The 72,089-nt window shown below is 39.8% G+C and overlaps 3 long non-coding RNA genes across 3 annotated transcripts; all 3 read left to right on the forward strand.

Moving 5' to 3' along the window:
* The first annotated feature begins 28,462 nt into the window (after positions 1-28,462).
* LOC138231377 (uncharacterized) lies at positions 28,463-29,662 on the forward strand. Its single transcript, XR_011186636.1, has 4 exons — positions 28,463-28,510; positions 28,903-28,999; positions 29,211-29,372; positions 29,484-29,662. It is a non-coding gene; the product is annotated as an uncharacterized lncRNA (long non-coding RNA).
* A 6,020-nt stretch (positions 29,663-35,682) lies between these two features.
* Positions 35,683-37,546, forward strand: LOC138231369 (uncharacterized). Its single transcript, XR_011186631.1, has 4 exons — positions 35,683-35,728; positions 36,032-36,079; positions 36,377-36,438; positions 37,461-37,546. It is a non-coding gene; the product is annotated as an uncharacterized lncRNA (long non-coding RNA).
* A 638-nt stretch (positions 37,547-38,184) lies between these two features.
* LOC138231368 (uncharacterized) lies at positions 38,185-39,156 on the forward strand. The gene is made up of 3 exons (XR_011186630.1): positions 38,185-38,267; positions 38,497-38,658; positions 38,768-39,156. It is a non-coding gene; the product is annotated as an uncharacterized lncRNA (long non-coding RNA).
* The last annotated feature ends 32,933 nt before the right edge of the window (positions 39,157-72,089 follow it).

The raw sequence follows: 72,089 nt of genomic DNA on the forward strand, positions 1-72,089 counted from the left end.
TAATCTTTCCACAAATCAAACCACCACATTTTTCTAAATCCATCATATTTTATTTTAAAAATATACTCCTGGCCATCTAGTCTAATTTCAGCAACTGTGCCCTTGTACCACACCTTCCTACCTTTCTCATCAAAAGCATGTCTAACTCTCTTTCCTAACAAGTGTTCTGGTTTAATTAACATAGGAATTCTTAATCTTTCCATACCAACCTTTTTTCTACCTAGATCTCTAGCCTTAAAATGCTGCTTAACAGCCTCCTTTAAAAACTCTGCCTTTTCTTCAACAATACGTTCTGATGGTGCCAAACAATAATCTTTTTCTTCTCTAGATGTACCTGGGATTTCCTCTGGCCTGCAGACAACACTTTTTAAGTTAGCAATCAGCTGTTCTAGACTAAGCCTTTTCCCGTCCTTTGAAAAATTGAAAACCCCTTTTTCATTTTTCATTCCTATCACAAATCTCCTAAACTTCAACTGTGTTGTAACTGCAGGAAGCTTCTTGTCCTCATCTAAATTCCCCAGTTGCTCGTCTATTTCTTCCTCACTGTTCCAAAGTCCCCCATACTTTCCTATCTCTACCGCTAGTACTTCTTTTGTCCTTATATCTCTTGTTTCCTTTTCTATCTTTTTTTCCTTCTTCTCTCTAAGTGTCTGCAACCTGGCATCTCTTATCCTAGCCATCCTCTCACAAAACACAGCCCTCTGCTCTTTAACTGATTCTCTAGCTTGAGATAAAACTTCTGCCTTCTTTTCAGAATCTAGTTTTTCAAGCCACTGCCAAGACCTGTTCTCCTTGAACATAATCATCCCCTCGACAGCTAATGCTGTTGCTCTGGCCTTAACTTTAAGTAAATTATCAAAGATTCCAAAATCCCTCTCACAGCTAACATTCGTCTTGGGTGCTGATTCAAGCTTTTCAAACATCTCCTCTGAAACCTCATCATACCTGCCATATTCTAAATGATCTGCTACCATCCTACAACACACCTTTACAAAACTAGCAAGGATCAGTTCCACAGCCTGTCTAGTCATGTCCTCAAATTCAGGGCTCCTCTGTTCTGTTAGCTTCTGTAGAACAGGTCCACAATGTACCTCTATGTCGATGAACAAGCGTACCTCACCTCTGACTAATTTACTGCTATCAGCCTGCCATTCTTTCAGTTTGCACACTAACTCCCTGTATCTTGCATTCATTTTTAAAACATGCTCTTTTCTTCCCAGAGCTTTCCACAAAGGCTCTGTCACTAATTTACAAATAATTCCCAGTGCTCTGCATCCTGCAATAAACTGACCTACACTCAAATCCTCAAACACTGCTTCTATTAGTTTATTTTCATTACGTATATCATGCATGAATTCCAGCAATTCAGCATGCAAAAAATAAACTCCAGCTGCATTGTGGAACATTGCATTAATTCGGTTTCCTTTAAAGGGAACCAGAGGGACATGATCCGATTTGCCCTGACTCAACAAAAAAGATCTAAACTGCACAGATTTGCCACTTTTCTCACACCCTCTTTCATGGATGGCTTTGCACACTGATCTAATCAATCTAACTGTACCACTCTCTCCTACTGTTCTATGCATCCAATCTAAACTAACACTGCCCACCTTTTCACCACCAAAAATCATTCTTTCCCAGACAGAAAGTGTAACATTTGCCTGATGTGCCAAGCCATCAATTAAATGTAATCCACAGAACAACTCATTGATAACTCCGATCCTAGCCTTGTCTGTCTCACTGAGGTCATCAAATCCATCTACAATTTCAGGCAAGATATCAGTTCTGTACTGAGCCAGAATTTCATTAAATTTTTTTTCTGTACTTACCCTGTCGCCAATTAGATTTGTAATTTTGCAGAAAATTTCCTTCTCAGAACGTGTTGCATCCGAATCCCTTCTTCCACTGTTAACAACATCTTTCACCATCTCTCTAACTGTGTCAAATATGCACTGAGCTGAACCCGATGCCTGCTCTCTGAGTCCTAAATGCATTCTGCTACCATCCTGGAAAGAAACCCCTGCAGTTCCATATTTATGGCCATATTTAGTGGTCCCATCTGTGGCAAGGGTTAAATTACTTTCTTGCAACAGTTTTTCTTTCAGATGTTGCAAAGAAACTTGCCTCGCTTCTAACACAAGATATTTACAAAAACTTTCCCCTGGTAATCTATCTACCTGAATACCTACTAATTTATCCAAAACTAGTCTGACTATCTGAGAAGCCTTTCGTGCACTAACGCCCATGTTTGCTACTAAATCCATATAAGCCTCTCTTACAGCATCACTATACTTGCCTTTTTCATACATGCTAATATTGTGACTCACTATCCTGTCTATCTCTGTTTTCAAGCCTTCATATTCTCCCTGCCAGAACTGTACCTCCTCATTCAGGTCCCTCACCCTATGTGCCAAATCTGCTTCAGAGTCACATTTCCTTTTATAATACGCAACCTTCTGCGATTCCTTTTTTTTTGTATATCTAAGCTTTTCCAACTGTTCTTGCAATTCATCAATACTCTTCTCTAGCTGTGCCTTTTCCTTCTCTAACTCACTTTTCTCCTGTTCATTCAAAATGACTGTCTGCTCACACTCCACAACTTTTTGCTCAAGTGTCCGAATTTTACTATCCCTGCGTCTAAGCCTTTTATTCACATTCCTAACACTTCCATGTCCTAACTTTTCATTTGCCTTGCTTAATTTATTTGAGAGAGCTTTAATTTCACTTTCAGCCTTATAAAGCATAAGTCCTCTCTCTTTTTTTTTCTTGTCTAACCTAGCTCTTTCATCATCTAGTTTCCTGCATTCTTCCATTAATCTATGCACATTTTTAAACTGTGCTCCTAATTCACTAACTACCTCATTAGTGCACTTTACATCACTTAATTCACTCATTCCTGATCTTACATCACAAGCAGAACTAGTGCTAGCTGTTTGCTGTGCATCTTCTGCAGCTGAAATTTCACTGCTCTCCTTTCTTACTAGGGGCAGAGCAAAGATCTGGCTGTCAAAATCTTCCCTTTCACTTTTTCTTATGCGGGATTTCTTATTGATGATCCTCTGTACATACAAACTAATCACTCGCTGAAAATATTCTTTTTCCTGTTCATTTCTTAGACCTAGGTCGAAATTGTGATTTAAAATATCAAAAAGAATCTGTTTCCTATTTGATTTTTTGGCTCCGGAAAATTTGTAGATCTCCATCATCGCTCTGTTCGTCAAGATTTTAACATCTAGTTTTTTTATTCGTTCAGATTTTAATTCTACATCTATCCCTAATTCCTCGAAGTAGCTACTGATGTATTGCTTCCCCTTACCACCAGGGCACACAAACGTTTTCTCTGGATTCATTTTTTTCTTTCGCAGTGTGTCTCTGATTCGCTGCGGCTCGGCACCGGAACGGTTAAAGATGGCGTCAAGTCAGGCACCCAGAGGGGGGGGGGGGGGCGTCTTCCCGCCTCCATAACTAAAATGCCAAATAGGAGTGGCTTAAGCGACATACACAGTCGTGTAACTGACAGTTTGAGGTAGCCTATCGTGTAGTTTTCGCTTTGTTGCTGATAGGTTAAGCTTTCGAAACTCAGCCCCAAAGTCATGTGAATGATTTTTCGCCCCGTTTCATTTGTTAAACGCAATGATCACAAGCACCACCATGGTAACTGGGATGTGTAGTTTTTAATTCCGTTTGAATTATAACTGTACGTACTGTCTTCGTATTTGGCCAGGGCTTTAAAAAGAGGGCGCGCCAAAAATGTTCGGTGCCGTCGTCTCCGCTTTAAAGGTACCCCCGTCGCGGAAGAATTCGATCTCGGGACGTTTGCCCAGCGTACTACTAGTTAGGCTTGGTCATTCAGTCATCTGGTTCATGAAATAGGAAGCTAAGAGATCTGTGTTTTAGATTTACTGTTTGTTTTTGTTCCATAGAATAAGAAATGTTTCATTAATATTAGTAATAGAGTAGCTGTTTCTCTAAACAGTGTGTGTCAGTTTGCACTGCAGGTGTGCCAGGTAGAGACCATTTAAGAACCCAATAATATGCTGTCATTTACTGCCGTGGCTAATTTCTATTAACCTTGTCTCTCACTCACTTTGATGAGCAAAATGTTCATACATAAAGCATACATTTCTGATTGGTCAGAAGAAGCTTCTTAACATATAAGGTTTAAACAAAGTCAGAAAGTTAGGCACTTAGGTCAGCCTTAGGCAGTTAACCAAGACCATAATCCGATAAGAAGCTATCCCCTTTCATGTTGCTAAATCACATGTAGGATACATGAGTTAAACCTCCACTTAAGAGACCTTAAAGAGACCTTGGCCAGCCAGGAGTGTAGAAAACCGTAAAACAGTTCTTGAGGACCTAATTGTTAACTCTTAACAGGCAAAGGTTCCTTCAGTCCTATGAGAAATATTTTAGAATTGAACTAAAGTGTGTTTCCGATACAGGAGCATATGTCTGTCAGGGCCTGTTGGAGAGGCCCTGGATGAGAACCCCTGGCTGCAGTTCCACATCCCCCTGAAAGTAAATAGAGCCATAAGCACGGAGCTAAGGACACTGCTCCAGGACATGCTGGCTGTCGATCCTGACCAGCGACCAGAAGCCATCCGGCAGAAAAAGCAAGTCAGGCAAGCCATGGCACGAGAGAAAACATCTTTGTAGTGACTGATAGCAAGATGTCCGTGACCAAGGGCAATTCGTCTGAGTAAAGTCTGATTTCATTTTTATGTCCCGAAAGGCCACTGCCTTTGTGCTGTAGATTTCTGATTTAGACGGGCATTTCTATGGACAACTTTGACTTTTCTGTGGGTCCAATGAAAATACGTTTTTTAACTTATTCTTTGTTACAGTTTTCGAAAGTTTAAAGACATTCACTGAGTTGACGATAAAGGAAAAGTTTCATCTTTCACCTCTTCGAAGGTAGGCCGGTCAGAGGTACAATATATGTCTTCATGTCTTCATCCTCCATGTTTGTAACTACAGGTTTCACAGTGTTGAGCTAAGACACAAAAACACCTACAAATGGCAGTTCCAAATGTATCAAATGTATAAACCTGGGCTGAAAAAGTGTGTACAGTATATACTCTGTGTAGGTCTGATAAAAGTATTCGAGTCAAAGTGTCATATGGATACAAATTCTCATGATTTTGTATTGTGTGTTTTTTCTCTGTTCTGCTTTATTGAAAGAAATCAGATGCTCTTCCTGAAACTTACCTTAGCTGATTCTTCAGCTAAACCAGACAGACTTCTGAAATTCTCAAATATTATCAAATCTTGTTGGTGCAGAGGTGGTGGAGCCCATTACCAACAGACTCACAGCTGAAATTGCTGTGAAAAGGGCTTCTACCAAATATTAACATGTGGGTGAAAATGTATACAATTGTAATATTTCCTTTTTTCCCTTTGAAAGTATAACATATGTGGTGTGAGAAAGAGGTCCTCATTTAATTGCATGAAACTCTGGCACTGGCGCAACAAACTGAACAAAGTTCAAGGGGGTATACGCTTTCTGTAGACACTTTATTTCCTCTTTTTCCATACTCTAACAAATGATTTGGGAAACCTGTGGGACACTGGAGGTCATTATACATGAGCCTCTTTCTGCACCTTTTAAGCCATTGAAACCTAGTTGCCTTGTTACAAGGTCTAATATTACAGTAGGTGTGGTTTCCGTCTCCTAATTTCTGAGAATGATCAAATTGGGGAATAAGTTGTAGGGAATACCACTCTTGCACTTCTAAGAAAAGACTATCTCAAATGAAACTCGCTATAGAAAGACATCTTGTTGAAAAATTCTTTATTTTTTGTCATTTCTAAAGAAAAAACATTCATCAAGTCCTTCACAAATGTTTTGTTTGTGACTTTCTCTGTTGTTCCCTTTCACACTCAACTGAACTATGTGTTATGTCTTGTAAACGTAATCAAACATTTCACTTAGGTGTGTGGGTTAACACAAACCCATATTGTATGAAACATTCAGTTTTTCATTCCCGTTTTTTCTAACAATTGCATCCATGCTAGGACTACAGTAAACAACACTTTTTACGAAAGTAAATGAAATTGTTCATTAAACAAGACGAATTGTTTTAAATGTATGCAATACGACGACACTAAAAACAGCACTGAAACTTTTTATTGAAATACTGTACGAGATTGTGCATATTCAATGGATTTCTCCTGGTGCTTTTTTTCATCAGTCTTTTCATATTCTTGTTCTCTACTCAGGTGTCTCCTGTTCCTTTGGTGATGTCTGCTGTACACACATGGCATCATACACTTGAGCAAAGTGTGATACCACCGTTTGTTCTTCTCCTAAAATAAAGATGAACATTGACAAAAGTCAGAAGCACTCTTTTCTTTGACAGACGAACAAAAGAATGCAAGAATAACCATACTCTCTGTTCCTTACTCATTTCTACCTACCTGTTTGACCACTTTGTCTGCTTCAGTCAGGACAGGGTGCTGGGGCTGACTCTGAGCAATCTGAGAAGAGCTCTCTGTGATCTTCTCCCCTACAGTGGCTACATTGTACTCTGTTTGAAATCCAGGTATCGCCTCCGGTAAGTTCCTCGGTCCTTTTTGGGACTTGAAAGGGTAGAATCATTTTGTGACTACATTTCATTGTCATGCACTGATATGTTCTGGTTTGTGTTCGATTACTGCAGGGGTTCAAGTACTTTCTTTTTGTTCTAGATTGGCAGTGTTTGAGATGGTAGGAACTTGTCATATTCTCAACTTATTTTCTCTATGAGACTCTGAATGCTCTGTAAACATACTATTTTAGCAATTCTTAGAAATCTGAAAGCAGTGTTACCTGTATCATTTTTTGTCTTGGTAGTAGTATTGCAGCTCCAACATCAGCACTTAAATAATGGTTTGTGATGTTACTTGTCCTTGGAGTTAGTATACTCCTGAGAAGTCAAGAGAAATCTTACGTAAGCATTAATTTATTTCACTTTTGAAAGCAAAGTACGTGTCAAGTACTTTGAAGGCATTTGTTGATACTTTTAAGCACTTTCGTTGATTATTATTATCCTTCAATTAGTTATTACAAGTCCAACATTCCCTACATGATCTCACTCCATATTCAGTGTAGCTCCACTCTACGAAGATGAATTTGCTAATTAATCAGTCAGGGACACAGCTTATACTTCAGTAGTCTTAGATCATGTAATGGTGATTATTGTACTTTATAACTAGCAAAATCCCCATATCCTGTTCATTGCCCCATTTCTGGTCATGTGGATTGACTTATGCCTGAATTGGTTAATTCTCACCTTGACATCTCGTAGAACAACTGAATCTCTACCAAGGGTGAATGTGTCCTTCCTCTTAATGTCTAAAAGAAAAGGTTAAAATTCATTGAAGCAAAATGCAACAATCCAAAATGTTGGGGAGGTCGTTTCCACAGTTATTTCATATGACAGTGCTTGGAGTGAAACTACATGACCATGGTGAAGAAGAAAAAACACTTTCTCTTGTTCCTCCTGACTGATGTCCTTATGCGTGTTTTGCACGGTTGAGCGTTTTGTGTCTTGTCGTCTGTGTAGGCAACAGCCCTCTTCCCTGGGATAGAACTAGATGATATTTAGACACGTTAATTTGACTTCTCCATTGCTCACATTGATGTGGATATGATTATAATGCTCTGTTTTGTGGGCTTCCCAAGAAAACAATAAATCCCTTACTACTTGTTCGAAATGCAGTAGCACAGATCCCAACAAATACAAGAAAGAGAATATCATTCCTGTTTTGAAAAAACTTCACTGGTCACCTGTATTATCTAGGATAAATTTGAAAGTTCTTTTACTTGTTTTTAAAGCTTTAAGCGACCTAGCACGTCTGTACCTTACTGAATGTCTATCTTCTTATGTTCCTATACGTGACCTGAGATCTGCACATACTGGCCTACTGCAAATACCACATGTGAAATGCAGATAGAGTGGAGAGGCTGCTTTTTGTTTTTATGCTTCTAAATTATGAAACTCACTTCCACTTTTTATTAGGCAGTCAAGCGCGGTACATTGTTTTAAAAAACATTTGAAAATGTTGCTTTTAGTTAAAGTGGTTCTTTGTTCTTTCTATTTCTGTTTCTTTTTTTAGTTCTCTTTAATTGTTCTTATTTTATTACGACTTTCCTAATTTTTATTTATTTAATTGACATGCATGTTGCTTTACTGTATTGCTGTATTTTCCTTTACAACTGAAAGTATATCTCTCAATTTTAATATTTTATTTTTACGCTTGCTTTTTAAAGCACCAAAGCACTATTTGTATGAAAGGTGCTCTATAAATAAAGTTTATTATTATTATTTTTAATATTATTATTATACTTTGTTACATTTTTGGTTAGGACAAAGATTCTAGTAGAGGTGGCCTCTTTTACCCCGTTCCAAAAAATTGGAAAACTACCTTCAGGATACACTGACCATGACCATCTACTGTCTCCTTTAACTGTGTATTGTCATCATGCATATCTTGTGTATTATTTATTGTAGTTGGTTTTGTCATTCTGTAAAGAAGCCACCTTTCAAGACACTATATCAAATAATGTTTGTTATTATTATTTACATTTTTCATCGTAAAATCTGGCGAAGAGTCTTAAGAGAATATCAAAGAACACGTTGCTCTTACCTTTCCATTCCAAGAAATGCCCTCAGCTCGGATTGCAGAGATTGACCTCTCTGTCTCAAATTCTGAGAAACATAGACTCGATTGAAAAATGACCATTTCCTAAGATTCACATAACATCACCAGTCAACATTTGCCACTTGACATCAATAGAAACCATAGAGTACATGACATTTCCAATCAGTTTTCTTTCAAGGTACAATACCAATCGCCTTGCCAGAAGAGTTATACTGCGGTAGATAAATATTACAAATGTCAGATGCACGCAGAGTTGTTTGGATTACTATGAAAAGATTGTCAAATATATTTATGTTCATTATATTTCTTGGAGTGACAGAGCTAAAGAGAAAAAAAGACTTACCTTTATCTCTGCAGACAGGATCGCAAGGGATTCCCTTATACTGGGTTCCTATATAACAAATAATACATTATTCAAAAAACATGATATTTCTCTGTCCATTGGCAGCATGATTGTTTATCATTACAGTTTTAGTTAGCTTTAATTTTGGAAACCCCAAGTAAACATAGTTTGTGCCTTTCTCTGAACTTTTTGGCATTTCAATTCAGTTGTTTGTAAGCTTATTTTACAGTTGCTAGGTTGATGAAGTTCCTGAACTGTGCAGTATTTCTTTTGGGTTTGGTGCGAATCATATTCTAGCGGTTGGGGGAAAAAAGCACAGGTGCCATCCCACCATTAAACCCTGAAACTTACCTTAGCCGATTCTTCAACTAAACCAGACATGTTAACTAAGTGTTACAGTATGTTTCAAAGTGTGTATTTTAGCAAACACAACTGAAGTTCTGTTGTCTCCTTGGAGACACCTGGAACTGGTGTGATGCTGGTTCTATGACATCATTCGTTCTAAATGTAAATGCAGGTATTGGCACAACATAGTAAATTGATGTAAAGTTATGGATCCATTTATGATTTTCACTCAGTTTGAAAGAGTTCCTGTCGTGTGGTTAAACTTTGTGTTACGGAGGGTTAACTGGGGTTCTGGCTATTAGTTAGGCTTGGTCATTCAGTCATCTGGTTCATGAAATAGGAAGCTAAGAGATCTGTGTTTTAGTTTTATTGTTTGTTTTTGTTCCATAGAATAAGAAATGTTTCATTAATATTAGTAATAGAGTAGCTGTTTCTCTAAACAGTGTGTGTCAGTTTGCACTGCAGGTGTGCCAGGTAGAGACCATTTAAGAACGAAAAAATATGCTGTCATTTACTGCCGTGGCTAATTTCTGTTAACCTTGTCTCTCACTCACTTTGATGAGCAAAATGTTCATACATAAAGCATACATTTCTGATTGGTCAGAAGAAGCTTCTTAACATATAAGATATAAAGAAAGTCAGACAGTTAGGCACTTAGGTCAGCCTTAGGCAGTTAACCAAGACCATAATCCGATAAGAAGCTATTCCCTTTCATGTTGCTAAATCACATGTAGGATACATGAGTTACACCTCCACTTAAGAGACCTTAAAGAGACCTTGGCCAGCCAGGAGTGTGGAAAACCGTAAAACAGTTCTTGAGGACCTAATTTTTAACTCTTAACAGGCAAAGGTTCCTTCAGTCCTATGAGAAATATTTTAGAATTGAACTAAAGTGTGTTTCCGATACAGGAGCATATGTCTGTCAGGGCCTGTTGGAGAGGCCCTGCGTGAGAACCCCTGGCTGCAGTTCCACATCCCCCTGAAAGTAAATAGAGCCATAAGCATGGAGCTAAAGACACTGCTCCAGGACATGCTGGCTGTCGATCCTGGCCAGCGACCAGAAGCCATCCAGCTGAAGAAGCAAGTCAGGCAAGCCATGGCACGAGAGAAAACATCTTTGTAGTGACTGATAGCAAGATGTCCGTGACCAAGGGCAATTCTTCTGAGCTAAGTCTGATTTCATTTTTATGTCCCGAAAGGCCACTGCCTTTGTGCTGTAGATTTCTGATTTAGACAGGCATTAAAAGGGCTTCTGCTGTGAAAAGGGCTTCTACCAAATATTAACATGTGGGTGAAAATGTATACAATTGTAATATTTCCTTTTTTCCCATTGAAAGTATAACATATGTGGTGTGAGAAAGAGGTCCTCATTTAATTGCATGAAACTCTGGCACTGGCGCAACAAACTGATCAAAGTTCAAGGGGGTATACGCTTTCTGTAGACACTTTATTTCCTCTTTTTCCATACTCTAAGAAATGATTTGGGAAACCTGTGGGACACTGGAGGTCATTATACATGAGCCTCTTTCTGCACCTTTTAAGCCATTGAAACCTAGTTGCCTTGTTACAAGGTCTAACATTACAGTAGGTGTGGTTTCCGTCTCCTAATTTCTGAGAATGATCAAACTGGGGAATAAATTGTAGGGAATACCACTCTTGCACTTCTAAGAGAAGACTATCTCAAATGAAACTCGCTATAGAAAGACATCTTGTTGAAAAATTCTTTATTTTTTGTAATTTCTAAAGAAAAAACATTCATCAAGTCCTTCACAAATGTTTTGTTTGTGACTTTCTCTGTTGTTCCCTTTCACACTCAACTGAACTATGTGTTATGTCTTGTAAACGTAATCAAACATTTCACTTAGGTGTGTGGGTTAACACAAACCCATCTTGTATGAAACATTCAGTTTTTCATTCCCGTTTTTTCTAACAATTGCATCCATGCTAGGACTACAGTAAACAACACTTTTTACGAAAGTAAATGAAGTTGTTCATTAAACAAGACAAATTGTTTTAAATGTATGCAATACGACGACACTAAAAACAACACTGAAACTTTTTATTGAAATACTGTACGAGATTGTGCATATTCAATGGATTTCTCCTGGTGCTTTTTTTCATCAGTCTTTTCATATTCTTGTTCTCTACTCAGGTGTCTCCTGTTCCTTTGGTGATGTCTGCTGTACACACATGGCATCATACACTTGAGCAAAGTGTGATACCACCGTTTGTTCTTCTCCTAAAATAAAGATGAACATTGACAAAAGTCAGAAGCACTCTTTTCTTTGACAGACGAACAAACAATGCAAGAATAACCATACTCTCTGTTCCTTACTCATTTCTACCTACCTGTTTGACCACTTTGTCTGCTTCAGTCAGGACAGGGTGCTGGAGCTGACTCTGAGCAATCTGAGAAGAGCTCTCTGTGATCTTCTCCCCTACAGTGGCTACATTGTACTCTGTTTGAAATCCAGGTATCGCCTCCGGTAAGTTCCTCGGTCCTTTTTGGGACTTGAAAGGGTAGAATCATTTTGTGACTACATTTCATTGTCATGCACTGATATGTTCTGGTTTGTGTTCGATTACTGCAGGCGTTCAAGTACTTTCTTTTTGTTCTAGATTGGCAGTGTTTGAGATGGTAGGAACTTGTCATATTCTCAACTTATTTTCTCTATGAGACTCTGAATGCTCTGTAAACATACTATTTTAGCAATTCTTAGAAATCTGAAAGCAGTGTTACCTGTATCATTTTTTGTCTTGGTAGTAGTATTGCAGCTCCAACATCAGCACTTAAATAATGGTTTGTGATGTTACTTGTCCTTGGAGTTAGTATACTCCTGAGAAGTCAAGAGAAATCTTACGTAAGCATTAATTATGTTTCACTTTTGAAAGCAAAGTACGTGTCAAGTACTTTGAAGGCATTTGTTGATACTTTTAAGCACTTTCGTTGATTATTATTATCCTTCAATTAGTTATTACAAGTCCAACATTCCCTACATGATCTCACTCCATATTCAGTGTAGCTCCACTCTACGAAGATGAATTTGCTAATTAATCAGTCAGGGACACAGCTTATACTTCAGTAGTCTTAGATCATGTAATGATGATTATTGTACTTTATAACTAGCAAAATCCCCATATCCTGTTCATTGCCCCATTTCCGGTCATGTGGATTGACTTATGCCTGAAGTGGTTAATTCTCACCTTGACATCTCGTAGAACAACTGAATCTCTACCAAGGGTGAATGTGTCCTTCCTCTTAATGTCTAAAAGAAAAGGTTAAAATTCATTGAAGCAAAATGCAACAACCCAAAATGTTGGGGAGGTCGTTTCCACAGTTATTTCATAAGACAGTGCTTGGAGTGAAACTACATGACCATGGTGAAGAAGTAAAAACACTTTACCTTGTTCCTCCTGACTGATGTCCTTATGTGTGTTTTGCACAGTTGAGCGTTTTGTGTCTTGTCGTCTGTGTAGGCAACAGCCCTCTTCCCTGGGATAGAACTAGATGATATTTAGACACGTTAATTTGACTTCTCCATTGCTCACATTGATGTGGATATGATTATAATGCTCTGTTTTGTGGGCTTCCCAAGAAAACAATAAATGCCTTACTACTTGTTCGAAATGCAGTAGCACAGATCCTAACAAATACAAGAAAGAGAATATCATTCCTGTTTTGAAAAAACTTCACTGGTCACCTGTATTATCTAGGATAAATTTGAAAGTTCTTTTACTTGTTTTTAAAGCTTTAAGCGACCTAGCACGTCTGTACCTTACTGAATGTCTGTCTTCATATGTTCCTATACGTGACCTGAGATCTGCACATACTGGCCTACTGCAAATACCACATGTGAAATGCAGAAAGAGTGGAGAGGCTGCTTTTTGTTTTTATGCTTCTAAATTATGAAACTCGTTTCCACTTTTTATTAGGCAGTCAAGCTCGGTACATTGTTTTAAAAAACATTTGAAAATGTTGCTTTTAGTTAAAGTGGTTCTTTGTTCTTTCTATTTCTGTTTCTTTTTTAGTTCTCTTTAATTGTTCTTATTTTATTACGACTTTCCTAATTTTTATATCTTTAATTGACATGTATGTTGCTTTACTGTATTGCTGTATTTTCCTTTACAACTGAAAGTATATCTCTCAATTTTAATATTTTATTTTTACGCTTGGTTTTTAAAGCACCAAAGCACTATTTGTATGAAAGGTGCTCTATAGATAAAGTTTATTATTATTATTTTTAATATTATTACTATACTTTGTTACATTTTTGGTTAGGACAAAGATTCTAGTAGAGGTGGCCTCTTTTACCCCGTTCCAAAAAATTGGAAAACTACCTTCAGGATACACTGACCATGACCATCTACTGTCTCCTTTAACTGTGTATTGTCATCATGCATATCTTGTGTATTATTTATTGTAGTTGGTTTTGTCATTGTGTAAAGAAGCCACCTTTCAAGGCACTATATAAAATAATGTTTGTTATTTTTATTTACATTTTTCATCGTAAAATCTGGCGAAGGGTCTTAAGAGAATATCAAAGAACACGTTGCTCTTACCTTTCCATTCCAAGAAATGCCCTCAGCTCGGATTGCAGAGATTGATCTCTCTGTCTCAAATTCTGAGAAACATAGACTCGATTGAAAAATGACCATTTCCTAAGATTCACATAACATCACCAGTCAACATTTGCCACTTGACATCAATAGAAACCATAGAGTACATGACATTTCCAATCAGTTTTCTTTCAAGGTACAATACCAATCGCCTTGCCAGAAGAGTTATACTGCGGTAGATAAATATTACAAATGTCAGATACACGCAGAGTTGTTTGGATTACTATGAAAAGATTGGCAAATATATTTATGTTCATTATATTTCTTGGAGTGACAGAGCTAAAGAGAAAACAATACTTACCTTTATCTCTGCAGACAGGATCGCAAGGGATTCCCTTATACTGGGTTCCTATGTAACAAATAATACATTATTCAAAAAACATGATATTTCTCTGTCCATTGGCAGCATGATTGTTTATCATTACAGTTTTAGTTAGCTTTAATTTTGTAAACCCCAAGTAAACATAGTTTGTGCCTTTCTCTGAACTTTTTGGCATTTCAATTCAGTTGTTTGTAAGCTTATTTTACAGTTGCTAGGTTGATGAAGTTCCTGAACTGTGCAGTATTTCTTTTGGGTTTGGTGCGAATCATATTCTAGCGGTTGGGGGAAAAAAGCACAGGTGCCATCCCACCATTAAACCCTGAAACTTACCTTAGCCGATTCTTCAACTAAACCAGACATGTTAACTAAGTGTTACAGTATGTTTCAAAGTGTGTATTTTAGCAAACACAACTGAAGTTCTGTTGTCTCCTTGGAGACACCTGGAACTGGTGTGATGCTGGTTCTATGACATCATTCGTTCTAAATGTAAATGCAGGTATTGGCACAACATAGTAAATTGATGTAAAGTTATGGATCCATTTATGATTTTCACTCAGTTTGAAAGAGTTCCTGTCGTGTGGTTAAACTTTGTGTTACGGAGGGTTAACTGGGGTTCTGGCTACTAGTAAGGCTTGGTCATTCAGTCATCTGGTTCATGAAATAGGAAGCTAAGAGATCTGTGTTTTAGTTTTACTGTTTGTTTTTGTTCCATAGAATAAGAAATGTTTCATTAATATTAGTAATAGAGTAGCTGTTTCTCTAAACAGTGTGTGTCAGTTTGCACTGCAGGTGTGCCAGGTAGAGACCATTTAAGAACCCAAAAATATGCTGTCATTTACTGCCGTGGCTAATTTCTGTTAACCTTGTCTCTCACTCACTTTGATGAGCAAAATGTTCATACATAAAGCATACATTTCTGATTGGTCAGAAGAAGCTTCTTAACATATAAGGTTTAAACAAAGTCAGAAAGTTAGGCACTTAGGTCAGCCTTAGGCAGTTAACCAAGACCATAATCCGATAAGAAGCTATTCCCTTTCATGTTGCTAAATCACATCTAGGATACATGAGTTACACCTCCACTTAAGAGACCTTAAAGAGACCTTGGCCAGCCAGGAGTGTAGAAAACCGTAAAACAGTTCTTGAGGACCTAATTGTTAACTCTTAACAGGCAAAGGTTCCTTCAGTCCTATGAGAAATATTTTAGAATTGAACTAAAGTGTGTTTCCGATACAGGAGCATATGTCTGTCAGGGCCTGTTGGAGAGGCCCTGCATGAGAACCCCTGGCTGCAGTTCCACATCCCCCTGAAAGTAAATAGAGCCATAAGCACGGAGCTAAGGACACTGCTCCAGGACATGCTGACCAGCGACCAGAAGCCATCCGCCAGAAGAAGCAAGTCAGGCAAGCCATGGCACGAGAGAAAACATCTTTGTAGTGACTGATAGAAAGATGTCCGTGACCAAGGACAATTTGTCTGAGTAAAGTCTGATTTCATTTTTATGTCCCGAAAGGCCACTGCCTTTGTGCTGTATATTTCTGATTTAGACGGGCATTTCTATGGACAACTTTGACTTTTCTGTGGGTCCAATGAAAATAAGTTTTTTAACTTATTCTTTGTTACAGTTTTCGAAAGTTTAAAGACATTCACTGAGTTGACGATAAAGGAAAAGTTTCATCTTTCACCTCTTGGAAGGTAGGCCGGTCAGAGGTACAATATATATCTTCATGTCTTCACCCTCCATGTTTGTAACTACAGGTTTCACAGTGTTGAGCTAAGACACAAAAACACCTACAAATGGCAGTTCCAAATGTATAAACCTGGGCTGAAAAAGTGTGTACAGTATATATTCTGTGTAGGTCTGATAAAAGTATTCGAGTCAAAGTGTCATATGGATACAAATTCTCATGATTTTGTATTGTGTGTTTTTTCTCTGTTCTGCTTTATTGAAAGAAATCAGATGCTCTTCCTGAAACTTACCTTAGCTGATTCTTCAGCTAAACCAGACAGACTTCTGAAATTCTCAAATATTATCAAATCTTGTTGGCGCAGAGGTGGTGGAGCCCATTACCAACAGACTCACAGCTGAAATTGCTGTGAAAAGGGCTTCTACCAAATATTAACATGTGGGTGAAAATGTAATATTTCCTTTTTTCCCATTGAAAGTATAACATATGTGGTGTGAGAAAGAGGTCCTCATTTAATTGCATGAAACTCTGGCACTGGCGCAACAAACTGAACAAAGTTCAAGGGGGTATACGCTTTCTGTAGACACTTTATTTCCTCTTTTTCCATACTCTAAGAAATGATTTGGGAAACCTGTGGGACACTGGAGGTCATTATACATGAGCCTCTTTCTGCACCTTTTAAGCCATTGAAACCTAGTTGCCTTGTTACAAGGTCTAATATTACAGTAGGTGTGGTTTCCGTCTCCTAATTTCTGAGAATGATCAAATTGGGGAATAAGTTGTAGGGAATACCACTCTTGCACTTCTAAGAAAAGACTATCTCAAATGAAACTCGCTATAGAAAGACATCTTGTTGAAAAATTCTTTTTTGTCATTTCTAAAGAAAAAACATTCATCAAGTCCTTCACAAATGTTTTGTTTGTGACTTTCTCTGTTGTTCCCTTTCACACTCAACTGAACTATGTGTTATGTCTTGTAAACGTAATCAAACATTTCACTTAGGTGTTTGGGTTAACACAAACCCATATTGTATGAAACATTCAGTTTTTCATTCACGTTTTTTCTAACAATTGCATCCATGCTAGGACTACAGTAAACAACACTTTTTACTAAAGTAAATGAAATTATTCATTAAACAAGACACATTGTTTTAAATGTATGCAATACGACGACACTAAAAACAACACTGAAACTTTTCATTGAAATACTGGACGAGATTGTGCATATTCAATGGATTTCTCCTGGTGCTTTTTTTCATCAGTCTTTTCATATTCTTGTTCTCTACTCAGGTGTCTCCTGTTCCTTTGGTGATGTCTGCTGTACACACATGGTATCATACACTTGAGCAAAGTGTGATACCACCGTTTGTTCTTCTCCTAAAGTAAAGATGAACATTGACAAAAGTTAGAAGCACTCTTTTCTTTGACAGACAAACAAAACAATGCAAGAATAACCATACTCTCTGTTCCTTACTCATTTCTACCTACCTGTTTGACCACTTTGTCTGCTTCAGTCAGGACAGGGTGCTGGGGCTGACTCTGAGAAATCTGAGAAGAGCTCTCTGTGATCTTCTCCCCTACAGTGGCTACATTGTACTCTGTTTGAAATCCAGGTATCGCCTCCGGTAAGTTCCTCGGTCCTTTTTGGGACTTGAAAGGGTAGAATCATTTTGTGACTACATTTCCTTGTCATGCACTGATATGTCCTGGTTTGTGTTCGATTACTGCAGGCGTTCAAGTACTTTCTTTTTGTTCTAGATTGGCAGTGTTTGAGATGGTAGGAACTTGTCATATTCTCAACTCTGAATTCTCTGTAAACATACTATTTTAGCAATTCTTAGAAATCTGAAAGCAGTGTTACCTGTATCATTTTTTGTCTTGGTAGTAGTATTGCAGCTCCAACATCAGCACTTAAATATTGGTTTGTGATGTTACTTGTCCTTGGAGTTAGTATACTCCTGAGAAGTCAAGAGAAATCTTACGTAAGCATTAATTATGTTTCACTTTTGAAAGCAAAGTACGTGTCAAGTACTTTGAAGGCATTTGTTGATACTTTTAAGCACTTTCGTTGATTATTATTATCCTTCAATTAGTTATTACAAGTCCAACATTCTCTACATGTTCTCACTCCATATTCAGAATGTGGGAATACAGTTGTTTAAAGGAAATGCCACTGAATACATAGTAGCTGCACTCTACAAAGATGAATTTGCTAATTAATCAGTCAGGGACACAGCTTATACTTCAGTAGTCTTAGATCATTTAATGATGATTATTGTACTTTATAACTAGCAAAATCCCCATATCCTGTTCATTGCCCCTTTTTCAGTTATGTGGATTGACTTATCCCTGAAGTGGTTAATTCTCACCTTGACATCTCGTAGAACAACTGAATCTCTACCAAGGGTGAATGTGTCCTTCCTCTTAATGTCTAAAAGAAAAGGTTAAAATTCATTGAAGCAAAATGCAACAACCCAAAATGTTGGGGAGGTCGTTTCCACAGTTATTTCATAAGACAGTGCTTGGAGTGAAACTACATGACCATGGTGAAGAAGTAAAAACACTTTACCTTGTTCCTCCTGACTGATGTCCTTATGCGTGTTTTGCACAGTTGAGCGTTTTGTGTCTTGTCGTCTGTGTAGGCAACAGCCCTCTTCCCTGGGATAGAACTAAATGATATTTAGACACGTTAATTTTACTTCTCCATTGCTCACATTGATGTGGATATGATTATAATGCTCTGTTTTGTGGGCTTCCCAAGAAAACAATAAATCCCTTACTACTTGTTCGAAATGCAGTAGCACAGATCCTAACAAATACAAGAAAGAGAATATCATTCCTGTTTTGAAAAAACTTCACTGGTCACCTGTATTATCTAGGATAAATTTGAAAGTTCTTTTACTTGTTTTTAAAGCTTTAAGCGACCTAGCACGTCTGTACCTTACTGAATGTCTGTCTTCATATGTTCCTATACGTGACCTGAGATCTGCACATACTGGCCTACTGCAAATACCACATGTGAAATGCAGAAAGAGTGGAGAGGCTGCTTTTTGTTTTTATGCTTCTAAATTATGAAACTCGTTTCCACTTTTTATTAGGCAGTCAAGCTCGGTACATTGTTTTAAAAAACATTTGAAAATGTTGCTTTTAGTTAAAGTGGTTCTTTGTTCTTTCTATTTCTGTTTCTTTTTTTAGTTCTTTTTAATTGTTCTTATTTTATTACGACTTTCCTAATTTTTATTTATTTAATTGACATGTATGTTGTTTTACTGTATTGCTGTATTTTCCTTGACAACTGAAAGTATATCTCTCAATTTTAATATTTTATTTTTACTCTTGCTTTTTAAAGCACCAAAGCACTATTTGTATGAAAGGTGCTCTATAAATAAAGTTTATTATTATTATTATACTTTGTTACATTTTTGGTTAGGACAAAGATTCTAGTAGAGGTGGCCTCTTTTACCCCGTTCCAAAAAATTGGAAAACTACCTTCAGGATACACTGACAATGACCATCTACTGTCTCCTCTAACTGTGTATTGTCATCATGCATATCTTGTGTATTATTTATTGTAGTTGGTTTTGTCATTCTGTAAAGAACCCACCTTTCAAGGCACTATATAAAATAATGTTTGTTATTATTATTTACATTTTTCATCGTAAAATCTGGCGAAGAGTCTTAAGAGAATATCAAAGAACACGTTGCTCTTACCTTTCCATTCCAAGAAATACCCTCAGCTTGGATTGCAGAGATTGACCTCTCTGTCTCAAATTCTGAGAAACATAGACTCGATTGAAAAATGACCATTTCCTAAGATTCACATAACATCACCAGTCAACATTTGCCACTTGACATCAATAGAAACCATAGAGTACATGACATTTCCAATCAGTTTTCTTTCAAGGTACAATAGCAATCGCCTTGCCAGAAGAGTTATACTGCGGTAGATAAATATTACAAATGTCAGATGCACGCAGAGTTGTTTGGATTACTATGAAAAGATTGGCAAATATATTTATGTTCATTATATTTCTTGGAATGACAGAGCTAAAGAGAAAAAAAGACTTACCTTTATCTCTGCAGACAGGATCGCAAGGGATTCCCTTATACTGGGTTCCTATGTAACAAATAATACATTATTCAATAAACATGATATTTCTCTGTCCATTGGCAGCATGATTGTTTATCATTACAGTTTTAGTTAGCTTTAATTTTGTAAACCCCAAGTAAACATAGTTTGTGCCTTTCTATGAACTTTTTTGCATTTCAATTCAGTTGTTTGTAAGCTTATTTTACAGTTGCTAGGTTGATGAAGTTCCTGAACTGTGCAGTATTTCTTTTGGGTTTGGTGCGAATCATATTCTAGCGGTTGGGGGAAAAAAGCACAGGTGCCATCCCACCATTAAACCCTGAAACTTACCTTAGCCGATTCTTCAACTAAACCAGACATGTTAACTAAGTGTTACAGTATGTTTCAAAGTGTGTATTTTAGCAAACACAACTGAAGTTCTGTTGTCTCCTTGGAGACACCTGGAACTGGTGTGATGCTGGTTCTATGACATCATTCGTTCTAAATGTAAATGCAGGTATTGGCACAACATAGTAAATTGATGTAAAGTTATGGATCCATTTATGATTTTCACTCAGTTTGAAAGAGTTCCTGTCGTGTGGTTAAACTTTGTGTTACGGAGGGTTAACTGGGGTTCTGGCTACTAGTTAGGCTTGGTCATTCAGTCATCTGGTTCATGAAATAGGAAGGTAAGAGATCTGTGTTTTAGTTTTACTGTTTGTTTTTGTTCCATAGAATAAGAAATGTTTCATTAATATTAGTAATAGAGTAGCTGTTTCTCTAAACAGTGTGTGTCAGTTTGCACTGCAGGTGTGCCAGGTAGAGACCATTTAAGAACCCAAAAATATGCTGTCATTTACTGCCGTGGCTAATTTCTGTTAACCTTGTCTCTCACTCACTTTGATGAGCAAAATGTTCATACATAAAGCATACATTTCTGATTGGTCAGAAGAAGCTTCTTAACATATAAGGTATAAAGAAAGTCAGAAAGTTAGGCACTTAGGTCAGCCTTAGGCAGTTAACCAAGACCATAATCCGATAAGAAGCTATTCCCTTTCATGTTGCTAAATCACATGTAGGATACATGAGTTACACCTCCACTTAAGAGACCTTAAAGAGACCTTGGCCAGCCAGGAGTGTAGAAAACCGTAAAACAGTTCTTGAGGACCTAATTGTTAACTCTTAACAGGCAAAGGTTCCTTCAGTCCTATGAGAAATATTTTAGAATTGAACTAAAGTGTGTTTCCGATACAGGAGCATATGTCTGTCAGGGCCTGTTGGAGAGGCCCTGGATGAGAACCCCTGGCTGCAGTTCCACATCCCCCTGAAAGTAAATAGAGCCATAAGCACGGAGCTAAGGACACTGCTCCAGGACATGCTGGCTGTCGATCCTGACCAGCGACCAGAAGCCATCCAGCAGAAGAAGCAAGTCAGGCAAGCTATGGCACGAGAGAAAACATCTTTGTAGTGACTGATAGCAAGATGTCCGTGACCAAGGGCAATTCATCTGAGTAAAGTCTGATTTCATTTTTATGTCCCGAAAGGCCATTGCCTTTGTGCTGTAGATTTCTGATTTAGATGGGCATTTCTATGGACAACTTTGACTTTTCTCTGGGTCCAATGAAAATAAGTTTTTTAACTTATTCTTTGTTACAGTTTTCGAAAGTTTAAAGACATTCACTGAGTTGACGATAAAGGAAAAATTTCATCTTTCACCTCTTGGAAGGTAGGCCGGTCAGAGGTACAATATATGTCTTCATGTCTTCATCCTCCATGTTTGTAACTACAGGTTTCACAGTGTTGAGCTAAGACACAAAAACACCTACAAATGGCAGTTCCAAATGTATAAACCTGGGCTGAAAAAGTGTGTACAGTATATACTCTGTGTAGGTCTGATAAAAGTATTCGAGTCAAAGTGTCATATGGATACAAATTCTCATGATTTTGTATTGTGTGTTTTTTCTCTGTTCTGCTTTATTGAAAGAAATCAGATGCTCTTCCTGAAACTTACCTTAGCTGATTCTTCAGCTAAACCAGACAGACTTCTGAAATTCTCAAATATTATCAAATCTTGTTGGTGCAGAGGTGGTGGAGCCCATTACCAACAGACTCACAGCTGAAATTGCTGTGAAAAGGGCTTCTACCAAATATTAACATGTGGGTGAAAATGTAAACAATTGTAATATTTCCTTTTCTCCCATTGAAAGTATAACATATGTGGTGTGAGATAGAGGTCCTCATTTAATTGCATGAAACTCTGGCACTGGCGCAACAAACTGAACAAAGTTCAAGGGGGTATACGCTTTCTGTAGACACTTTATTTCCTCTTTTTCCATACTCTAAGAAATGATTTGGGAAACCTGTGGGACACTGGAGGTCATTATACATGAGCCTCTTTCTGCACCTTTTAAGCCATTGAAACCTAGTTGCCTTGTTACAAGGTCTAATATTACAGTAGGTGTGGTTTCCGTCTCCTAATTTCTGAGAATGATCAAATTGGGGAATAAGTTGTAGGGAATACCACTCTTGCACTTCTAAGAAAAGTCTATCTCAAATGAAACTCGCTATAGAAAGACATCTTGTTGAAAAATTCTTTATTTTTTGTCATTTCTAAAGAAAAAACATTCATCAAGTCCTTCACAAATGTTTTGTTTGTGACTTTCTCTGTTGTTCCCTTTCACACTCAACTGAACTATGTGTTATGTCTTGTAAACGTAATCAAACATTTCACTTAGGTGTGTGGGTTAACACAAACCCATGTTGTATGAAACATTCAGTTTTTCATTCAAGTTTTTTCTAACAATTGCATCCATGCTAGGACTACAGTAAACAACACTTTTTACTAAAGTGAATCAAATTGTTCATTAAACAAGACACATTGTTTTAAATGTATGCAATACGACGACACTAAAAACAACACTGAAACTTTTCATTGAAATACTGGACGAGATTATGCATATTCAATGGATTTCTCCTGGTGCTTTTTTTCATCAGTCTTTTCATATTCTTGTTCTCTACTCAGGTGTCTCCTGTTCCTTTGGTGATGTCTGCTGTACACACATGGTATCATACACTTGAGCAAAGTGTGATACCACCGTTTGTTTTTCTCCTAAAATAAAGATGAACATTGACAAAAGTCAGAAGCACTCTTTTCTTTGACAGACGAACAAAACAATGCAAGAATAACCATACTCTCTGTTCCTTACTCATTTCTACCTGCCTGTTTGACCACTTTGTCTGCTTCAGTCAGGACAGGGTGCTGGGGCTGACTCTGAGCAATCTGAGAAGAGCTCTCTGTGATCTTCTCCCCTACAGTGGCTACATTGTACTCTGTTTGAAATCCAGGTATCGCCTCCGGTAAGTTCCTCGGTCCTTTTTGGGACTTGAAAGGGTAGAATCATTTTGTGACTACATTTCCTTGTCATGCACTGATATGTTCTGGTTTGTGTTCGATTACTGCAGGCGTTCAAGTACTTTCTTTTTGTTCTAGATTGGCAGTGTTTGAGATGGTAGGAACTTGTCATATTCTCAACTCTGAATGCTCTGTAAACATACTATTTTAGCAATTCTTAGAAATCTGAAAGCAGTGTTACCTGTATCATTTTTTGTCTTGGTAGTAGTATTGCAGCTCCAACATCAGCACTTAAATAATGGTTTGTGATGTTACTTGTCCTTGGAGTATACTCCTGAGAAGTCAAGAGAAATCTTACGTAAGCATTAATTATGTTTCACTTTTGAAAGCAAAGTACGTGTCAAGTACTTTGAAGGCATTTGTTGATACTTTTAAGCACTTTCGTTGATTATTATTATCCTTCAATTAGTTATTACAAGTCCAACATTCTCTACATGTTCTCACTCCATATTCAGAATGTGGGAATACAGTTGTTTTAAGGAAATGCCACTGAATAGATAGTAGCTGCACTCTACAAAGATGAATTTGCTAATTAATCAGTCAGGGACACAGCTTATACTTCAGTAGTCTTAGATCATTTAATGATGATTATTGTAGTTTATAACTAGAAAAATCCCCATATCCTGTTCATTGCCCCTTTTTCAGTCATGTGAATTGAATTATGCCTGAAGTGGTTAATTCTCACCTTGACATCTCATAGAACAACTGAATCTCTACCAAGGGTGAATGTGTCCTTCCTCTTAATGTCTAAGTCATCTTGTCTTGTCGTCTGTGAAGGCAACAGCCCTCTTCCCTGGGATAGAACTAGATGATATTTAGACACGTTATTTGACTTCTCCATCGCTCACATTGATGTGGATATGATTGTAATGCTCCGTTTTGTGGGCTTCCCAAGAAAACAATAAATCCCTTACTACTTGTTCGAAATGCAGTAGCTCAGATCCTAACAAAGTTATTTCTCCAATGTTTAGGAGGATATCGCCATAATAAAGGCATGCTTGTCATATGCTAAAAGAATAGCTTATAACAGGAAAGGCAAAGTCTGTTTTTTTTAAAAAGCTCATTTAAAGCCTGTGCCCCAGAAGGTCCATTTATGTTGAGCTGTGAAAGTGCTTTACAGTAAAATCCTTGTGTAAATGGTTAAAAGCAATGATCCAGGGACCAAAGGTGATTCAGGAGCCTAGAACCAATATTTGTGTGCTCGGTGCAGTCGGATGTTGAAATTTGTTCCCCGTTTTTGAAAACGTCCCACTGTATGCTGTTCCTTTTATTTACAATAAGAATCTAGGAACCTCTAGAAGAAATCAACTGCAAAGTGACATGACTGAGAGCCTCTTGAGTCCTGCAGATACAGGGTACCTCATAATTTAAATGAAATCAAATGTGTACTGTACGTGTAAAACTGAAGCTGACCTAACAACCATCCCCTTTTCTGCAGAGCGTGTTTAATTGTACTGTTTCAGCACATCAGTTTTTTTTTTAATTTTTTAAATAAAGCCTTAAGACAATTAGGAGGTACTGGTATTCACAAGGTAGAAGGTGGTGTTTTCAGAGGCCTAAAGGGAAACTGTTATACCTAATGATTAAATACTTGATGAGACATTTTTTTACTGCATTGTTTATGTATGATCTGTGTATCTCAGCTGAAAAGCTGAGATAAAATAAGATGTTTGCATCTAAATAACTGGACATCAAATAGCAGACCTTATGAGCAATACTGTGTGTATTTATTTAAAATATTTAAAGCTCCTCTGGAAAGTTGTTGGGGGAAAAAAACCTTACTCGCACCAAACAAATTAATACAGATGCAGCCATTCAAAATGCGCAGGCGATACCGCATTATTTTCCGGTACGCTGTACGCAATCTACCGCAAGCTACCGGTAAATACCGCGAGTTACCGGTAAATACCGTGAGTTACCGTAAATTCTCCTATAATACGACAAGCAAAATAATAGTATCCGGAATTTCCGCAAGGTGGAGCTAATAAAGCTCAACCTCTCATGTTTGAGCTGTCGCCATCAAAGTCTTTAACGAAAATATTACTAATAGTATTAATAATGAATGACCTTGGACAAGCTGTAAGTGTAAACTCAAAGTATTGCCCTGGTCCACATTTTTTTTTTCATTGACCGTCTTTGTAAAAGACGCATTTTTTTCCAGTCAAGCAAAACTACAGTAATTTTTGAGAATCAAATTAGTGATAGTGAAAACTTAAGATTTTTAAGGCTAAAAGTCAAATTCATTCTACAAATTAAGGCAAATGAAAATTCAGGACGTTAAAGTGCTAGAGGTGTAAAAAAATACAAAAATGCACATGAGCAGAAAGTTTTAGAAATGGAGCACACAGAAAAAAAGCCATGCCTATAGTGCAGAAGAGGGATGCAGGAACACTTGCTTAGATATACAAAAAAATCACAAAAAGGTGTATGTTACAAAAGAACATGCAAACATGTTCATCATGTACATCAATTTCCCTTCGCGATCAATAAAGTCTTATCTATAAACATGAAACAGAGTGAGGAATCAGAAAATTAGCATGCATAAAAAACAGCAATTCTGTCAATGAGCCCTAAATGAATTAATAGCAACCATGGTTTCATGGAGGGCTTCTCAGATAGTTGGGCATTCAGGTAGATTGCAGGTGAAAGGATTTGTAAACATACTTTGTTAAAGCAAGTCAGTTTTTTCCGCAACACATAAAATACATTTTTCCAAGAAAGTTTAGCCTTTGTCACTAATGAAACCACTAAATAAAGACAAAAATATAGAAATCATAAGATTTTTTTTATTCAATGTTGGTAGCAGGATGAACTGTGCTAAGTGTATATATCACTCCAAGAAATATAATGAACATAAATATATTTTGCCAATCTTTTCATAGTAATCCAAACAACTCAGGGAGTGTCCAAGGAGGCAACAGAACTTCAGTTGTGTTTGGTAAAATACACACTTTGAAACATACTGTAACACTTAGTTAACATGTCTGGTTTAGTTGAAGAATCGGCTAAGGTAAGTTTCAGGGTTTAATGGTGGGATGGCACCTGTGCTTTTTTCCCCCAACCGCTAGAATATGATTCGCACCAAACCCAAAAGAAATACTGCACAGTTCAGGAACTTCATCAACCTAGCAACTGTAAAATAAGCTTACAAACAACTGAATTGAAATGCCAAAAAGTTCAGAGAAAGGCACAAACTATGTTTACTTGGGGTTTCCAAAATTAAAGCTAACTAAAACTGTAATGATAAACAATCATGCTGCCAATGGACAGAGAAATATCATGTTTTTTGAATAATGTATTATTTGTTACATAGGAACCCAGTATAAGGGAATCCCTTGCGATCCTGTCTGCAGAGATAAAGGTAAGTATTTTTTTCTCTTTAGCTCTGTCACTCCAAGAAATATAATGAACATAAATATATTTGCCAATCTTTTCATAGTAATCAAAACAACTCTGCGTGCATCTGACATTTGTAATATTTATCTACCACAGTATAACTCTTCTGGCAAGGCGATTGGTATTGTACCTTGAAAGAAAACTGATTGGAAATCTCATGTACTCTATGGTTTCTATTGATGTCAAGTGGCAAATGTTGACTGGTGATGTTATGTGAATCTTAGGAAATGGTCATTTTTCAATCGAGTCTATGTTTCTCAGAATTTGAGACAGAGAGGTCAATCTCTGCAATCCGAGCTGAGGGTATTTCTTGGAATGGAAAGGTAAGAGCAACGTGTTCTTTCATATTCTCTTAGGACTCTTCGCCAGATTTTACGATGAAAAATGTAAATAATAATAACAAACATTATTTGATATAGTGCCTTGAAAGGTGGCTTCTTTACAGAATGACAGAACCAACTACAATAAATAATACACAAGATATGCATGATGACAATACACAGTTAGAGGAGACAGTAGATGGTCATTGTCAGTGTATTCTGAAGGTAGTTTTCCAATTTTTGGAACAGGGTAAAAGAGGCCACCTCTACTAGAATCTTTGTCCTAACCAAAAATGTAACAAAGTATAATAATAATATTAAAAATAATAATAATAAACTTTATCTATAGAGCACCTTTCATACAAATAGTGCTTTGGTGCTTTAAAAACCAAGCGTAAAAATAAAATATTAAAATTGAGAGATATACTTTCAGTTGTAAAGGAAAATACAGCAATACAGTAAAGCAACATACATGTCAATTAAATAAATACAAATTAGGAAAGTCGTAATAAAATAAGAACAATTAAAGAGAACTAAAAAAAGAAACAGAAATAGAAAGAACAAAGAACCACTTTAACTAAAAGCAACATTTTCAAATGTTTTTTAAAACAATGTACCGAGCTTGACTGCCTAATAAAAAGTGGAAGTGAGTTTCATAATTTGGAAGCATAAAAACAAAAAGCAGCCTCTCCACTCTTTCTGCATTTCACATGTGGTATTTGCAGTAGGCCAGTATGTGCAGATCTCAGGTCACGTATAGGAATATATGAAGACAGACATTCAGTAAGGTACAGACGTGCTAGGTCGCTTAAAGCTTTAAAAACAAGTAAAAGAACTTTCAAATTTATCCTAGATAATACAGGTGACCAGTGAAGTTTTTTCAAAACAGGAATGATATTCTCTTTCTTGTATTTGTTAGGATCTGTGCTACTGCATTTCGAACAAGTAGTAAGGGATTTATTGTTTTCTTGGGAAGCCCACAAAACAGAGCATTATAATCATATCCACATCAATGTGAGCAATGGAGAAGTCAAATTAACGTGTCTAAATATCATCTAGTTCTATCCCAGGGAAGAGGGCTGTTGCCTACACAGACGACAAGACACAAAACGCTCAACTGTGCAAAACACGCATAAGGACATCAGTCAGGAGGAACAAGGTAAAGTGTTTTTTCTTCTTCACCATGGTCATGTAGTTTCACTCCAAGCACTGTCATATGAAATAACTGTGGAAACGACCTCCCCGACATTTTGGGTTGTTGCATTTTGCTTCAATGAATTTTAACCTTTTCTTTTAGACATTAAGAGGAAGGACACATTCACCCTTGGTAGAGATTCAGTTGTTCTATGAGATGTCAAGGTGAGAATTAACCACTTCAGGGATAAGTCAATCCACATAACTGAAAAAGGGGATTTTTCTAGTTATAAAGTACAATAATCATCATTACATGATCTAAGACTACTGAAGTATAAGCTGTGTCCCTGACTGATTAATTAGCAAATTCATCTTTGTAGAGTGCAGCTACTATCTATTCACTGGCATTTCCTTAAAACAACTGTATTCCCACATTCTGAATATGGAGTGAGATCATGTAGAGAATGTTGGACTTGTAATAACTAATTGAAGGATAATAACAATCAACGAAAGTGCTTAAAAGTATCAACAAATGCCTTCAAAGTACTTGACACGGACTTTGCTTTCAAAAGTGAAACATAATTAATGCTTACGTAAGATTTCTCTTGACTTCTCAGGAGTATACTAACTCCAAGGACAAGTAACATCACAAACCATTATTTAAGTGCTGATGTTGGAGCTGCAATACTACTACCAAGACAAAAAATGATACAGGTAACACTGCTTTCAGATTTCTAAGAATTGCTAAAATAGTATGTTTACAGAGCATTCAGAGTTGAGAATATGACAAGTTCCTACCATCTCAAACACTGCCAATCTAGAACAAAAAGAAAGTACTTGAACGCCTGCAGTAATCGAACACAAACCAGAACATATCAGTGCATGACAAGGAAAGGTAGTCACAAAATGATTCTACCCTTTCAAGTCCCAAAAAGGACCGAGGAACTTACCGGAGGCGATACCTGGATTTCAAACAGAGTACAATGTAGCCACTGTAGGGGAGAAGATCACAGAGAGCTCTTCTCAGATTGCTCAGAGTCAGCCCCAGCACCCTGTCCTGACTGAAGCAGACAAAGTGGTCAAACAGGTAGGTAGAAATGAGTAAGGAACAGAGAGTATGGTTATTCTTGCATTGTTTTGTTCGTCTGTCAAAGAAAAGAGTGCTTCTGACTTTTGTCAATGTTCATCTTTATTTTAGGAGAAAAACAAACGGTGGTATCACACTTTGCTCAAGTGTATGATACCATGTGTGTACAGCAGACATCACCAAAGGAACAGGAGACACCTGAGTAGAGAACAAGAATATGAAAAGACTGATGAAAAAAAGCACCAGGAGAAATCCATTGAATATGCATAATCTCGTCCAGTATTTCAATGAAAAGTTTCAGTGTTGTTTTTAGTGTCGTCGTATTGCATACATTTAAAACAATGTGTCTTGTTTAATGAACAATTTGATTCACTTTAGTAAAAAGTGTTGTTTACTGTAGTCCTAGCATGGATGCAATTGTTAGAAAAAACTTGAATGAAAAACTGAATGTTTCATACAACATGGGTTTGTGTTAACCCACACACCTAAGTGAAATGTTTGATTACGTTTACAAGACATAACACATAGTTCAGTTGAGTGTGAAAGGGAACAACAGAGAAAGTCACAAACAAAACATTTGTGAAGGACTTGATGAATGTTTTTTCTTTAGAAATGACAAAAAATAAAGAATTTTTCAACAAGATGTCTTTCTATAGCGAGTTTCATTTGAGATAGACTTTTCTTAGAAGTGCAAGAGTGGTATTCCCTACAACTTATTCCCCAATTTGATCATTCTCAGAAATTAGGAGACGGAAACCACACCTACTGTAATATTAGACCTTGTAACAAGGCAACTAGGTTTCAATGGCTTAAAAGGTGCAGAAAGAGGCTCATGTATAATGACCTCCAGTGTCCCACAGGTTTTCCCATAGGTTTGTTGCGCCAGTGCCAGAGTTTCATGCAAATAATTGAGGACCTCTTTCTCACACCACATATGTTATACTTTCAATGGGAAAAAAGGAAATATTACAATTGTATACATTTTCACCCACATGTTAATATTTGGTAGAAGCCCTTTTCACAGCAATTTCAGCTGTGAGTCTGTTGGTATAGGGCTCCACCACCTCTGCACCAACAAGATTTGATAATATTTGAGAATTTGAGAAGTCTGTCTGGTAAGGTAAGTTTCAGGAAGAGCACTTGTTAATATTTGGTAGAAGCCCTAAAAACAACTAAAAAACACCTAACAACGGGTGCAGGACTGAATTAGGCCACTACCCACTATTGATAAACATACATAAAACAATATTAAAGTACTGGCTTTAATATTAGCCAGACACAGCTGGATGAGCTCTACCAGCCAGGACAGGAGGCTCTACTGTACACAGAGAGGGGTGGGAGGGGAGAACAAGCTGCCCAGCCCTGTGGAATGCTACAGAACCCTAAACACAGTACACACTAGCTGAATATTTAACCAAGATCTCCAGACACAGCTGGATGAGCTCCACCAGTCAGGACAGGCTAATAAGATACACTCCACAGACATTCACAACAGTGACATATCATAAACACTTGAATAACTTATCTAGTCTCTCGAAACAAAATTTCAAGAAAAAACACATTGCCCAATGTTAGAAAGCATCTTGCATTATATTGCTTGAAAAATAATTTTATTTCGAAGGGATTATAGATCGTGAATTCTTCGAGGAAGTCGTGGTCACACAGCATGCCGCCCCATATATCAGGGAGCACATTGGATCAATGCACCATCTCTTTCAAGACAACGATCCGAAACACAAAGCAGCAAGGGTGAGTGTAACGATGCTCTGTAGAGGTGAAAAGGATCCGATGCAGATGCAGGAGTCGCAGGGAGGTAAGTAAACGTACCGAGCAAATCCAGGAGCTGAGCCGTAGTCCGAAGGCGAAGGTAAGTCGAAATCCGGTAAAGGCACTGGTGGCGAACAATCCAAAACGTGAGACAGAATCGTAGTCGAAAGGAGAGCTTCAGGGTCAAATCCAAAACGGGCAATGATAGCAAACAATCCAAAGGGCGAGACGCGATCCGAAGTCCGAAGGCAAAAGGTGCAGGCAGAATTCCAGGAAGGCAAAAGAGGGGTGAGAACGCTAGGCTGAGCAACAAGAAGAGAACCCAATACCGAGCAACGGGAATCAGGTGCGAATGGTATAAATAACCCGGCGTGCCGCACGGTAGAGCAATTGCAGGTGTGTTAACTCGTGCGGCGGCGCTTGTTAGTAGTAATCCGCTGCTGGTGCTGATTGGCTCGCTTACGTGTTGATCTCCGCTGGCTGGTGGTCGTGACAGTGAGGCTTATAGAAGAACGAGTTAACTGGATGAAAACTCCAGCCGAATCTCCAGATTTAAATCCAATAGAGATGGTATGGCATTCGCTGAAAGACAATGTTTGGAAAACTGCTAAACCCAGCACAAAGCAAGAACTGATACTGATACAATCTCTGTTCATACTGACACTGTATGTGTAGGGCTGTTTCACCACTCCTCCTTTTTTGTTGCATACAGCAGTACTTCTTATGGTAGTACTTAAGTACAGTACAGTAGGTACTTACATTAGTACTTCTCGCGTTAAGAAAGTTAGGTTTTAGCATAAACTATTAGTAATAAATAATATTAAACTTAGCACTGTAATAAATTATGCTAATATTAAATTCGATTCTGTTCTGAGAATGTAGGGGGAAGGAAAAATGCCAGTGGTCTTTTCACTGATGAACTTGTGCCTGATGAACACCACTGCGTCACACCACACAGCTGGCAGCGCACCTCACCGTTCCAGGCCACCAATGCGTCACCCAGCTACCGGCGAAACTCACCCTGCCCGGCCATAACTGCATCACACCAAACAGCTACCAGCGCACCTCACCGTGCTAGGCCACCACTGCGTCACACAGATGCCAGCACACCTCACCGTGCCAGGCCACCACTGCGTCACACAACTCCCAGCGCACCTCACCGTGCCCGGCCACCACTGCGTCACACCACACAGTTCCCAGCGCACCTCACCGTGCTAGGCCACCACTGCGTCACACAGCTGCCATCGCACCTCACCGTGCCAGACAACCACTGCGTCACACAGCTGCCAGCGCTCCTCACCGTGCCCGGCCACCACTGCGTCACACCACACAGCTGCCAGCGCACCTCACCGTGCCCGGCCACCACTGCGTCACACCACACAGCTGCCAGCGCACCTCACCGTGCTGGGCCACCACTGCGTCACACAGCTCCCAGCGCACCTCACCGTGTCAGGCCACCACTGCATCAAACCACACAGCTGCCATCGCACCTCACCGTGCCAGACAACCACTGCATCATACAGCTGCCAGCGCACCTAACCGTGTCAGGCCACCACTGCGTCACACAACTCCCAGCGCACCTCAACGTGCCAGGCCACCACTGCGTCATACCACACACCTGCCAGCTCACCTCACTGTGCCCTGCTACCACTGCATCACACAGCTGCCAGCGCACCTCACCGTGCCAGGCCACAGCTGCATCACACAGCTACCAGCGCACTATACCGTGCCAGGCCACCACTGCGTCAGAACACACAGCTGCCAGCACACTGCACCGTGTTGTGCACACTAGTCAGGCCTATTGACCTTTCACAGTCTTGCTTTGTTGTGTGAAACTTTTGTGGCACATTGTGTGACACATTTTTAGATATTCAGATCCTAATTAATATCATTATTCATGTCTTTAGATACGTGATTCCATACTATATTCCCTATTACAAAACCAATAATTCCGGTCCTAAAATCTGATTGGCTGAAACACATTCGAAGGAGTGCTATATTCTCTAATATACGCACACACCGGAATTTTGACTTCACTGTTTGATAAAGAAATCTTTAAGACTACGTCTTAGCGTAGATAAAAAACCTTGGATTCTCATGTATCTTTTGCTGCTGTCTGTTGCATTCTTGAGGATACTTGTGATATTTTGAGCTCTCGTTGAATGATAAGTGTCGCAGTGTAAATCATTTGCGTTGTTAGAAATTATGAAATGCTCTGTTAAAAGCAAGGAAGTTTTTATGTCTGTTATGGTAAAAGAAAATTCCTCACGAACTAGGGATTGGACAGTTTTTCAGTGCTTGTAGAATTGATGGAAATGTTCAAATAAATGTGCTGAAGAAATAAAAAAAGTAGTTTATTCCTTTATCATATTGGCTAGCTAGTGTCCTCTCTTTGCTAGTTACTCGTGGCTGTGTTTCTGCGTTGCGCAGCAACAAGGGACTATATTCTCAGGCGGAGGAACGTAAAAAGCTTAATTTTTGTGTTAAATAATTTTTTTAAATTAAAATTTATTCTATACTGCAATCGCATATTTGGGGACTGTTTTTGAAAATTTTGATGCTTAAAATGTTTAGGGAGAAATGGAAAACTGCTGTGTATTTTTTCTTTAATGTACCGAGACCAGCCATATACAGTTTACATAATATGTTTATGTTCCAAAATTAATATTGTTTATGGCCTTCACATGCGTTATGCTCCTATTCTTTTTATGCTCAGCTACTAAAATTTCCCTACAGTGGTACAATTCCGTATAAATACTCAATACTAAGCGGATAAAAAAATTCACAGTAAAGACATTATATGATTAGATCCTTCCACGACCGACCAACGCACCACGAGTGCCCATCGGTCATTTTGGCCAGCCAATCACGTACCGCGGTAGGGCGTAGATGCCAGCGGTACGGGTTTGTACCGCGAACTCTGAATGGCTGCATCTGTATAAACAAACTCTACATGCATCTGACATTTCTACGTTTAATCTACTGGAATATATATTTTCTGGCAAGATGAATGGTATTATACCTTAAAATGTTTTGAAACAGTTAAAATTGTAAAAAAGTTTTTAAATCCCCCACCAAAAATTCAGACTTCAGGAAGAGCATCTGATTTCTTTCAATAAAGCAGAACAGTGCAAAAGCACAAAATACAAAATCTCCATACTTACAAACATGGAGAATGAAGACATGTAGACACATATACCTCTGACCAGCCTACCATCGAAGAGGTGAAAGATGAAACTTTTCCTTTATCGTCAACTCAGTGAATGTCTTTAAACTTTCGAAAACTGTAACAAAGAATAAGTTAAAAAACTTATTTTCATTGGACCCACAGAAAAGTCAAAGTTGTCCATAGAAATGCCCGTCTAAATCAGAAATCTACAGCACAAAGGCAGTGGCCTTTCGGGACATAAAAATGAAATCAGACTTTACTCAGACGAATTGCCCTTGGTCACGGACATCTTGCTATCAGTCACTACAAAGATGTTTTCTCTCGTGCCATGGCTTGCCTGACTTGCTTCTCCAGCTGGATGGCTTCTGGTCGCTGGTCAGGATCGACAGCCAGTATGTCCTGGAGCAGTGTCCTTAGCTCCGTGCTTATGGCTCTATTTACTTTCAGGGGGATGTGGAACTGCAGCCAGGGGTTCTCATGCAGGGCCTCTCCAACAGGCCCTGACAGACATATGCTCCTGTATCGGAAACACACTTTAGTTCAATTCTAAAATATTTCTCATAGGACTGAAGGAACCTTTGCCTGTTAAGAGTTAACAATTAGGTCCTCAAGTACTGTTTTACGGTTTTCTACACTCCTGGCTGGCCAAGGTCTCTTTAAGGTCTCTAAAGTGGAGGTGTAACTCATGTATCCTACATGTGATTTAGCAACATGAAAGGGAATAGCTTCTTATCGGATTATGGTCTTGGTTAACTGCCTAAGGCTGACCTAAGTGCCTAACTTTCTGACTTTCTTTATACCTTATATGTTAAGAAGCTTCTTCTGACCAATCAGAAATGTATGCTTTATGTATGAACATTTTGCTCATCAAAGTGAGTGAGAGACAAGGTTAACAGAAATTAGCCACGGCAGTAAATGACAGCATATTTTTGGGTTCTTAAATGGTCTCTACCTGGCACACCTGCAGTGCAAACTGACACACACTGTTTAGAGAAACATCTACTCTATTACTAATATTAATGAAACATTTCTTATTCTATGGAACAAAAACAAACAGTAAAACTAAAACACAGATCTCTTTGCTTCCTATTTCATGAACCAGATGACTGAATGACCAAGCCTAACTAGTAGCCAGAACCCCAGTTAACCCTCCGTAACACAAAGTTTAACCACACGACAGGAACTCTTTCAAACTGAGTGAAAATCATAAATGGATCCATAACTTTACATCAATTTACTATGTTGTGCCAATACCTGCATTTACATTTAGAACGAATGATGTCATAGAACCAGCATCACACCAGTTCCAGGTGTCTCCAAGGAGACAACAGAACTTCAGTTGTGTTTGCTAAAATACACACTTTGAAACATACTGTAACACTTAGTTAACATGTCTGGTTTAGTTGAAGAATCGGCTAAGGTAAGTTTCAGGGTTTAATGGTGGGATGGCACCTGTGCTTTTTTCCCCCAACCGCTAGAATATGATTCGCACCAAACCCAAAAGAAATACTGCACAGTTCAGGAACTTCATCAACCTAGCAACTGTAAAATAAGCTTACAAACAACTGAATTGAAATACCAAAAAGTTCAGAGAAAGGCACGAACTATGTTTACTTGGAGTTTACAAAATTAAAGCTAACTAAAACTGTAATGATAAACAATCATGCTGCCAATGGACAGAGAAATATCATGTTTTTTGAATAATGTATTATTTGTTATATAGGAACCCAGTATAAGGGAATCCCTTGCAATCCTGTCTGCAGAGATAAAGGTAAGTATTTTTTTTCTCTTTAGCTCTGTCACTCCAAGAAATATAATGAACATAAATATATTTGCCAATCTTTTCATAGTAATCCAAACAACTCTGCGTGTATCTGACATTTGTAATATTTATCTACCGCAGTATAACTCTTCTGGCAAGGCGATTGCTATTGTACCTTGAAAGAAAGCTGATTGGAAATGTCATGTACTCTATGGTTTCTATTGATGTCAAGTGGCAAATGTTGACTGGTGATGTTATGTGAATCTTAGGAAATGGTCATTTTTCAATCGAGTCTATGTTTCTCAGAATTTGAGACAGAGAGGTCAATCTCTGCAATCTGAGCTGAGGGCATTTCTTGGAATGGAAAGGTAAGAGCAACGTGTTCTTTGATATTCTCTTAAGACTCTTCGCCAGATTTTACGATGAAAAATGTAAATAATAATAACAAACATTATTTTATATAGTGCCTTGAAAGGTGGCTTCTTTACACAATGACAAAACCAACTACAATAAATAATACACAAGATATGCATGATGACAATACACAGTTAGAGGAGACAGTAGATGGTCATTGTCAGTGTATTCTGAAGGTAGTTTTCCAATTTTTGGAACAGGGTAAAAGAGGCCACCTCTACTAGAATCTTTGTCCTAACCAAAAATGTAACAAAGTATAATAATAATATTAAAAATAATAATAATAAACTTTATCTATAGAGCACCTTTCATACAAATAGTGCTTTGATGCTTTAAAAACCAAGCGTAAAAATAAAATATTAAAATTGAGAGATATACTTTCAGTTGTAAAGGAAAATACAGCAATACAGTAAAGCAACATACATGTCAATTAAATAAATACAAATTAGGAAAGTCGTAATAAAATAAGAACAATTAAAGAGAACTAAAAAAAGAAACAGAAATAGAAAGAACAAAGAACCACTTTAACTAAAAGCAACATTTTCAAATGTTTTTTAAAACAATGTACCGAGCTTGACTGCCTAATAAAAAGTGGAAGTGAGTTTCATAATTTGGAAGCATAAAAACAAAAAGCAGCCTCTCCACTCTTTCTGCATTTCACATGTGGTATTTGCAGTAACATATGAAGACAGACATTCAGTAAGGTACAGACGTGCTAGGTCGCTTAAAGCTTTAAAAACAAGTAAAAAAAACTTTCAAATGTATCCTAGATAATACAGGTGACCAGTGAAGTTTTTTCAAAACAGGAATGATATTCTCTTTCTTGTATTTGTTAGGATCTGTGCTACTGCATTTCAAACAAGTAGTAAGGGATTTATTGTTTTCTTGGGAAGCCCACAAAACAGAGCATTATAATCATATCCACATCAATGTGAGCAATGGAGAAGTCAAATTAACGTGTCTAAATATCATCTAGTTCTATCCCAGGGAAGAGGGCTGTTGCCTACACAGACGACAAGACACAAAACGCTCAACTGTGCAAAACACGCATAAGGACATCAGTCAGGAGGAACAAGGTAAAGTGTTTTTACTTCTTCACCATGGTCATGTAGTTTTACTCCAAGCACTGTCATATGAAATAACTGTGGAAACGACCTCCCCAACATTTTGGGTTGTTGCATTTTGCTTCAATGAATTTTAACCTTTTCTTTTAGACATTAAGAGGAAGGACACATTCACCCTTGGTAGAGATTCAGTTGTTCTACGAGATGTCAAGGTGAGAATTAACCACTTCAGGGATAAGTCAATCCACATAACTGAAAAAGGGGCAATGAACAGGATATGGGGATTTTGCTAGTTATAAAGTACAATAATCATCATTACATGATCTAAGACTACTGAAGTATAAGCTGTGTCCCTGACTGATTAATTAGCAAATTCATCTTTGTAGAGTGCAGCTACTATCTATTCAGTGGCATTTCCTTAAAACAACTGTATTCCCACATTCTGAATATGGAGTGAGATCATGTAAGAATGTTGGACTTGTAATAACTAATTGAAGGATAATAATAATCAACGAAAGTGCTTACAAGTATCAACAAATGCCTTCAAAGTACTTGACACGTACTTTGCTTTCAAAAGTGAAACATAATTAATGCTTACGTAAGATTTCTCTTGACTTCTCAGGAGTATACTAACTCCAAGGACAAGTAACATCAAAAACCATTATTTAAGTGCTGATGTTGGAGCTGCAATACTACTACCAAGACAAAAAATGATACAGGTAATACTGCTATCAGAACTCTAAGAATTGCTAAAATAGTATGCTTACAGAGCATTCAGAGTCTCATAGAGAAAATAAGTTGAGAATATGACAAGTTCCTACCATCTCAAACACTGCCAATCTAGAACAAAAAGAAAATACTTGAACGCCTGCAGTAATCGAACACAAACCAGAACATATCAGTGCATGACAATGAAATGTAGTCACAAAATGATTCTACCCTTTCAAGTCCCAAAAAGGACCGAGGAACTTACCGGAGGCGATACCTGGATTTCAAACAGAGTACAATGTAGCCAATGTAGGGGAGAAGATCACAGAGAGCTCTTCTCAGATTGCTCAGAGTCAGCCCCAGCACCCTGTCCTGACTGAAGCAGACAAAGTGGTCAAACAGGTAGGTAGAAATGAGTAAGGAACAGAGTATGGTTATTCTTGCATTGTTTTGTTCGTCTGTCAAAGAAAAGAGTGCTTCTGACTTTTGTCAATGTTCATCTTTATTTTAGGAGAAGAACAAACGGTGGTATCACACTTTGCTCAAGTGTATGATGCCATGTGTGTACAGCAGACATCACCAAAGGAACAGGAGACACCTGAGTAGAGAACAAGAATATGAAAAGACTGATGAAAAAAAGCACCAGGAGAAATCCATTGAATATGCACAATCTCGTCCAGTATTTCAATGAAAAGTTTCAGTGTTGTTTTTAGTGTCGTCGTATTGCATACATTTAAAACAATGTGTCTTGTTTAATGAACAATTTCATTTACTTTAGTAAAAAGTGTTGTTTACTGTAGTCCTAGCATGGATGCAATTGTTAGAAAAAACATGAATGAAAAACTGAATGTTTCATACAATATGGGTTTGTGTTAACCCACACACCTAAGTGAAATGTTTGATTACGTTTACAAGACATAACACATAGTTCAGCTGAGTGTGAAAGGGAACAACAGAGAAAGTCACAAACAAAACATTTGTGAAGGACTTGATGAATGTTTTTTCTTTAGCAATTACAAAAAATAAAGAATTTTTCAACAAGATGTCTTTCTATAGCGAGTTTCATTTGAGATAGTCTTTTCTTAGAAGTGCAAGAGTGGTATTCCCTACAACTTATTCCCCAATTTGATCATTCTCAGAAATTAGGAGACAGAAACCACACCTACTGTAATATTAGACCTTTTAACAAGGCAACTAGGTTTCAATGGCTTAAAAGGTGCATAAAGAGGCTCATGTATAATGACCTCCAGTGTCCCACAGGTTTCCCAAATCATTTCTTAAAGTATGGAAAAAGAGGAAATAAAGTGTCTACAGAAAGCGTATACCCCCTTGAACTTTGTTCAGTTAGTTGCGCCAGTGCCTGAGTTTTATGCACTTAAATGAGGACCTCTTTCTCACACCACATATGTTATACTTTCAATGGGAAAAAAGGAAATATTAGAATTGTATACATTTTAAAGCCATGTGTTCATATTTGGTAGAAGCCCTAACAACACCTAAAAAACACCTAACAACGGGTGCAGGACCGAATTAGGGCAGTACCCACTATTGATAAACATACATAAAACAATATTAAAGTACTGGCTTTAATATTAGCCAGACACAGCTGGATGAGCTCTACCAGCCAGGACAGGAGGCTCTACTGTACACAGAGAGGGGAGGGAGGGGGGAACAAGCTGCCCAGCCGTGTGGAATGCTACAGAACCCTAAACAGACAAAACATACTACCCGAATATTTGACCAAGATATCGAGACACAGCTGGATGAGCTCCACCAGTCAGGACAGGCTAATAAGATACACTCCACAGACATTCACAACAGCGACATATCATAAACACTTGAATTACTTATCTAGTCTCTCAAAACAAAATTTCGAGAAAAAACACATTGCCCAACGTTAGAAAGCACCTTGCATTACATTGCTTGAAAAACAATTTTATTTCGAAGGAATTATGGATCGGGAATTCTTCGAGGAAGTCGTGGTCACACATCATGCCGCCCCAAATATCAGGGAGCACATTGGATCAAGGCACCGTCTCTTTCAGGACAACGATCCGAAACACAAAGCAGCAAGGGCGAGGCTTACAGAAGATCGAGTGAACTGGGTGAAAACTCCAGCCGAATCTCCAGATTTAAATCCAATAGAGATGGTATGGCATTCGCTGAAAGACTATGTTTGGAAAACTGCTAAACCCAGCACAAAGCAAGAACTGATACTGATACAATGTCTGTTGATACTGATACTGTATGATTAGGGCTGTTTCACCACTCCTTTTTTTTTGTTACATGCAGCAGTACTTCTTATGGTAGTACTTAAGTACAGTACAGTAGGTACTTACATTAGTACTTCTCGCGTTAAAAAAGTTAGGTGTTAGCATAAACTATTAGTAATAAATAATATTAAACTTAGCACTGTAATAAATTATGCTAATATTAAATTCGATTCTGCTCTGAGAATGTAGGGGGAAGGAAAAATGCCAGTGGTCTTTTCACTGATGAACTTGTGCCTGATGAACACCACTGCGTCACACCACACAGCTGCGAGTGCACCTCACTGTGCCCGGCCACCACTGCATCACACAACTGCCAGCGCACCTCACCGTACCAGGCCACCACTGCGTCACACAGCTGCAAGCACACCTCACCGTGCCAGGCCACCACTGCGTCACACCACACAGCTGGCAGCGCACCTCACCGTTCCAGGCCACCAATGCGTCACCCAGCTACCAGCGAAACTCACCCTGCCCGGCCACAACTGCATCACACCACACAGCTGCAAGTGCAACTCACCGTACCCGGCCACCTCTTCATCATATAGCTGCCAGCGCACCTGACCATGCAAGGCCACCACTGCGTCACACAGATGCCAGCGCACCTCACCGTGCCCGGCCACCACTGCGTCACACCACACAGATACCAGCGCACCTCACAGTGCTAGACCACCACTGCGTCACACAGCTGCCATCGCACCTCACCATGCCAGATAACCACTGCGTCACACAACACAGCTGCAAGCGTACTTCACCGTGCCAGGCCACCACTGCGTCACACAGCTGCCAGCGCACCTCACCATACCAGGCCACCACTGCGTCACACCACACAGCTGCCAGCGCACCTCAAAGTACCCGGCCACCAATGCGTCACACCACACAGCTGCCAGCGCACCTCACCGTGCCAAGCCACTACTGCGTCACACAGCTGCCAGCACACCTCACCGTACCAGACCACAGCTGCGTCACACATCTACCAGCGCACCTCACCATGCCCAGCCACCACTGCATCACACAGCTGCCACCACTGCGTCAGACCACACACGAAGTAGGTCATCGGGCCAACAGTATACAAACATTACAGCTCAAGTGCTTTTGTATCTGAACGCTTTTAGGTAAGTAATTTAGCAGCTGCGGTATTAATAATGATTTTAATGGCAAATTCAATTGCAGGTAAAATAAAAATGGCGGATAACTTTCTTTCTAGCTTCGTAAAGCGGTCGTGCCATATTTTACATATATACCATAATAAGAAACATAATATGTACAGTAGAATTTTTCACTTTAAGCTGGCATTATCCAGAACCGGGTCAGGGCCCGGACCCGGACCGTGCAGTGTGGTCCGTCGGCCTTCTAAAGATGTTTAGGAGATCGAGGCGCCCTTGGATTTGATTAGAAACTTGCATAATTTCTTAACTTGACCCCATTATCTTAAAAAAAACGGCCAGGCCCAGACCAAAGCATGAAGGCTGAGAGGATCGGGGGACTCTCATTTTTGGTCACAGCGTACAGTAGTAGATCAGTAACCTCTGTTTATCGTGATAACCTTTAATTATTTTCCAGTACTTTTTCAATGATAAAACACATTGTTTCGCCAGTTTTGCTAAAGATACGGTTTTAGTGTTTACGCGTAAATTTGTAAGCCGTAGGTTTAAATCTCGTGGTCTTATTTTCTGCATTTTCATCGTAAGGGAAGGCGCTAGTTTGCGATTTACGCGCTGAACATTGTAAGCAGAGGAGCCTTAAGGCACAGCCTCGCCTTAACACCATCGTTTGCATTGTCATTGTCATCCAGAAAAGCAGTCGTAAGAAAATGAATCTGTGGCGGCTCCGAACATTAAAAAAAACTATATCTAGACTGCAAATACATCCCAATCTTACTATCAACACGTTTTAAGAGCCCTCTCCTTTCCACCGGTATACAAGCTAAGAGAGAAATATTGGAAATCCCATCTGAAGTAGCCCTCGTCTCACCTTCGGAGCTGTGAGCGATGGGGATCATAATTAAAAGGGGTACAGTTACTTTGAAAATGTGTATGTGATACTTAAATTTAAATAAAATAAAAAGATAAATTATATAACACATACTGTGCTATCTACGTCCATGTGTTTAAGACGTATGAATCGGTTTTAAAACAGGCACACCCCTTCTCACAAATCCGACTGGAGTCTCCGTCATCGCGATGAAATAGGAGCTCAGATGTAGGCTAAGTGATTGCAATTTACTTATTTAAAAGAACCACTTCAAATCAAAAGGGAGACATTTTGTAATGGTAGTTATCGTATTATACAGTATATGTAATTGAAGATATACAGTACATAAAGGGTATGAATAGGTGTGAGCTTTTACTGTATATTTAATATTTTATCTGACCCATTTGTAGAAACTGCCTACTCAGATTTAGTTAAGTGGTCTGCCACCATAAAGACAGAAAAATATAATGACACCCTGTTACATTAACTGTAAAATAAACGCCGTAACTGCGGCCATATGAAAATTTGGATAAAGATTATACAAACATCCTAAGGAGCTCTATGACATATGAGCGTCGAAATAATGGTTGGTGACCTGACGTAACATTGCTCCCTGAATTACGTGATCTGTATATACCCAAATACAGATATATCACATAGGGAAATGCAGTCAAACATTGCATTGCTATCGTCGTGGTGAACTATTTCTCCGCTGTTTAAAACTTGTTTGGTAAGTGTCATCAAATATGCTTGTCAATTTGTAGCGAAATCGATATACTGTATCATAATCCTTCAGCTATCTATAATGTAGTGAAACGGCTAATTAATATTGATAAATTCCCTTATTCACAGTGACTTTTGCTCAAACCCCTGTTGCATAATGGGTTAATTTTATATAAAAAACATTTATATCATAGATATAATACAAGCTTTGAAATGAAATAGTACATTTCCAGGTTTCAGTTAAACATTTTTAAAAAAGCTCATGACTTTAAGCATTCTGAACATTGAGAATGTTATTTGGGAAACAAATGTTTATTATAATGTTTATGTTTAGGATCTGTCTCCTACTGAGTCAGCATGCAGCATTCAACACCATTAGGTTTAATATTAAAACGTTGTGTATTTCCTGAATTGTTTTTTTTATTCTTTTCTATTAGACCATACTAGACTGTGCAGGATATCATTTATTTGCCATTTTTGCCTTTTCCAGATACCTGGGAAACAAAGCTCATATCTCATTTGCCAATGGAGCCCAGTCCTAAGCCTGGTGCTCTGTCCCCCTCCCCGAAGGACACAGACTCGAATCGACCCGCACCCTTAAGGCGACAGGATCTGATCTCCACGTACTGCCCGCCTCCCAAGATACAGCTTCTGAAGGACACCTTCCAAGAGAAACTGATGCAGGAAAAGGAGAAAAAAATGATCGCCATGTACAATCGGCGGCAGGAGGCAGCTCTACAGAAGATGAGAAAATGTTTCCAATATGTCAAATACGCTGCGGAGAAGAAGACGGGGAACAGCTATCGCTTCCAAGCCCAACAGGGCCCCAAGAAGAACATTGTGGGGTATGATCGGTCTTACCCCCTGAAGCCTATGGGTAACAGGAAAGTCTCCGGCCCTGGTGAGGTTCCGGCTGTGGACCGCCCGGAAGCACAGAGTGATTCCTTGTTTGCCCCCACCCCGCCTCAGGATGGTCATGAGAGGCCCTGCGAGAGGCCGGGCAGGAGGGGCTCAAGAGTACGCAAACCTAAGGACAGGACTGTCCTCCCCATGGTGGCGACCCCTCCAGGGCAATGCCCTTCTCATGCCAATGGGAAGGAGCACTTTCAGTTGCAAGAGGAGCTACGAAAAGTGGCCGAGGCAGAGGCCGCGCTGAAGGAGGAGCATCGCCAGAGGGAGGCCAGTCTGCAGGATGTGATGCGCCGGAAGGAGGCCATGATGAAGGACGAGATTCGCCAGAGGGAGGCCATGATGCAGGCGAAGCTCTTCAGAGCTCAGGAGGAGCTGAGGATGGTTTAGAGAGAGATGGAAGACTCCAGAGAGGTGGCCGGAAGGGAAAATAGAGGACTCCTGACCCGAAGGAAGACACTCCTGGCGAGGCAGAGCGAGCTTTGCCCCAGAGGACCTTGGGCCAACCACCGCTCTAAGGCCGTGCCTCTTCTGACCTGCAGAATGGAGAAGTAAAAAGCCTTCACTCCAAGGAAAGCCCTTCCTATCAGAGGAGACAACCTTGATTATGGTTCTCCAATGGAAGACGGCGGATGCGCAGAATCGCACTTTCCCTCTGCGCTTTCCCATCAGGAGAGACGTCAAGTGAGCCCTTGCAGCCGTGGGCTAGAAGACGTCCCCTGTGGAAGGAGAAAGTATCTCAAGAAAGCAAGGCTCCCTGAAAGCGACGTGTCAGCGGCACAGGCCGCGCAGGCCCACTTCAGAAATAACACCGCATGTCTGGATGAACAAACTGTGTCAGTGGAAAACAGATATTTGTCCCCTACAAGTCTGATGTGCTCTACCGCTGAGCAATTTCCATATGAGAATGGCCAGAGTGGAAACCCTCAGCTGGTGCCCTGTGAACTGTGTCACAGGAAGTTTGCTGTAGAGAGGCTGGAGAAACACAGCAAGATCTGCAAAAAGCTTCAGAATTCAAAGAGGAAGGTTTTTGACTCTTTCAAGCACAGGGCCAAGGGAACAGAACTGGAGACATACATCCATAAGAAGAAGCAAAGGCACATTTGCCAGACAGAATAAATGGGTTTTAGTGACTTCTGAATTCTGTTGTAAAAATCTACATGAGATATCAAGCAAATAGCACTCACAGGAAACAAAACCATAACTAAATTGTACTCTCTACCCAATGACCTGAAAGGTAGCCCCAGAAAGCTAAGTTATTACTGTATTGATATTTTCTTGCATTGTGAATGGTTTGTGACCAGACTGTGTACGCAGTGCAAGTCTGGACTTTTTCTGGAAGCTGTTTTATTGGTTTCATTTCCTGTTCCCAGCTGAGACAGAACAACTGGAGGCAGAAGCACAAGGATTTCATTCGGAGCATCAAACAGGCCAGGGAGGTGCAGCAGGTGATCACGCAAGGAGGGAAGGTTGTGAACCTGCCCCAGCCCCCCGCGAATCCAAACCCCGACTACGTGCCCTGCCCTCACTGCGGCCGGCGCTTTGCCCCCAGGCCGGCACAGAGGCACATCCCCAAGTGTCAGCACATCAGGAGCCGCCCTCCTCCTCCTCGCAGATGAAAACTGATGTGAAGAAGAGTAAAAGAGTCATGATCTTGGCTCACGAGTCACGTCCTGCTTTTTCTTTATAGAAATATATTAAGCACAGTTCATCCGTATGATGATAAAAAAAATGTTACCTTGTTTTAATAAAATGATTTTTTTTTTGGTGGACTGGTGTTTGCGTAGCTGTGGTTATTTCAGTTTTTCTCTTATCATTCATACAACTTGACCTCCTAAAAATAATTTTTCAACCTGGAACGTACAATTAGCAGGCAATAGAACAGGTCACATTGGCCTTGGAACCATCAAAAAGTAGTATTCACACATTCTCGGCATCAATTTTCCTTAAAAACAACTGAAAAAGCATGGTAAAGAATGATTGATTTTTTTAATGAAAGTTATTTGATTTAATTTATTTAATTTTCATAATATTTGAAATATGTTGGGATTAATGTGACTCAATATTATCTGCAGCTCTTACACTCCAGGCACCTGATAAAGTGGAACGCAGTGTCTTTGCCTTACATGGCGCTCAGCTCTTCCTCAATCCCAGCAGAAGCAGCAGCCTCCGGGTCCTGCCTCATGCACAGCTTAAAATGCAACACCGAGTAATACAACAAACAACAGGGAAAACCATTCATGATCAGACACATCCATTGATTGCTGGCTCTCAGTAAAGGGACATTGCTGTGGTCCACGCATGAATTTGTTTTCTAAGTGCCTTATCCAATACAGTGTTGAGGCCAGTTTTCCCAGAAGCCATCTAAAGGGGAACACACAATAACTTGTAAAACCTCCAATTTACATCACAAAATAGACTACATTTCAAGGTTAAAGAATAACCATGTTCTGCGATTCAGAACGAGGCAGCAAAACTTCCTGTAATCTGATGTGGCCCTATGACATTGTAAAGGAGCAGGCTTGTGAATACATCTCGTTTAATCCAATGGAAATATAACTCTCAACTTTTTTACGTTTTTGCCAATAAATAATAATACATTGTTAACTCTGCATAAAGAACCTTGGAATGGAACGTTTATTGCAGTGAAATGTTTGCTGCATAACCTATACCCTTTCTCTCCTACATCACATTGCATTAGTCATTACAGTGATTAGTGAGCAGGAAGGGCTGCATCACATCGCAATTTGTGTGGAACTTGAATGCGAATTTGTTACAACATGGCATAACTTACAGTACTTTCACAAAATTCATGATTTTGTGCTCAATTTTGAGTTTGTAAAGTTTTTCTATAATGTCAATGATTTTATTTTGTGACTGAAATTAAATACTTTTGTGTCTGCAAAATTGGGACTGTAGTTCCACCTTAACCTACTAGTACTGTATGTCTTTGGACTGTGGGAAGAAACTGGAGCACCTGGAAGAAATCCACACAAATGAAGGGAGAACATACAATTCCACCCAGACTGCACCCCAGGAATTGAACCCAGGACCACAGCTCTGTGAACCACAGTGCCACCTCATTGCTATAGTCACTATAATTAATGTCAAAACTCATTTGCAAATGAGCAGCCTGGGATCCAAAAGGATCAAGACAAGGATCCAAACAAAGCACTATCCCAAAGCTTGGCTTTGTACAGTATATCATACAGGGCTTGATGCAGAAGGCAGATAATCTAAGTCCATGCAATAATTGCTAAGGGAAAGTGACTTTGTGTTTTTGGAGGGAAGTCACTCAACATGGAGCTGTGTTAGTGAAATGATTGTTCTGATGTATGGCTGATGTCCAAACACTGAAAACATGATTGTGTATGCAATCGCACTCCCGAGCTCCATTGGGTATGGTTAGAATAACTTTTTATAGTTCATCACATTCAAAGTGTGTGTACTTGATGAAAGTGTAACACGCATTTGGAGGCGTTATTCAGGATTTTCTTTCATTCAACTATTTCAAGACCCATTATTTTCAGATGTTGTAGTATACGTGAATAATGAAAGGCCTTCATATTACAGAATGAAGGAATGACTTCGCAGGTGTGAAGAATAAAGGATTAATTCAGCTCACTTTGGGGAGTTTCACAATGGCCCTCCTTATAGAAATGTGGGTTTGATTAAAGGAGTGAAGAAAAAGCACTGAATAATATTTGCTTTTGTAAACGTAATCATCTCAAAATATGGTTGAAGAAATTGAAGAAGGTTAAACATAATCCAAAACGTATACGGTCAATTTAAGTACAACCAGAATTCTAGTGTTTATGCAATGCATCTGTGGGTTGATATGAAATACGGCCGTACTTAAACTAAACGAGGTTATCGAGAGCATATTCCGAGTACGGCTGTGGCCAGTTGTACTGTGAACTGCGAGGACCGTATCTTATCCTGAACTGGCTGTGCGAATACCGTCCTCTGCTGGCAGAAGGAATAGATTACAACGGCACTGTATTGGCGATTAGTCCTATTGCTAGAATATTGAAACAACAAGGAGTCCGCGGAGTCAAGCAATGCTGAATAAACAAGTACCTGAAATTCAATAGGATTTCGTGTATTGATTACAAATAGGTGTGGAATTCTCATGTACAGTGCTATTCATGGATTCCTTACACAAGCAGCCGTTGTTATGATACTTTCGTAATCTGAATATAAATCGGTTATCTACTTGAAACTGCAATTATTGAATAGATTAATGTCTTTGAAATGCTTCATTAACTGGGCAGTTTCCATGTTTGGAAATGTTTTTATTTTGATTGCTGATTGCTAGATACTGTATGTTTAATAGGCATGCTGTTAATATTTTCTACAAGAGCCAAATAAGACAGTTATGCTGTAGTAAGTTCTATATAAGTTATATAACATAAGTTATATTTTGTTCTGAGGTCAATTTGAATCTCATACTAAATTACTGGTGTCCTTTTATCTGAGAAACACTACCTGATTGATCACCTGATGCCTAGAAATTAGCATGCACAGTAGCCCAGCGTTTAGCATTGCTAGCTCACAGTGCTGAGGCCCTGGGTACACTTCTGGACCTGGGGTGCTATCTGTATGGAGCTTGTATGTTCTCCCCATGTTTGCATGAGTTTGCTTTGGGTGCTCCGGCTTCCTCCCACACTTCAAAGAACTACTGGTAGGTTAATTGGCTTCTGGGATAATTGGTGAGTGTCTGTGTCTTCCCTGCATTGGACTACCATCCAGTCCCAGGTATCTCCTGCTTATTACTTTCTGAGGCTCTGGCTCCCCCGTGCCCCGCGACCCCCTGACCCCCTGACCCTAAATTGGATGAAGCGGTTAGAAAATGGGTGGTTTCTGTTATGCTCTGGTCATGCTCTGCCATAGCAACAACTTGTAAAAAATGCAGATGCTAGGATTTAACTCAAAGAAGGAGCTCAGATCATTGTGTTGGCATCACTACAGGTGTCCGGTTTGTTTTTGTGTGGATTTCTTCCAGGTGCTCCAGTTTTAGAACATGTGCTAAAATCTTATTTACTTCAATTCCTGGGGTGCAGTCTGGATGGAATTGTATGTTCTCCCTTCATTTCAATTCCTGGGGTGCAGTCTGGATGGAATTGTATGTTCTCCCTTCATTTGTGTGGATTTCTTCCAGGTGCTCCAGTTTTAGAACATGTGCTAAAATCTTATTTACTAACTTCTAGACTTTTTACCCCCCATATCAGCCTGCAGGTGCACAGTGGTCTGTGGACACCCTCCTTGCTCTGTCGTAAAACAGGAAATAAAAAGCAACTGGTTTTGACTTTAATGCACTGAGACTGTGGAACTCACAGAACTCTCTTGTCAGAAAGGCAGCTTCTAACAGCTTTTAAGTGAAGACTAAGAACACTTTTCTATTTTATTAAAATAGATTATATATATTTTGTTTAAATATATGTTATAAATGTTAAAATGACAGCTCGTATAAGCTTGCATTTTTACCTTTCGATCATTTTTAGAATTGCTTTGAGTTGCTTTTACCATGATAAACAGTACAAAATATGAGGTGTTGAACTTGTCAAAAGTTTTAAAGCGCTTTATGACGTAAAGTGTGATGACAGTCCTTGGCGGTCTATGTAACAATTCTTCTTGAAGTAGGTCATCGGGCCAACAGTATATAAACATTACAGCTCAAGTGCTTTTGTATCTGAACGCTTTTAGGTAAGTAATTTAGCAGCTGCGGTATTAATAATGATTTTAATGGCAAATTCAATTGCAGGTAAAATAAAAATGGCTGATACCTTTCTTTCTAGCTTCGTGAAGCGGTCGCGCTATATTATACATATATACCATAATAAGAAACATAATATGTACAGTAGAATTTTTCACTTTAAGCTGGCATTATCCAGAACCGGGTCAGGGCCCGGACCCGGACCGTGCAGTGTGGTCCGTCGGCCTTCTAAAGATGTTTAGGAGATCGAGGCGCCCTTGGATTTGATTAGAAACTTGCATAATTTCTTAACTTGACCCCATTATCTTAAAAAAAACGTCCAGGCCAAGACCAAAGCATGAAGGCTGCGAGGATCGGGGGACTCTCATTTTTGGTCACAGCATACAGTAGTAGATCAGTAACCTCTGTTTATCGTGATAACCTTTAATTATTTTCCAGTACTTTTTCAAATGATAAAACACATTGTCTCGCCAGCTTTGCTAAAGATACGGTTTTAGTGTTTACGCATAAATTTGTAAGCCGTAGGTTTAAATCTCGTGGTCTTATTTTCTGCATTTTCATCGTAAGAGAGGCGCTCGTTTGCGATTTACGCGCTGAACATTGTAAGCAGAGGAGCCTTAAGGCACAGCCTCGCCTTAACACCATCGTTTGCATTGTCATTGTCATCCAGAAAAGCAGTCGTAAGAAAATGAATCTGTGGCGGCTCTGAACATTAAAAAAACTATATCTAGACTGCAAATACATCCCAATCTTACTATCAACACGTTTTAAGAGCCCTCTCCTTTCCACCGGTATACAAGCTAAGAGAGAAATATTGGAAATCCCATCTGAAGTAGCCCTCGTCTCACCTTCGGAGCTGTGAGCGATGGGGATCATAATTAAAAGGGGTACAGTTACTTTGAAAATGTGTATGTGATACTTAAATTTAAATAAAATAAAAAGATAAATTATATAACACAGACTGCTATCTATGTCCATGTGTTTAAGACGTATGAATCGGTTTTAAAACAGGCACACCCCTTTACTTCTCACAAATCCAACTGGAGTCTCAGTCCGTCGTCGCGATGAATTAGGAGCTCAGATGTAGGCTAAGTGATTGCAATTTACTTATTTAAAAGAACCACTTCAAATCAAAAGGGAGACATTTTGTAATGGTAGTTATCGTATTATACAGTATACGTAATTGTAGATATACAGTACATAAAGGGTATGAATAGGTGTGAGCTTTTACTGTATATTTAATATTTTATCTGACCCACTTGTAGAAACCGCCTACTCAGATTTAGTTAAGTGGTCTGCCACCATAAAGACAGAAAAATATAATGACACCCTGTTACATTAACTGTAAAATAAACGCCGTAACTGCGGCCATATGAATATTTGGATAAAGATTATACAAACATCCTAAGGAGCTCTATGACATATGAGCGTCGTAATAATGGTTGGTGACCTGACGTAACAGTGCTCCCTGAATTACGTGATCTGTATATACCCAAATACAGATATATCACTCAACATGGAGCTGTGTTAGTGAAATGATTGTTCTGATGTACGGCTGATGTCCAAACACTGAAAACATGATTGTGTATGCAATCGCACTCCCGAGCTCCATTGGGTATGGTTAAAATAACTTTTTATAGTTCATCACATTCAAAGTGTGTGTACCTGATGAAAGTGTAACACGCATTTGGAGGAGTTATTCAGGATTTTCTTTCATTCAACTATTTCAAGACCCATTATTTTCAGATGTTGTAGTATACGTGAATAATGAAAGGCCTTCATATTACAGAATGAAGGAATGACTTCGCAGGTGTGAAGAATAAAGGATTAATTCAGCTCACTTTGGGGAGTTTCACAATGGCCCTCCTTATAGAAATGTGGGTTTGATTAAAGGAGTGAAGAAAAAGCACTGAATAATATTTGCTTTTGTAAACGTAATCATCTCAAAATATGGTTGAAGAAATTGAAGAAGGTTAAACATAATCCAAAACGTATACGGTCAATTTAAGTACAACCAGAATTCTAGTGTTTATGCAATGCATCTGTGGGTTGATATGAAATACGGCCGTACTTAAACTAAACGAGGTTATCGAGAGCATATTCCGAGTACGGCTGTGGCCAGTTGTACTGTGAACTGCGAGGACCGTATCTTATCCTGAACTGGCTGTGCGAATACCGTCCTCTGCTGGCAGAAGGAATAGATTACAACGGCACTGTATTGGCGATTAGTCCTATTGCTAGAATATTGAAACAACAAGGAGTCCGCGGAGTCAAGCAATGCTGAATAAACAAGTACCTGAAATTCAATAGGATTTCGTGTATTGATTACAAATAGGTGTGGAATTCTCATGTACAGTGCTATTCATGGATTCCTTACACAAGCAGCCGTTGTTATGATACTTTCGTAATCTGAATATAAATCGGTTATCTACTTGAAACTGCAATTATTGAATAGATTAATGTCTTTGAAATGCTTCATTAACTGGGCAGTTTCCATGTTTGGAAATGTTTTTATTTTGATTGCTGATTGCTAGATACTGTATGTTTAATAGGCATGCTGTTAATATTTTCTACAAGAGCCAAATAAGACAGTTATGCTGTAGTAAGTTCTATATAAGTTATATAACATAAGTTATATTTTGTTCTGAGGTCAATTTGAATCTCATACTAAATTACTGGTGTCCTTTTATCTGAGAAACACTACCTGATTGATCACCTGATGCCTAGAAATTAGCATGCACAGTAGCCCAGCGTTTAGCATTGCTAGCTCACAGTGCTGAGGCCCTGGGTACACTTCTGGACCTGGGGTGCTATCTGTATGGAGCTTGTATGTTCTCCCCATGTTTGCATGAGTTTGCTTTGGGTGCTCCGGCTTCCTCCCACACTTCAAAGAACTACTGGTAGGTTAATTGGCTTCTGGGATAATTGGTGAGTGTCTGTGTCTTCCCTGCATTGGACTACCATCCAGTCCCAGGTATCTCCTGCTTATTACTTTCTGAGGCTCTGGCTCCCCCGTGCCCCGCGACCCCCTGACCCCCTGACCCTAAATTGGATGAAGCGGTTAGAAAATGGGTGGTTTCTGTTATGCTCTGGTCATGCTCTGCCATAGCAACAACTTGTAAAAAATGCAGATGCTAGGATTTAACTCAAAGAAGGAGCTCAGATCATTGTGTTGGCATCACTACAGGTGTCCGGTTTGTTTTTGTGTGGATTTCTTCCAGGTGCTCCAGTTTTAGAACATGTGCTAAAATCTTATTTACTTCAATTCCTGGGGTGCAGTCTGGATGGAATTGTATGTTCTCCCTTCATTTCAATTCCTGGGGTGCAGTCTGGATGGAATTGTATGTTCTCCCTTCATTTGTGTGGATTTCTTCCAGGTGCTCCAGTTTTAGAACATGTGCTAAAATCTTATTTACTAACTTCTAGACTTTTTACCCCCCATATCAGCCTGCAGGTGCACAGTGGTCTGTGGACACCCTCCTTGCTCTGTCGTAAAACAGGAAATAAAAAGCAACTGGTTTTGACTTTAATGCACTGAGACTGTGGAACTCACAGAACTCTCTTGTCAGAAAGGCAGCTTCTAACAGCTTTTAAGTGAAGACTAAGAACACTTTTCTATTTTATTAAAATAGATTATATATATTTTGTTTAAATATATGTTATAAATGTTAAAATGACAGCTCGTATAAGCTTGCATTTTTACCTTTCGATCATTTTTAGAATTGCTTTGAGTTGCTTTTACCATGATAAACAGTACAAAATATGAGGTGTTGAACTTGTCAAAAGTTTTAAAGCGCTTTATGACGTAAAGTGTGATGACAGTCCTTGGCGGTCTATGTAACAATTCTTCTTGAAGTAGGTCATCGGGCCAACAGTATATAAACATTACAGCTCAAGTGCTTTTGTATCTGAACGCTTTTAGGTAAGTAATTTAGCAGCTGCGGTATTAATAATGATTTTAATGGCAAATTCAATTGCAGGTAAAATAAAAATGGCGGATAACTTTCTTTCTAGCTTCGTGAAGCGGTCGCGCCACATTATACATATATACAATAATAAGAAACATAATATGTACAGTAGAATTTTTCACTTTAAGCTGGCATTATCCAGAACCGGGTCAGGGCCCGGACCCGGACCGTGCAGTGTGGTCCGTCGGCCTTCTAAAGATGTTTAGGAGATCGAGGCGCCCTTGGATTTGATTAGAAACTTGCATAATTTCTTAACTTGACCCCATTATCCTAAAAAAAAAACGGCCAGGTCCAGACCAAAGCATGAAGGCTGCGAGGATCGGGGGACTCTCATTTTTGGTCACAGCGTACAGTAGTAGATCAGTAACCTCTGTTTATCGTGATAACCTTTAATTATTTTCCAGTACTTTTTCAAATGATAAAACACAATTTCTCGCCAGTTTTGCTAAAGATACGGTTTTAGTGTTTACGCATAAATTTGTAAGCCGTAGGTTTAAATCTCGTGTTCTTATTTGCCGCATTTTCATCGTAAGAGAGGCGCTCGTTTGCGATTTACACGCTGAATATTGTAAGCAGAGGAGCCTTAAGGCACAGCCTCGCCTTAACACCATCGTTTGCATTGTTATTGTCATCCAGAAAAGCAGTCGTAAGAAAATGAATCTGTGGCGGCTCCGAACATTAAAAAACTATATCTAGACTGCAAATACATCCCAATCTTACTATCAACACGTTTTAAGAGCCCTCTCCTTTCCACCGGTATACAAGCTAAGAGAGAAATGTTGGAAATCCCATCTGAAGTAGCCCTCGTCTCAGCTTCGGAGCTGTGAGCGATGGGGATCATAATTAAAAGGGGTACAGTTACTTTGAAAATGTGTATGTGATACTTAAATTTAAATAAAATGAAAAGATAAATTATATAACACAGACTGCTATCAATGTCCATGTGTTTAAGACGTATGAATCGGTTTTAAAACAGGCACACCCCTTTACTTCTCACAAATCCAACCGGAGTCTCAGTCCGTCGTCGCGATGAATTAGGAGCACAGATGTAGGCTAAGTGATTGCAATTTACTTATTTAAAAGAACCACTTCAAATCAAAAGGGAGACATTTTGTAATGGTAGTTATCGTATTATACAGTAATAATGGTCGGTGACCTGACGTAACAGTGCTCCCTGAATTACGTGATCTGTATTTACCCAAATACAGATATATCACATAGGGAGATGCAGTCAAACATTGCATTGCTATCGTCGTGGTGAACTATTTCTCCGCTGTTTGAGACTTGTTTGGTAAGTGTTATCAAATATTCTTGTCAATTTGTAGCGAAATCGATATACTGTATCATAATCCTTCAGCTATCTATAATGTAGTGAAACGGCTAATTAATATTGATAAATTCCCTTATTCACAGTGACTTTTGCTCAAACCACTGTTGCATAATGGGTTAATTTTATATAAAAAACATGTATTTCGTAGATATAATACAAGCTTTGAAATGAAATAGTACATTTCCAGGTTTCAGTTAAACATTTTTAAAAAACCTCATGACTTTAAGCATTCTGAACATTGAGAATGTTATTTGGGAAACAAATGTTTATTATAATGTTTATGTTTAGGATCTGTCTCCTACTGAGTCAGCATGCAGCATTCAACACCATTAGGTTTAATATTAAAAAGTTGTGTATTTCCTGAATTGTTTTTTTTTATTCTTTTCTATTAGACCATACTAGACTGTGCAGGATATCATTTATTTGCCATTTTTGCCTTTTCCAGATACCTGGGAAACAAAGCTCATATCTCATTTGCCAATGGAGCCCAGTCCTAAGCCTGGTGCTCTGTCCCCCTCCCCGAAGGACACAGACTCGAATCGACCCGCGCCCTTAAGGCGACAGGATCTGATCTCCACGTACTGCCCGCCTCCCAAGATACAGCTTCTGAAGGACACCTTCCAAGAGAAACTGATGCAGGAAAAGGAGAAAAAAATGATCGCCATATACAATCGACGGCAGGAGGCGGCTCTACAGAAGATGAGAAAATCTTTCCAATATGTCAAATACGCTGCGGAGAAGAAGACGGGGAACAGCTATCGCTTCCAAACCCAACAGGGCCCCGAGAAGAACATTGTGGGGTATGATCGGTCTTACCCCTTGAAGCCTATGGGTAACAGGAAAGTCTCCGGCCCTGGTGAGGTTCCGGCTGTGGACCGCCCGGAAGCACAGAGTGATTTCTTGTTTGCCCCCACCCCGCCTCAGGATGGTCATGAGAGGCCCTGCGAGAGGCCGGGCAGGAGGGACTCAAGAGTACGCAAACCTAAGGACAGGACTGTCCTCCCCATGGTGGCGACCCCTCCAGGGCAATGCCCTTCTCATGCCAATGGGAAGGAGCACTTTCAGTTGCAAGAGGAGCTACGAAAAGTGGCCGAGGCAGAGGCCGCGCTGAAGGAGGAGCATCGCCGGAGGGAGGCCAGTCTGCAGGATGTGATGCGCCGGAAGGAGGCCATGATGAAGGACGAGATTCGCCAGAAGGAGGCCATGATGCAGGCGAAGCTCTTTAGACCTCAGGAGGAGCTGAGGATGGTTCAGAGAGAGATGGAAGACTCCAGAGAGGTGGCCGGAAGGGAAAATAGAGGACTCCTGACCCGAAGGAAGACACTCCAGGCGAGGCAGAGCGAGCTTCGCCCCAGAGGACCGTGGGCCAACCACCGCTCTAAGGCCGTGCCTCTTCTGACCTGCAGAATGGAGAAGCAAAAAGCCTTCACTCCAAGGAAAGCCCTTCCTTTCAAAGGAGACAACCTTGATTATGGTTCTCCAAAGGAGGACGGCGGATGCGCAGAATCGCACTTTCCCTCTGCGCTTTCCCATCAGGAGAGACGTCAAGTGAGCCCTTGCAGCCGTGGGCTAGAAGACGTCCCCTGTGGAAGGAGAAAGTACCTCAAGAAAGCAAGGCTCCCTGAAAGTGATGTGTCAGCGGCACAGGCCGCGCAGGCCCACTTCAGAAATAACACCGCATGTCTGGATGAACAAACTCTGTCAGTGGAAAACAGATATTTGTCCCCTACAAGTCTGATGTGCCCTATCGCTGAGCAATTTCCATATGAGAATAGCCAGAGTGGAAACCCTCAGCTGGTGCCCTGTGAACTGTGTCACAGGAAGTTTGCTGTAGAGAGGTTGGAGAAACACAGCAAGATCTGCAAGAAGCTTCAGAATTCAAAGAGGAAGGTTTTTGACTCTTTCAAGCACAGGGCCAAGGGAACAGAACTGGAGACATACATCCATAAGAAGAAGGTTAGACCGCCAATCGTGGTAAGGGCTATCCTTAAACTCTTTCCAAGCTTCCCTTGTTTTCTCCTAGAGTCAGACTCAGCTTATAAATCAATGTAAACAATAAATAAGTGTTTTATGAAGTACTCTTCTGAAAAACTGCCGCAAAGGCACATTTGCCAGACAGAATAAATGGGTCTTAGTGACTTCTGAATTCTGTTGTAAAAATCTACATGAGATATCAAGCAAATAGCACTCACGAGAAACAAAACCATAACTAAATTGTACTCTCTACCCAATGACATGAAAGGTAGGCCCAGAAAGCTACGTTATTACTGTATTGATATTTTCTTGCCTTGTGAATGGTTTGCGACCAGACTGTGTACGCAGTGCTAGTCTGGACTTTTTCTGGAAGCTGTTTCATTGGTTTCATTTCCTGTTCCCAGCTGAGAAAGAACAACTGGAGGCAGAAGCACGAGGATTTCATTCGGAGCATCAAATAGGCCAGGGAGGTGCAGCAGGTGATCACGCAAGGAGGGAAGGTTGTGAACCTGCCCCAGCCCCCCGCGAATCCAAACCCCGACTACGTGCCCTGCCCTCACTGCGGCCGGCGCTTTGCCCCCAGGCCGGCACAGAGGCACATCCCCAAGTGTCAGCACATCAGGAGCCGCCCCCCTCCTCCTCCTCACAGATGAAAACTGATGTGAAGAAGAGTAAAAGAGTCATGATCTTGGCTCACGACTCACGTCCTGCTTTTTCTTTTTAGAAATATATTTAGCACAGTTCATCCGTATGATGTTAAAAAAAATTTTACCTTGTTTTAATAAAATGATTTTTTTTTGGTGGACTGGTGTTTGCGTAACTGTGGTTATTTCAGTTTTTTTCCCTTGCGAAAATGTGTGTCGACCGTGAAAATAAATTTCAAGCTGTTCTTATCATTCATACACCTTGACCTCCTAAAAATAATTGTTCAACCTGGAACGTACAATTAGCAGGCAATAGAAAAGGTCACATTGGCCTTGGAACCATCAAGAAGTAGTATTCACACATTCTCTGCATCAATTTTCCTTTAAAACAACTGAAAAAGCAAGGTAAAGTGTGATTGATTTTTTTAATTAAAGTTATTTGATTTAATTTATTTAATTTTCATAATATTTGAAATATGTTGGGATTAATGTGACTCAATATTATCTGCAGCTCTTACACTCCAGGCACCTGATAAAGTAGAACGCAGTGTCTTTGCCTTACATGGCGCTCAGCTCTTCCTCAATCCCTGCAGAAGCAGCAGCCTCCGGGTCCTGCCTCATGCACAGCTTAAAATGCAACACCGAGTAATACAACAAACAACAGGGAAAACCATTCATGATCAGACACATCCGTTGATTGCTGGCTGTCAGTAAAGGGACATTGCTGTGGTCCACGCATGAATCTGTTTTCTAAGTGCCTTATCCAATACAGTGTTGAGGCCAGTTTTCCCAGAAGCGGTGTGCTTATCGCGGTGTAACACAAGTTACCATATTAATACCGTGTATTCTCGCATAGTACCGCATAATACCACATGTTCTAATGAATGACCTTGGACAAGCTGTAAACTCAAAGTATTGCCCTGGTCCACATTCTTTTTTTCATTGACCGTCTTTGTAAAAGTAACACCACAGCATTTCGTTGATCCAATCACGCATTTGTTTCCAATCATGCAAAGTACAGTCATTTTTGAGAATCTCCAATTCACCATGCCTTTTGCATGCTCATAAGAGATATTGATTTAGGAACATAAACATATTACTGTATGCAAACTGTACTGTATACAGTATGTATATGTATATTTAATGTCTTTACTGTGCCCGTTTAAGTATTAAATATTTATATGGAATTTTACCACTGAAGGGAAATCTTAGTAGCTGAGCATAAAAAGAATAGGAGCATAACGCGTGTGAAGGCCATAAACGATATTAATTTTGGAACATAAATATACAGTATTACAGTATGTAAATTGTATATGGCTGGTCTCGGTACAAAAATACACACCAGTATTCCATTTCTCCCTAAACAATATTAAGCATCGAAGTCTTTAACTAACATGTGAAATAACGTGTGTATAAAAAGTGGTAGTTTTAAGCTTTTCTGCAAATACGCTCAATACAGGAGCAAACAAGCATACTTTTAGAATTTGATTAATAGGGAATATAATATGGAATCGCATATCTAAAGAAATTAATAATGATATAATTCTATTCATGTGCTGAACTTGTAAGTGAGAGGTTGGCTGTTCAAATCCAGCCTGTGCCATGACTTTTCTTTTAACAAGCATTTCTTTGAAAAAATAAAATAGCAATATTATGGACAATTAATTGACTTTTTATATTTCTAAATATCACAACATGTTCGAATCTAAGTCATTTTTTAATAACAATGAATGGTCACCACGCATGCTTACACACCTCCCTGGGTAAAGTATCACAAAGTCTTAGAGAACTTAACATTTTTATTATCAACAAATTGTAAATACGCTGTTTACATTGGGGTTATTAATATTTCACTTGAGTGTATGGGGGATTGTCGGCAGACCCCTCCCCTCTTAGACTGCGCAAACAATTTTTTTTAATTTTTAGAAAGAAATGGCGGCTGTATGCTTTACAATATAAACATTTACTGTCAAACTTTAAATCAACAATTGATTTAAAGATGATCTGTCAAAGTGCAATGGAAAACAATATTGTTTTTGTTTTTGTTGTTTTTATCCTGTAAGGCACTTTGAGAAGCCACCTTTAAAGGCGCTATATAAAGGCACTGATTCCTATGGAATGTGTATTCTTTCTTCTTTTTTTCAGCATGGAATAAACCTATTACGTGATTTTAAGGTTTGTGTGAGAAGCCAGGGTATCAGCTTGTTCTCCCCACCGCCTCTCTCTGTGTACAGTAGAGCCTCCTGTCCTGACTGGTGGAGCTCATACAGCTGTGTCTGGAGGGGATCCAGGGTATCAGCTTCAACCCCACAGCTTGCAACTTGTTCCCCTCTACCACCCCTCTGTGCGTACAGTAGAGCCTCTTGTCCTGACTGGTGGAATTCATACAGCTGTATCTGGAGAGGGAGAGAGAGAGGGGTGCGGAACCAGGGAACTATTTACATGGAAAACGGGCGATCTCCCCAGCCCGTATGCCCCTTTCACTGTGTGGCAGCTGCAATAGTCAGCGGCCTACCTAAACCCCGCCCTGACCACTCCTGTCCTGCCCCTCACCGCGCACCCCAGCCGGGTGTTCTTCAGCCGCCCCCCAGGGCGAAAGCGCTACAATGCTAAAAATAAGATACACTCTGCAGACATTCACAACAGCGACTGTCAGAAGATAGGACACAGCAACTCAGACACCCATTGAATGGAAAGGGACACTTTAATGTTCTGTGCGGGTGGTACAGCACCCCACCGTGCCCGCGCGCCAGCAAAGAGAGAGATACACACCAGTTTTCATTGTCAAAAAGTAATTGTTTTTTACTTTAGTACACCAACGCATTAGCAAGTTAAAGCTATCCTATTGAGGAGCTGGGCGCAAAAATTGTTTTGTTCCTTGATTTTCTGATCTGCAAGGCCATTAGAATTCTGTCTGGCATTGCCAGATTGTGAAAAAATAAAAGTATTTAAATCATAAGATACAATCTACAGACATTCACAACATATACATATCTTAAAACATTTACCTATCTTGTTAAATTATTACTTTAAATATGTACTTTAAGTTACTGAAACAGCCAGTTAATAAAATCGTTGCAATTTTGTTCTTGTTTGGAGGTGGGGATATTCTGACAACAATTGATTTAAAGACAATCGGTCAAAGTGAAATGAAATACAATATTACGCTGGGTAAACGTTCCGAGGTCAAATTCTTCCGTGATGGGGGTACCTTTAAAGGTCTAAGCCGGAAACCATCATTATGTCTCATTTTTGATTCTCTCTTCCAAACGAGAACAAAATTGCGACAATTTTATTAGCGGGCTGTTTCAGTAACTCAAACTATTCATTTAAAGTAATAATTTAACAATAAATCCCGCACCCAGCAGAAGAATCCTACTCTGTTGGGCTGCTGAGCAAGGCCCTTAACCCCAACTGCTCCAGGGGCGCTGTACAATGGCTGACCCTGTACTCTGACCACAGGCTCTCTCCCTATCTCTTTCATCTGTGTGTCTGTGTATCTCATGGAGAGCAAGCTGGGGTATGCAAAAAGATAATTACTAATGCAAGAAATTGTAAAGGTTTAATAAAATAATGTTGTTGTATATCTAAGCAAGTGTTCCTGCATCCCTCTTCTGCACTATAGGCATGGCTTTTATTATGTTTGCTCCATTTCTAAAACTTTTTGCTCATGTGCATTTTTGTATTTTTTTACACCACTAGCACTTTAACGTCCTGAATTTTCATTTGCCTTAATTTGTAGAATGAATTTGAGTTTTAGCCTTAAAAATCTTAAGTTTTCACTATCTTTTGTTTCTTGTCCTACAACTGTTATTATTGATCACCATGACTTCATTCAGCCTTTCCTGAACGTCTATGACAGGTGGAGAGATTGCTGTTTCTGGTGCGATCTTTTGCAGCTGACATTTCACTGTTTTAAACGAACAAGAAATTAGATTGCTCATAAATCATTTATTCTATATAAATACAGCGTAATTGCCCTCCGAAAATCCTCTTTTTCTTGTTCGATTTAGAGACCTTGATCGAAACTGATTTTAGATGTCAGAAAGGATTTATTTTCTCTGTATTTCCTACATTGCTTTGTCGAGATTTTAACTTTATATTTAGGCTCAGATTTCAACTATAAATCGTAAACTAATTAATAGCAGTAAATACTGATGTTTTGCTCTCTCTTACCACAAAAATATATATGTTTTGTAGCTGGGATGAACTTTATTTCGTACGCGTAGCTACTGCGATTTGGACACGAAGCGGTTAAAGATGGCGGCAAATCAGGCACCCAGAGAGGGGGGGGGGGGGGGCGTCTTCTCGCCTCCATAACTAAAATGCCAAATAGGAGTGGCTTAAGCGACATACACAGTCGTGTAACTGACAGTTTGAGGTAGCCTATCGTGTAAATTTCGCTTTGTTGCTGATAGGTTAAGCTTTCGAAACTCTGCCCCAAATTCATGTGACTGATTTTTCGCCCTGTTTCGTTGGTTAAACGCAATGATCACAAGCACCACCATGGTAACTGGGATGTGTAGTTTTTAATTCCGTTTGAATTATAACTGTACGTACTGTCTTCATATTTGGCCAGGGCTTTAAAGAGAAGGCGCGCCAAAAAATTTCGGTGCCGTCGTCTCCGCTTTAAAGGTACAACCGTGCTGGAAGAATTTGACCTCGGAAGTTTGCCCAGCGCACTTCAAGTACTGCACCTTCTCACACGTGTAGCCAGCTGCGTTGAGCCGTGGTTATATGATGTCATCTTTTATTTTATTATTTTATTTTGTGAACTTCCCCCAGATGAGTTCCGTTTCTCTGTATGGAGTTGGCTTTGCGACAGCCCTTGGGGTTTGTTGGTGGCGGGGCGCCAGTGAAGGTGCCCCTGGGGTCACAGGCGGCTCGTTTCTCTGGGGAGCCCTCAGACGCGCTGTGGCCGCCAGTCGGGTGAGACGCCAGCGGCATTTTTAATTTTATTTTCATTACAGATTCGTGTGGCGACATTATATATATATTATTTCTGTAGTAGTACAGTTGTGTGCCAGATGAATCGCGGTAATGCACGAAGGTGATGTTTAATGCCTCACACGGTGTTGACCCACATGTTGTGTTTTGCTGAGCAGGAGAGAGAGAGACATTCAGCGTGTGTGACGCCAACGGGTTTTCTGTTCTAGAGGCTCTGTCATCCGTTGTGTTATAATTGTTTTCTTTCTTATTTAGTATTTCAGGTGTGTCGATTTTATGAACCAAATGTTAACGTACAACACGGGAAAAGGTGCATTGTAGAGTAAGATAACGGATATCGGCTTGTATCGTGGAGAGGACGTATACTGTGCTGAAAGATGGGAAGAGAAAGGGGCGATTTCTGCGCGCATTCTAATCATTGTGATTGATTTGATATTGATCTGATATGTGTGGTCATGTGAATGTACATAGATGGTGGGTATGGTGTTAATAATATATGATATGATATAATTACTTGTATATATCATATATCATTCTTTCTATTTTTATATATGGTAATCCTTCTAGATATTATGATTCTGTTTCCCGAAAGCATCGTAGCGCTAAGAACATCGTAAACTCGCTCTTAAGCTCGATCGTTAATTGACGAGTGTTTCCCAAAACCCATCGTAACTGAAGTAGCACGTTAAATCCTTCGTCATCTACGTGCTCCCCGACCCGCTCGTTCATCACTAAGTGCTTCTTAAACTGGCCTCCTCCTGCCCACCCTGAGCGCCAGAGATCGCCAGACAGAGCACAGTCACTTCACGGCAGGGGCATCCTCTGGGAATACAGGACACTAAGAGTTTATATGAAGGACTTTGATATTGTGTTGAACTTTGTCGGAGGAAATTCGAAAAAAGAACATTTATTTATACAGTGATGAATTTATGAGTCATCTTGGGTATATTTCATATTCATTTTTATACTTGACTAGATGATATTATTTTCAGTATGAAATGCAGCAATGCATTATTTTAGTGAAATCATTGGGCCTAACATGTATTTATAATGTAGCGCCACGCAGGGCGCTTTAGTCATGCGCACGCAAGGCGGGCTGAGAACAGCACCTGGGTTCTACCGGACTGTATAGCGGGACGGAGGCTGGGATACAGTCTCTTCCCTTCAGGTGTGTGTGTGTGTTAGTGAAGGTGCAGCGCTGTAACCCCTGTCCCTGTGTGTGTACCTTTCCCGATTCGAGTTAATAAATGTGTTGTTCAGCCCCATTCCTGAGTCCCACGCCTGCTCCATTCCGTACCCAAACCCGCGGTCGATACCGCGTAGTTCAACACCGTTTGATGTTCTGTCGTGATTGTTGACGGTAAAGCTTAGATCTAGTTGTTTTTAAATTTGATTATAGGTCCTGTATTTGTTGAGTGACACATGCCAAGCTTAGTAGTTAATGTTTCCATTGAGTTCCAGTACACCCAATAACTCTAAATAACAGTTTTTTCTCATGAAATATTGATTCTTAACTATGGCAGCGCGCCAAAAAATATTGCTTTAAATCAAGGACGTCGTGCGGGACGCATACACTGTCCACGCAGTTAATCTTGGTTTTCTTTTACGGCATGTCAGTCATTTCTTTTCTTTGCTCTTAGAAACAATAAGGTCCCTTTTTGTGCCTATCTATATGCTTTTGCTTAAACTATGATGTCAAGTTTACTTCATATTCCTTTTCACAACTTTATTTCATCCCACTGAAGGACCAAAACCGACACCATATAATGAAAGAATTGTCAATCGATTGTTTACATACGTACATACGTACATCGTAAAGTTGCTTGAAAGTCTCTAAGATTAGTTGTTTTTGGGAAACTCACCCCTGTTCTTTATCCTTCTGCTCTCACTGTGTTTATTACCGCCATCTACTGTCTCCTCTTACTGTGTATTGTCATCATGCATATCTTGTGTATTATTTATTGTTGTTGGTTTTGTCATTCTATTAAGAAGCCACCTTTCAAGGCGCTATATAAATTAATGTTTATTATTATTATTATTTATTTTTTTAAAGTTGTACATTCTGACGCCATGAGATTTTTAGATTTTGAGATTCTCATATTTTTGGCTTCTACAACAAACAGTAACAATGCGCTTGAATGGTTCTGCAAAAGTTTAGCTGTATCTTTAAAGCCATCCTCATCTTTATCAGGTACAAAGAAAAGAAGAAAAGAAGAAAAATAGTATTACTGTATTCCACTTTCTTTGTAAATACGGAATAACAGATTCACAACGCGAAGCTGTGTCACTCTTCTGGGTAAAAAAAACGTTTTGAACACCCTGTTTTTAATAAGCTGCTGAGTAAAGAACAGGAATGTTCCTGCTGTCAGTTTTTACCGAAGATATCCCTAATAGTATTAATAATGAATGATCTTGGACAAGCTGTAAACTCAAAGTATTACCCTGGTCCACATTTTTTGTAATCGTCTTTGTAAACAAAAAAACTTTATTTTGTGTGACGATATAAAGTTTTCACGAAACCTCCTCGAGTTGTGAGAACACGTGCTTTGTGTATACAGCACATTGTGAATGTTTTCACAGCCTTAATTTAATTACTAATTAAATGACCACGGGCACTTTCCACCCCCTCTTCATTCTCCGAGTAGAATAGGCTAACCTTCTAATGAAAGACAGTCCACCCTCCCCCACGGAAAGGAAAAGTGCCCGCAGGCAGGCAGTATGGTCAGTAACAGTGAACAGTTTTAACTGCACTGCATCCCAGAGAATACCAGGGCGCATTTTTTCTACTCCCTGGCGGAAACGGGCTTCCATAAGAATCAGTATAGCTTCTGGGAAATCCATTTTTCCTGCATTAAAGATGAACTCGTTCAGAGCGCCGTACATTGCAAACTCCAAGCGTTTCATTATGAGCTGAAGACCCTCACAGCTGAAGAAGAAGTGAGTTTTTTAGGTAAAATCCAGGCTAGCAGGCTTGTTTTGTGATCTTCCTAAGATTGTTGAGCGCGGTGTCAAAATGTTTCCATATGAAAGGCAGTGACGTCACCATCCTGAGGTGTGTGTAGTAGATCTGTGATGTGGTTGAGCGTGAATTGTGGTTCACGAATTGTAATTCTCCTAAAAAGAGAATTAAAGTTTCACATAACAAGGCATGAGGTGTGCTGGCAGCTGTGGGATGCAGTTGTGGCCTGGCACGTTGAGGTGCGCTTTCAGCTGTGTGTGGTCTGACGCAGTGGTGGCCTGGCACGGTGAGGTGCGCTGGCAGCTGTGTGACGCAGTGGTGGCCGGGTACTTTGAAGTGCGCTGGCAATTCTATGATGAAGTGGTGGCCTGGCACGGTGAGGTGCACTGGCATCTGTGTGGTGTGACGCAGTGGTGGCCTGGCACGGTGAGGTGCACTGGCAGCTGTGTGGTTTGACACAGTGGTGTCCTGGCACGGTGAGGTGCACTGGCATCTGTGTGGTGTGACGCAGTGGCTGCTGGGCACAGTGAGGTGCACTGGCACCTGTGTGGTTTGATGTAGTGGTGGCCTGGTATGGTGAGGTGCGCTGGCAGCTGTGTGATGCAGTGGTGGCCGGGCACGGTGAGGTCTGCTGGCAGCTGTGTGACGCAGTTGTGGCTTGGCACGTAAAGTGCGATTTCAGCTGTGTGACGCAGTGGTGGCCTGGCACAGTGATGTGCGCTGGCGGCTGTGTGGAGTGATGCAGTGGTGGCCTGGCACGGTGAGGTGCGCTGGCAGCTGTGTGACGCAGTGGTGGCCTGGCACGGTGAGGTGCGCTGGCAGCTGTGTGGTGTGACGCAGTGGTGGCCTGGTACGGTGAGGTGCGCTGGCAGCTGTATGACGCAGCTGTGGCAGGGTACGGTGAGGTGCGCTGGCAGCTGTGTGATGCGGCTGTGGCCGGCCTCGGTGAGGTGTGCTGGCATCTGTGTGACGCAGTTGTGGCCTGGTACGGTGAGGTGTGCTGGCAGCTGTGTGATGCAGTGGCTGTGTGGCGTGACTCAGTGCTGGCGTGGCACGGTGAGGTGCGCTGGTGGCTGTGTGACGCAGTGGTGGCCTGGCATGCTGAGGTGCGCTGGCAGCTGTGTGACGCAGTGGTGGCCTGGCATGCTGAGGTGCGCTGGCAGCTGTGTGACGCAGTGGTGGCCTGGCACGGTGAGGTGCGCTGGCAGTTGTGTGACGCAGTGGTTTCCTGGCACGGTGAGGTGCGCTGGCAGCTGTGTGACGCAGTGGTGGCCTTGCACGGTCAGGTGTACTGGCAGTTGTATGATGAAGTGGTGGCCGGGCACGGTGAGGTGTGCTGGCAGTTGTGTGACGCAGTGGTGGCTGGGCACGGTGAGGTGCGTTGGCAGATGTGTGACGTAGTTGTGGCCTGGCACGGTGAGGTGCGCTGGCAGCTGTGTGACGCAGCTGTGGCAGAATACGGTGAGGTGCGCTGGCAGCTGCGTGATGCAGCTGTGGCCGTGCTCGGTGAGGTGTGCTGGCAGCTGTGTGACGCAGTTGTGGCCTGGTACGGTGAGGTGTGCTGGCAGCTGTGTGACGCAGTGGTGGCCTGGCACGGTGAGGTGCGCTGGCAGCTGTGTGACGCAGTGGTGGCAAAATACGGTGAGGTGCGCTGGCAGCTGCGTGATGCAGCTGTGGCCGTGCTCGGTGAGGTGTGCTGGCAGCTGTGTGACACAGTTGTGGCCTGGTACGGTGAGGTGTGCTGGCAGCTGTGTGACGCAGTGGTGGCTTGGCACGGTGAGGTGCACTGGCGGGTGTGTGGTGTGACGCAGTGGTGGCCTGGCATGGTGAGGTGTGCTGGCAGCTGTGTGACTCAGTGGTGGCCTTGCACGGACAGGTGTACTGGCAGTTGTATGATGAAGTGGTGGCCGGGCACGGTGAGGTGCACTGGCACCTGTGTGACGCAGTGGTGGTCTGGTACGGTGCGCTGCCACCTGTGTGGTGTGATTCAGTAGTGGCCGGGAACTTTGAGGTGCGCTTGCAGTTGTGTGATGCAGTGGTGGCTGGGCATGGTGAGGTGCGCTGGTAGCTGTTTGACGCAGTGGTGGCCTGGTACGGTGAGGTGCGCTGGCAGTTGTGTGATGCAGTGGTGGCCGGGCACAGTGAGGTGCACTTGCAGCTGTGTGGTGTGACGCAGTGGTGTTCATCAGGCACAAGTTCATCAGTGAAAAGACCACTGGCATTTTTCCTTCCCCCTACATTCTCAGAGCAGAATCGAATTAAATATTAGCATAATTTATTACAGTGCTAAGTTTAATATTTTTTATTTACTAATAGTTTATGCTAACACCTAACTTTTTTAACGTGAGAAGTACTAATGTAAGTACCTACTGTACTGTACTTAAGTACTACCATAAGAAGTACTGCTGTATGCAACAAAAAAAAAGGAGTGGTGAAACAGCCCTACTCATACAGTATCAGTATCAACAGACATTGGATCAGTATCAGTTCTTGCTTTGTGCTGGGTTTAGGAGTTTTCCAAACATAGTCTTTCAGCTAATGCCATACCATCCTTATTGGATTTAAATCTGGAGATTCGGCTGGAGTTTTCACCCAGTTCACTCGTTCTGCTATAAGCCTCGCCCTTGCTGCTGTGTGTTTCGGATCGTTGTCTTGAAAGAGACTGTGCCTTGATCCAATGTGCTCCCTGATATATGGGGCGGCATGCTGTGTGACCCCGACTTCCTCGAAGAATTCCCGATCCATAATTCCTTCGAAATAAAATTGTTTTTCAAGCAATGTAATGCAAGGTGCTTTCTAACGTTGGGCAATGTGTTTTTTCTCGAAATTTTGTTTCGAGAAAGTAGATAAGTAATTCAAGTGTTTATGATATGTCACTGTTGTGAATGTCTGTGGAGTGTATCTTATTAGCCTGTCCTGGCTGGTAGAGCTCATCCAGCTGTGTCTGGCTAATATAAAAGCCAGTACTTTAATATTGTTTTCTGTATGTTTATCAATAGCGGGTACTGCCCTAATTCGGTCCTGCACCCGTTGTTAGGTGTTTTTTAGGTGTTGTTAGGGCTTCTACCAAATATGAACACATGGCTTTAAAATGTATACAATTCTAATATTTCCTTTTTTCCCATTGAAAGTCTAACATATGTGGTGTGAGAAAGAGGTCCTCATTTAATTGCATGAAACTCTGGCACTGGCGCAACAAACTGAACAAAGTTCAAGAGGGTATACGCTTTCTGTAGACACTTTATTTCCTCTTTTTCCATACTCTAAGAAATGATTTGGGAAACCTGTGGGACACTGGAGGTCATTATACATGAGCCTCTTTCTGCACCTTTTAAGCCATTGAAACCTAGTTACCTTGTTACAAGGTCTAATATTACAGTAGGTGTGGTTTCCGTCTCCTAATTTCTGAGAATGATCAAATTGGGGAATAAGTTGTCGGGAATACCACCCTTGCACTTCTAAGAAAAGACTATCTCAAATGAAACTCGCTATAGAAAGACATCTTGTTGAAAAATTCTTTATTTTTTGTCATTTCTAAAGAAAAAACATTCATCAAGTCCTTCACAAATGTTTTGTTTGTAACTTTCTCTGTTCTTCCCTTTCACACTCAACTGAACTATGTGTTATGTCTTGTAAACGTAATCAAACATTTCACTTAGGTGTGTGGGTTAACACAAACCCATGTTGTATGAAACATTCAGTTTTTCATTCAAGTTTTTTCTAACAACTGCATCCATGCTAGGACTACAGTAAACAACACTTTTTACTAAAGTAAATGAAATTGTTCATTAAACAAGACACTTTCTCTGTTCTTCCCTTTCACACTCAACTGAACTATGTGTTATGTCTTGTAAACGTAATCAAACATTTCACTTAGGTGTGTGGGTTAACACAAACCCATATTGTATGAAACATTCAGTTTTTCATTCAAGTTTTTTCTAACAATTGCATCCATGCTAGGACTACAGTAAACAACACTTTTTACTAAAGTAAATGAAATTGTTCATTAAACAAGACACATTGTTTTAAATGTATGGAATACGACGACACTAAAAACAACACTGAAACTTTTCATTGAAATACTGGACGAGATTGTGCATATTCAATGGATTTCTCCTGGTGCTTTTTTTCATCAGTCTTTTCATATTCTTGTTCTCTACTCAGGTGTCTCCTGTTCCTTTGGTGATGTCTGCTGTACACACATGGTATCATACACTTGAGCAAAGTGTGATACCACCGTTTGTTCTTCTCCTAAAATAAAGATGAACATTGACAAAAGTCAGAAGCACTCTTTTCTTTGACAGACGAACAAAACAATGCAAGAATAACCATACTCTCTGTTCCTTACTCATTTCTACCTACCTGTTTGACCACTTTGTCTGCTTCAGTCAGGACAGGGTGCTGGGGCTGACTCTGAACAATCTGAGAAGAGCTCTCTGTGATCTTCTCCCCTACAGTGGCTACATTGTACTCTGTTTGAAATCCAGGTATCGCCTCCGGTAAGTTCCTCGGTCCTTTTTGGGACTTGAAAGGGTAGAATCATCTTGTGGGTACATTTCATTGTCATGCACTGATATGTTCTGGTTTGTGTTCAATTACTGTAGGCGTTCAAGTACTTTCTTTTTGTTCTAGATTGGCAGTGTTTGAGATGGTAGGAACTTGTCATATTCTCAACTTATTTTCTCTATGAGACTCTGAATGCTCTGTAAACATACTATTTTAGCAGTTCTTAGAAATCTGAAAGCAGTGATACCTGTATCATTTTTTGTCTTGGTAGTAGTATTGCAGCTCCAACATCAGCACTTACATAATGGTTTGTGATGTTACTTGTCCTTGGAGTTAGTATACTCCTGAGAAGTCAAGAGAAATCTTACGTAAGCATTAATTATGTTTCACTTTTGAAAGCAAAGTACATGTCAAGTACTTTGAAGGCATTTGTTGATACTTTTAAGCACTTTCGTTGATTATTATTATCCTTCAATTAGTTATTACAAGTCCAACATTCCCTACATGATCTCACTCCATATTCAGTGTAGCTCCACTCTACGAAGATGAATTTGCTAATTAATCAGTCAGGGACACAGCTTGTACTTCAGTAGTCTTAGATCATTTAATGATGATTATTGTACTTTATAACTAGCAAAATCCCCATATCCTGTTCATTGCCCCATTTCCGGTCATGTGGATTGACTTATGCTTGAAGTGGTTAATTCTCACCTTGACATCTCGTAGAACAACTGAATCTCTACCAAGGGTGAATGTGTCCTTCCTCTTAATGTCTAAAAGAAAAGGTTAAAATTCATTGAAGCAAAATGCAACAACCCAAAATGTTGGGGAGGTCGTTTCCACAGTTATTTCATAAGACAGTGCTTGGAGTGAAACTACATGACCATGGTGAAGAAGTAAAAACACTTTACCTTGTTCCTCCTGACTGATGTCCTTATGCGTGTTTTGCACAGTTGAGCGTTTTGTGTCTTGTCGTCTGTGTAGGCAACAGCCCTCTTCCCTGGGATAGAACTAGATGATATTTAGACACGTTAATTTGACTTCTCCATTGCTCACATTGATGTGGATATGATTATAATGATCTGTTTTGTGGGCTTCCCAAGAAAACAATAAATCCCTTACTACTTGTTCGAAATGCAGTAGCACAGATCCTAACAAATACAAGAAAGAGAATATCATTCTCGTTTTGAAAAAACTTCACTGGTCACCTGTATTATCTAGGATAAATTTGAAAGTTCTTTTACTTGTTTTTAAAGCTTTAAGCGACCTAGCACGTCTGTACCTTACTGAATGTCTGTCTTCATATGTTCCTATACGTGACCTGAGATCTGCACATACTGGCCTACTGCAAATACCACATGTGAAATGCAGAAAGAGTGGAGAGGCTGCTTTTTGTTTTTATGCTTCTAAATTATGAAACTCACTTCCACTTTTTATTAGGCAGTCAAGCTTGGTACATTGTTTTAAAAAACATTTGAAAATGTTGCTTTTAGTTAAAGTGGTTCTTTGTTCTTTCTATTTCTGTTTCTTTTTTTAGTTCTCTTTAATTGTTCTTATTTTATTACGACTTTCCTAATTTGTAATTATTTAATTGACATGTATGTTGCTTTACTGTATTGCTGTATTTTCCTTTACAACTGAAAGTATATCTCTCAATTTTAATATTTTATTTTTACGCTTGCTTTTTAAAGCACCAAAGCACTATTTGTATGAAAGGTGCTCTATAAATAAAGTTTATTATTATTATTTTTAATATTATTATTATACTTTGTTACATTTTTGGTTAGGACAAAGATTCTAGTAGAGGTGGCTTCTTTTACCCTGTTCCAAGAAATTGGAAAACTACCTTCAGAATACACTGACAATGACCATCTACTGTCTCCTCTAACTGTGTATTGTCATCATGCATATCT

This window comes from Lepisosteus oculatus, unplaced genomic scaffold (assembly GCF_040954835.1).
Source record: "Lepisosteus oculatus isolate fLepOcu1 unplaced genomic scaffold, fLepOcu1.hap2 HAP2_SCAFFOLD_58, whole genome shotgun sequence".
Taxonomy (NCBI): domain Eukaryota; kingdom Metazoa; phylum Chordata; class Actinopteri; order Semionotiformes; family Lepisosteidae; genus Lepisosteus; species Lepisosteus oculatus.